Raw genomic sequence first — 67,714 nt, 5'->3', positions numbered from 1 at the left:
AAAGATCACTCTTTCAATTCCAGTGTAGTTGAAGACTTTGGTAGATCTAGACTTCAAATTGCTGTGCTGAGACAATTATGATCCCTTGCCCATTTTCTCTCTTTCTTGAATGCGTGTCTGTTGTAATTGTTTCTTTCTTTTCTAACTTCTTATCTCCACTTAGTTTGAGCAGTGTATATTACGCTAAAGTATCTTATGCTCTACAAAAACACCAAGAGACCTATTCAGATGGATATTTTGTAGCCAAGTAGTGAATGAAAAGCTGCTCATTGGAACTTCTGGAATTGGCTAGAGTTCCCTTTACCTTTCTCTTCCCACGTCCTCTTTGTTTGGGGTGGAGATGATGTAGATTGAATGCTAAAAATTTTTGAGTGACGATAACGCATGACTGTCCTGGTTGTGCTACTGATGCAGACCTTGCAGTTCATTTGTTTCAAAGTTTCATGGTATAGAAGTCATGAGTTACCTAAGCTGGCTCTGCTACTTCTTTTTGCAGGCTTGTGGATAAGATTAACAGTTCAATTGGTCAAGATCCCAACTCGAAACTTTTAATCGGAGTGCTGGATATTTATGGGTTTGAGAGTTTCAAGACTAACAGGTGCTTCACTGGTATGCCTTTTGTTTTGTAATTGATGAGCTGGCCTCTTTTCATGTAGTATGCGCAAAAAGCATTCAACTTTTGCTCCAATTCCCATTATTCCAGTTCATAGTTTTCTTAATCTTGCCATAATCCTCATCTCCATAGACTCAGGACTAACAGCAGTGTAAATGGATGAGGTTTGTTTGTTTTCAGATGCTGCATCACCTATGAATATGTGGGTTTGATCCCCATTTGTATGATACAGGTTACCTTTGTTCATTTTACTTGCTTTTCTTGACAACTTTGTTTTATGTCTCCCACATATCTGTTCAAGCTTATATGCTTTGCATGTGCTTCTGTCCATTAATTCATAGGATAAGGTTTTTTTTCATGATCTTGCTGTTAATGATGGATATTAACAAGATTATTTTGGGATATTTATCAAGTTGGAAAAGGCAAATGAATGTAAGATCTTGTCTTGGAGAGATTCTAATTTTGTGCACTTAGTGGCATTGAGTTTCTAATCTTGTAAAAGCCTTGTCTGACTTCATTTTGCAAGATTCTCTGCTGCAGAAAGACTTTTGAAAATATCTGTGGTGCATGTAGTCTTGTGTTAACAAATTGTTGCCTTTATGCAGCTTTGAACAATTTTGCATTAATTTGACTAATGAGAAGCTTCAACAGCATTTCAATCAGGTTTTGAATGGGCTTCCTCTTCTTTGTGGAGATTTTGTTGATCTCTAAGTGATGCAGCTTGTTGAGACCTTTGTCTTGTGTGCAGCATGTGTTTAAAATGGAGCAAGAAGAGTACACAAAAGAAGAGATTAACTGGAGTTATATTGAATTCATTGACAATCAGGATGTTCTTGATCTCATTGAAAAGGTATGAGCTGTCAATTTGCTTCTAAAGATATTAGAAGTCAACCACATTGTGCTATCCTTTACTTGTTACGGTCTTTTGCATATTAGATTTCTTACTGTCTCTATCATAAACCTGCAGAGGTTTCACATGACAGTTATGGGGGTGTTTGGTGGAACTTACGGACTTGCTTTGATTTGATTTATTATGATAAACTCTTATTATTACCCTAAGAGAAATCTTTGGGACTTACCTTGCCATGCTTTTCTTGTGGTCCATTTTAATTTTTCGCTATCTTCTCTTCTCCTAAGTGAAATTAATGAGTCCTATGCTACTGTATTCCTGTCTCTACCTTATCCTGTCCTTTTAACCTGTTGTTTTTCATTGATCAGAAACCTGGAGGTATTATTGCTCTTCTTGATGAAGCTTGGTAAGTGCAGAAATGAAAGTCTTTGCTATTGCGAGCTTAATCTTTCTGCTAAATGGATCATCTTCCATTTGCACTAAATAGGATTTTCTACCATAAGACTCTTCTGATGTTTATGGCGAGTTATTTTGGCACTGAATCTAGCATAATTCTGTTCAGCATGTTTCCGAGATCAACTCATGAAACTTTTGCCCAAAAGCTCTACCAGACTTTCAAAAATAATAAGCGCTTCAGCAAGCCAAAACTGTCGCGTTCTGACTTCACTGTTTGTCACTATGCTGGAGATGTAAGTACTGTCTGGTTTTCTTTCATCCAACATAATTTCCACTCTGGCATCTAGATTTATGCCTAAGCTGTCTATGCTCATGAAAATGGGAAATGTCATAAGCTTTGCATTGATGGGAAATATTATGTTTCCTGCATTGAAAAGGGTCTATTTTGTATGCATCTCAGGTCACTTACCAAACTGAATTGTTTCTGGACAAAAACAAAGACTATGTAATTGCTGAACATCAAGATCTTCTAAATGCCTCAACGTGTTCTTTTGTTGCGGGTTTGTTTCCACCTACTGGTGAGGAGTCCTCGAAACAGTCCAAGTTTTCTTCTATTGGCTCAAGGTTCAAGGTATTACACTATTTGCTCTCTGTGAGCTCATGTTTTCTGACTATCATCTTTGTGAAGTTTACTTGGATACCTTTTGCAGCAACAATTGCAATCTTTGCTTGAAACTCTGAATGGCACTGAGCCACATTATATACGATGTGTAAAACCTAATAATCTGCTGAAGCCAGCTATCTTTGAGAATCAGAATGTTCTGCAACAATTGCGCTGTGGGGTAAGTAATTGTAGTCCACTTGTTTATTTGTCATACAGGCAGAATCTACTTACATCTGTTTATTTGTTCTAATCTGAGAATACGTCCAGGGAGTGATGGAGGCAATCAGGATAAGTTGTGCCGGATATCCTACAAGAAAACCTTTTTATGAATTTCTTGATCGTTTTGGGATTCTTGCACCTGATGTTTTGGACGGAAGGTATATCAATTTTTATCTCGTATTTTTTCTGTCAAGCCAATGAAGATGCTGATGTCCTGGTAATCAAATTCATGATAGTAATGATGAGGTTGCGGCATGCAAGAGGCTTTTGGAGAAAGTTGGTCTTGAAGGTTATCAGGTAGAGAATTTCTCTCTGTTTGTGTATTTTGTTGGACTATTGTTTAAACTTGAAGCATCACTGTTTATCATTCTATATTAGGATGCTTCTTTAGATCAGTGTATGCTTTTAGCTTGATAACTGGTGTTTCTAGTTGGGTATGAGCGTGTTATACCACAGTGCTTTTCTGATACTTACAGAAGAAAAAGGAAGTGTCTTGTGGATTGATATGCAGCAGAATGAATAAAACCCATCTGCTTAACGAGATTTAATGTTTTATAGCTTCAGTCCTGTGGTAGATGCAGAATTTGCTTTGGTTGTATTGTCGTTGTATCATAGTTTGAAAATGAGAAGGCTATGACATTGCTTTTAAGGGGCCAAAGGATTTGCCCAAGTCCCATTATGGGTCCCTTGGGAATGTCCATGATTTAGTCAATTAATTCTGTTTCATGTTTGGCTAATAATGTTGGATTATGTTGCAACAACGTACGTCCACCTTTTCCCAGTTTGTCTGAGACTTTGGGCAGGATTGCATTTGTGTTAGACAAGATTGAGTGGCACTTCTCTTCTCTAAGATGTGGGACATGTGTCCAACGCTCCTTTTACTTTGACCGTGCTTGCCAAAATCAGATTTGGAATGCATCTGAGATACAGATAAAAAAATGTTACTACATGTGTTCCTTTTGTTTGTATGAATGAATGAAGCTTATGTTACAGGTTGGACATGGACTTTGTTTCTAACTGCATTTGAGTGTTTGACGAAGAAGCAGCCATTGAGTTGCACATTGGTCTTTGTGAACTTTCTACTACTTGAATGACTTGATTTCTCTTGTATCATTTTATCTCTTCACTTCTTGATACTGGGACAGTGGCATCCTTTTGGCCACTGTCTTGCAGTTCTTTCATGATGCACTGAGCCTTCATCTGTCTGCTGCTACATCAAGACATTGATTAGTTCAAACCTGGGATCACAGTGCCATGTTTGCTCACGCCCTTAGAAATTATATTCACTGTATTAGCGACATGGGACTCTCTATCTTGTTCGTCCTTGCTGATGCTTTTCCTTGGGGGTCTGCTGGGAATTTCCACTATGAGTCGGTGACAGTAGATTTGGTTAGAAGATAGTAGGACGTTAATTTATTTCTACTGGCCTAGACTTCACTATGGCCTGTTTGTCAGAATATCTCTTGTTATGCAATCTTTCCTGTAACATATTGGTTCTCATCTTAAAAAGACTATGCTAACTTCTTTGTGGTCTTTTTGGTACACCTTTTATTCTATGTGGCACAGAAGTTCTTGTGGACACTAGATTGTATTTTCTTGAGGTTCTAATCTGCCTTTCATTTGGTGGGGTGAGTCAGGTGTAATGGTCAGTTACTTGTTTGAAGTCAAGTTGAGCTCTGTTATCTTTTGGTTGGATAGCTTCTGATTGACCTGGAATGTTACTGCAAAAATGTGCATTTAAAATGTGGTTGTTGATATTAACCTCTTGCTTGCATAAGATTTGTCTGTCCCTTGAGATGGGTGGGTTATATGATGCTCTCATGGTAATTCATTTCACTTTTCCAGATTGGTAAGACAAAGGTGTTTCTACGGGCTGGTCAGATGGCTGAGCTGGATGCCAGGAGGACTGAGGTCCTAGGGAGATCAGCCAACATTATTCAGAGGAAAGTTCGGTCCTACATGGCACGGAAATGTTTTACATTGTTGCGTCAGTCAGCAATGTATATGCAATCTGTCTGCAGAGGTGATGACCTCTAGGTTTTTTTTTCTGTATCAGCTTAAATGTTGTAAACCAATTATTCTGTAGTGGTAATTCTTTCTTCTGACTGCAGGAGAACTTGCTCGGCGAGTATATGGAAGCATGCGAAGGCAGGCTGCTTGTCTAAGAATCCAGAGGGATCTGCGCATGCATTTGGCTAGGAAAGCCTACAAAGAACTGTGCTCCTCTGCTATCTCAATTCAGACAGGAATGCGGGGAATGGCTGCACGGAATGAGCTTCGATTCCGAAGGCAGACAAGAGCGGCAATCATCATTCAGGTAAATGCTGTCCTTGAAAACTACTAAGTGACTCTAGCGAACCATTTACGGTCTAATTGTCAAATAGAGCATGTTTATGATGTTAAATCATTATATTTTGAAGCTACTGCTACATTTAATAACCAATTGAAAAAAAAAATAACCAAGTGTATATATATCAAGATACCTGCTGTAGTACTGGAATTTTACCACTATGACTCTACATTTGCAGAGCCATTGTCGCAAATTCTTGGCCCATTCAGACTATATGAAGGTGAAAAAGGCTGCAATTAGCACACAATGTGCTTGGAGAGCTAGAGTTGCTCGCAAAGAACTGCGGAAGCTTAAGATGGTGACTTTTCATTCTTTGTCTCTCTGTTACTTTTCTATTTTACATCTCTGATTCATCCTCCCAAGTGCCATTGACCTGGATGTTGCACATAGTCAGCATTTTGGTTCTATTTGCTTAAAACTAAACATGCATAGTTGTCCACTTTGAACTTATAAGTCCCTTGTGTTGGATTCTGGCACTTGATGTACTTTTATTGTCACATTTACGAGGTTAGGGAATAGTCTTTTGAAAGTAAAGCTCATGAATTCTTTTTACCAGTTGACTTTCTTGTTATTGAAGAGTGGGAGATGTGCTCAGGAATATGCAAACTTGAAATAACAAGTGAAGTAGTAAATATGTTAGGGGAGACTCAGCCTTCAAATTAGCCTGTCTTTTTGAGTATATGGCAATTATAAAAACATGCATCCCTTTTGCAGGTTAAATGTTTCGCATGTTTCCATCGCGTACGGTGATAATATTTTTGCAGCTTTAAATAGAGCTTTAATATGAGAAAAAGTCTGCAAAGGCGAAGCAAAATTGCATTACAAGCTCACTTTTTTATTCTTTATCCCGTTTTCTTCCATTATTATTAAGTTTTACTTTCTCTCTGACATATTGAAATACTTTGGTTTCTTTCTCAATTTGGAATTCTCCCTCTTCCTCACTCATGCACTCACAAGGACCTTGTCTATCAACAGGCTGCCAGGGAAACTGGTGCCCTCCAAGCTGCTAAGAATAAATTAGAGAAGCAAGTTGAAGAATTGACTTGGAGATTACAACTGGAGAAACGCATGAGGGTAAGTGAATTTGGTGAAGGAGAATTTTTGACCTTTTGAATTTAAGAAACTGTTCCACGGAAAACAGAATAAAACTATTAAAAGATGTTTATGAAATAAAGCTCATGCATGCATAGGTACTATCTGTTTATAATCCTTGGTAGATAAACATGTTGCAGGCATCTTAGGTATTCAATTATTGCTCTGTCAACATTATAATCTAAGTGCTAAGTTGAATAGGGAGTCAATTGGCAATATGTGGTTAATCTGTCAAACACTTCCACTATTCATTCTTCAATTTTTGCGTACCGTAGATTAATACCCTTTTTACTGGCCTCAAGGACTTGGCACATCTGGAAATTGGCCGAGCAATTTGGTTATGGTTAATTATCTCATGATATGTCACTTAGCACAAGACAGGCAAAAATGAACTGGCATTGAATCACTAACCATCTATTGGGCCAAGATGATGTATGGTGTGATTTAAATGAAGCTGGAGTAGCTTCAAATCCTGTTATTATTTGTTCATCTTTGGCTAATTTTCCTATGCTTCAGTTGTTTTTCATTTTTCTTTCCTCACTTCACCAAATTCTGCTTTACAGGTTGACATGGAAGAAGCAAAGTCACAAGAGAATGCGAAGCTACAAGCTGCTTTGCAAGATATGCAACATAAGTTTAATGAAACTAAAGAAATGCTAAAGAAGGAACGTGAAACTGCCAAAAAGGCAGCTGAGCAGGTCCCGGTTATACAGGAAGTCCCTGTTATTGATCATGAATTGATGAATAAAATCACAGCTGAAAATGAGAAACTCAAGGTATGGGGTCCCAAATTCTATGATTTACTTTTCTATACGTTCTATAGCATGTATATCGTTCACGTATTTTCTTTTAAATCACAGGCCTTAGTCAGCTCTCTGGAAAAGAAAATTGATGATACAGAGAAAAAATATGAAGAGACTAACAAACTCAGTGAGGAGAGGTTGAAACAGGCCATGGATGCTGAGTCCAAGATTGTTCATTTAAAGACTGCTATGCAAAGGTATAGTGACATATTGAACTATCTCTAGCTTATAGGACAATAATGACGTTGAAATTGGGTTTTATTGCATCCTTTCTAAGGTTGTCCTATTTATTCTTGTTGGCCTTAAGCTGTCATTTTATTTCGGCTTTTGTAGACTTGAAGAGAAAATCTTTGATATGGAATCTGAAAACCAAGTTCTTCGGCAGCAATCCTTAGTAACACCTGTAAAAAGGGCATCAGAACATTTGCCACCTTTAGCATCCAAGGTGCATGTCTCCTACAACAGTTGGAATCTTTTTCTAGGCCCTTTCAATCACCTAAATTTAAATCACACTTAACTTCTATGCAGGTATTGGAAAATGGCCACTATTTGAACGAGGAAAACAGGACAAATGTAATTCTTCCTTTCCAAATACTATAGTCAGTGTAATTTTTGCAGGGATCAGACTCTTTATTCAGCTCCAAGTTAATTGATAAATGTAATTTTGCAGGACCATTTAAGCCTTTCACCCACCAAAAATTATGATACTCCTGATAGCAAGCCAAGGAAGCCCCCATTTGATCGCCAACATGTATGTGCTGGGAATAATGAGATCTGCATCCATCTTCCATTAGTTTGAAGTAATTCCCTTGTTGACTGGTTATACTATTGGACCTTTTCTGCAGGAGGATGTTGATGCACTTATTGACTGTGCCATGAAAGATGTTGGCTTTAGTCAAGGCAAGCCTGTTGCCGCTTTTACCATTTACAAATGTCTTCTCCACTGGAAGTCTTTTGAAGCTGAAAGGACCAGTGTCTTTGATCGTCTCATTCAGATGTTTGGTTCAGCCATTGAGGTATCTCATAGAAATTATTTTGTTTGGTACACTTTTGATGGTTGATTGATATTCCATGTTGCATGCAATTGTTCTGTTACAAAAACAGTAAAGTCAAGATGAATCATCTTCAAACATATGAAAAGTACATGGAGGGGGAAAATAACCCTGCTAAGCAATATTTTGATGTTGCAGAGGTGAATATTAAGTTAGTCGTCTGGCATTTTCTGCCATGGCGATTGTGATGAATTGCATTGTTACTCTATTAATAAGCTATGTTTGCTGATTACCAATATATGAACAAATCTTTTACGAGTTTTCTCTGAGTGACTGAACATTCTTACTCATGACACATCAATGTACATGATAAATAAAAGAAGCAGAGATTTTTAAGAATAGTTTGATTATACTTGTCGTCATAAACATTACTTGCTTTCTTATATGGTCATCTCATCGGCAAGTTTGTCTTATGATTTTTCAGAAGTTCTATTATAATCTAGGGATCTTTCACTTGTTTTTGAGGTGTAGAGTAACGTTTCTTCTACAATAGTTATTTCGTTTTGTCCTCTCTCTCTTAGGCTTGAAGGATAATCTACTATTGGGAATCCAATAGGATGTCTTAAATTCACAAAGCAGTGTGACATTTTCGTGTGCCATATGCATAGTTTGTTCATATCTGCAAGAAGCACAGAATTGCTTTACGTTCTTAGGTGCAACATATTTCTGTTTAATAACTACTATAGCCCAAAAGATAGTTTTTGTGTCTGCCATTTGGGGAGAAAAAGAGATCAAAAATATTATTTGATGCATTGCAGAGTGAAGACAGCAATGATCGTATGGCATATTGGCTGTCAAATACCTCGACCTTGTTGTTCCTACTCCAAAGAAGCTTAAAAGCTGCCGGTGCTGGTGGGGCAACTCCAATCCGTAAACAGCAAACTCCAACATCTCTGTTTGGGAGAATGGCAATGGTATGAAATATTATTATAACTATTATGTTTTCTGATGCACTTGGTTTGGCTGAGAAATTTGTAATTTGCCTAGCAGTTGAATATCCTTGCTATCTGATTGCTGATACTGACCACAATTGTTTAGGGATTCCGCTCGTCTTCAGTCAACCCTGCTGCAGCTTCAGCTGCACTTGATGTAGTGCGCCAAGTTGAGGCAAAGTATCCAGCTCTACTTTTCAAGCAGCAGCTTACAGCATATGTTGAAAAAATCTATGGGATTATTCGAGACAATTTGAAGAGGGAGATTAATTCACTCCTTTCGCTGTGTATCCAGGTGCCTCTAGATGCTTTTGAATTATTGCAAATCTGTTATTCTTGCATTCCAGACTGTTTCCTGAAGTGTTGAACCTTTTTATAATCTACAAGCTGCTAGGTTGTTTTGGTACCTTCTGGGCTGTCTAAAATATTTCTGGAAAATTAGAAATGTGATGTTAAAACCTATTAGAAAAACATGTATTATAAATTTGCCTATGCCGTTCAGTTGTTTTGTGATGATCTTCCTGTTTCTATCATGTCAGATAGACCTTCCCAGACGGGACCAAAAGAAAAATCTGATTGACCCTTTTTCCTTCTGTCTTATGCTGAAAAAGTTTAGTAGTTATTTCCCTTTCTTTTATTGGAACTATTTCTTCTGCTGCTTAATGAGGAATAGGTTGTCTGTTATAGAAGGTTGAAGGACTGCTTAGGTTTTGTAACCTTTTGCTGAGCTTTGAAAGGAAATCATTTCTTCAACTTCTGTGGAGTTTAATTTACTGATTTAAAGAAAACTTTTACTCTCTTAGAGATAATTAATATGATGATCTGCAGGCACCAAGGGCCTCCAAGGGAAGCGTGCTAAGATCAGGAAGGTCCTTTGGTAAAGATTCTCAAACAAGTCACTGGCAGGGAATAATTGAGTGCCTCAACTCTCTTCTTTGTACATTAAAAGAAAACTTTGTAAGGGTTCATTCATGTTATTCATGCTTTAATTTTCCAAATTTGAGGAAAGGGCTTATGATTGTTGGAATTTCAGGTGCCTCCAATTCTTGTTCAGAAAATATTTACTCAAACATTCTCATACATCAATGTCCAACTCTTTAACAGGTGACTAGGATTTTATCTTCAGTTTTGCCCTTGGTTTTAATTGTTTATCGAAACTTTTGGGCTAATTCTTGGAAATTTTGTAGTCTTCTTCTGCGGCGTGAGTGTTGTACATTTAGCAATGGGGAATACGTAAAAGCAGGCTTAGCAGAATTAGAGCTATGGTGCTGCCAGGCAAAGGAGGAGGTAATGTTTAACATATGCCCAAATTTCAGCTTCATACATTTTAAGAAAAAAAATCAATGGCTGCATTCAGGTTTTTTGTGGATAAGCTCCAACTTTTCTTCTTGCATGAGGAACTTTTTCAACTTAGAATTATCTTTGATTGCAGTATGCAGGCTCAGCTTGGGATGAACTCAAACATATAAGACAAGCTGTTGGTTTCCTGGTTGGTTCATCTCTTTGATCTTATTCTTTTATTACAGTGTATTAGTTACAGCAAGAAAAATTTCAGCCTGAATTTTTAAGTTTTAAAAAATTTGGAAGAACGTAAGTAAATCCTTATGTTGTTGTAGTACCATATGCTTCTAAGTGATGCTACTTTTACATTCAAGGTTTGGTGCATGTTTGGTTCTTCCATGCCTGATGCTACTTTTTTATACTATATGAATTCCATAACAAACAATGAGATGTAAACTTAACTGTTCTTAACTATTTGCATTTGTTTTTCTCTGCTGTCTAAAACTTTCGAGTAATTGGAGAATTTTTAGTTATCATTCATGGCTTTGTTACACGCTTGCAAGTAAGCGTGGGAAAGAACTATAACAAAAACTGGTCTCCCAATATTGGAAGGTTGGTAAATTGTGAAATGGACCTATTTCAAACAGCTAAGGGTAATCTCCTAGATGATTTTTTCACTGAAAGACATTGTTATGTTCTTTTCATGTATGCCATTCTCTCATGCAATTTTGGAGACTAGGCTGCCAGAGGCCCTCTCTTGACATCAATAATTTAGTGCATCGATCTTCCTGAGCTCAAATTTGGTATAGGGCCTAAAATTGGGAAAGCACTTGGTCATTCAAAATCAAGGAGATTTTTCTTTCAGAGACGGTTTGCATAATTCGGCAATCCTTTTGTCCAAATTGAAACCACTTTTTCCCCAAACTGTATTAAGATGTCTCTGAATTTAGACTAGAACTATATGATCTAAGGCTTTAGACTCACATGCAATCATCAACTATTCCTTTTTTATATGAACTTTTTCTTTTGCACAGGTTATACATCAGAAGTACAGAATATCTTATGATGAGATTACCAATGATTTGTGTCCTGTAAGTCCAGCTTGCTCTCTCTCTCTGTGTGAACTTGTTTATAGGTGTTTGCTTTTTTTTTGTGGGGGGGGGGGGGGGGGTGGAAGTAGCCTAATTTCCCTTACGCTGAGAAGTTTGTTATCCTATCTTACATGTAAAATGCTCGACTTTTCAGATTCTCAGTGTTCAACAGCTGTACAGAATTTGTACTTTATACTGGGATGACAACTATAATACTCGAAGTGTATCCCCTGATGTAAGTTTTTTGTGTCCAATTGACCATTGAATATAGTGGTAGTTATTTCATAGTTCATATTTGTTCCTAGTAAAGGTGAAGATTGGAAATTCAGCTTCCATTTTTATGCAGGTCATAGCCAGCATGAGGGTTTTAATGACTGAAGATTCTAATAGTGCCGTTAGTAGCTCCTTTTTATTGGATGACAATTCCAGGTGGGAAGTTTTCCATGGTTCAGTTAATGTTTACTTTGGTTAAATGATAACATAGTATTAATAAGCTCAGCTCGTCTCTAATGTTAATGGGAATTGCAAAAAGGCTTTCTGTGGCCAATCTTTAACTAAGAAATTAGGATGGATATTGGAATAAAGCATTAAGAATCAAGCTTTATTGTCTAATTTAAATGGTGATTACTCTTGAGATTTAGAGGTAATGCCTGCGGCTGTACATTTTGCTTTTAGTTGACTGAGTGCTATATTGGTTGCCCATCACTGTTATCAACTTGTTAGCGCAATCTGGGAATGCTACTGGGTAAGATAAGTTCTAATGATATGAACCACATTTTGGATGCAGCATTCCGTTCTCAGTCGATGAGCTTTCAAATGCACTCCAAGTCAGGGACTTTTTAGATGTCAAACCAGCAGATGAGCTTCTCGAGAATCCAGCCTTCCAATTTTTACACGAGTGAGGCCAAGGAACCTTGAGCATGCTTTACTAGCAGTTCTATCCTCGTTAATATGCACGATGGGTATAGTCTGTTGTAAATCTATTCTTTTTTTTTTTTTTCCATTCAGTTTTTCAAATATATAGGTTGCTATAAAATTATTTTTTGTGTCCAAAAAGTCTCATAGCAAAAAGGGTAGGGGCATCATTCAGGATATATTTTTTTTTGGGGTATGGGGTCTTCATGCTAAAGTTGAAAGCATTCATTTTAGGGACTTAGGGGGGTAAAATACATATAATTTTTTGTATCTTGGTTTGAAGTTTTGTTAGTATAACTTTCCAATATCATTTGTAATTCAACAAAAAGTTGGAAAAGACATTATATACAAAATATTTTTTGATTGGTTTCTATGAAGCGTCCTTTTATGAGCTATGGTTGTGTCCTGAATATTTATTTTGGGTAGTGCATAAATCTTCTTGATCGCACCTGCAACGTTCATGGACGTTATCAGTATTAAGCTTCGAACAACCAAACTTTTGGATATAATCAATATTAAGTTATAGTTCTTTTACAAACTTTTCTTTATCTGATCTTAACAAATGCTCTTACCATTTTGCCCAACAAAACAGGGGAAAAAAAAAACTGTCCTTCGCCCCACCCTAGTCCCCCACCGCCACAGCCCCCGCCCCAAAAAAAGAAAGAAAGAAAGGATTCCCCTCAAAAGCTCGTATTGGAAGATGTGTAATCAATGAGAGTTGTTGAAACTAAACTAACATATTGAAAGATCAATCGGGCAAAATAACCATGAGTAGTTACGATATTATAAGTTTCTTCCTCTTGACGAAATTTGTGACCTGCATTAACAAATTCATTTTCTATGATTTCCCTAATCAAACTAGAAGTTACCAAGGAACCATGCATAGCATTGAATAGGGAGTCGTCGAATGCACCAGCTATGCCCAATGTTGTTAAATTAGAGACTTAGCTAAACTATTGGATCAGGGGTTAATTGATTGGATCGTTCTAAAAAATTCATTGATATCAGTATGATGTCATAATATTTTATATTTTTTATAAATTTTAGAAATATTGAAATTAACTTCTTGGTTATATTTACCAATCGTATAAAATGACAAAATGTTAAAAAAATATTCGATTTACAATCAAATATATGCCTGAAAATTATATATAAAAATGTGAATTTATATCTAAAATATGTCCATTCTTCAAAATTATTCGAAAAACTAAATTAAAACAAATGGTACACAATTCGAGATCTTTTTGTTGGGATTGTGATTTTATAATACAAGTTGGAATCACTTACGATAAATTGATAAGATGATAAGAATGAAAATTTCTTGATTTAGAGTTCATTTAAGAAAGCGAGTGATCTTAATATTTATATTAAGTGGATGGCGTTTTCTTATTTTCATTAACGAATGAAAACTTTACGATTTAGATAACTCAAAACCATGTTTCGAGAAAACAAGAAAGAAAGGTTTGAAAATCGGGTCAAGCAGTTGGTCGGGTCACTGGTTTGACTGATTTTTTTAATCAAAACATTTTTATGATACTAACCAACTCGAAAAAAAAAATGAGCTCGATCCGGTTCGAGTCTAACAACACTGGTTACGCCTAACATGTGAAATAGATGCTGGAATATAGTCACGAAGTTAAAAGTTCCGGAGATTCTTAGAGACATACCATCAGATTCGTATAAAAGGGTAATATTATTTTTTTCAAAAGATGTTTCCTTTTCCTCTCAACTTGTTATATTCAAAAGATAACGCTGGCAACAGTGTTGAAAAGCAAATAAAAGATCCATGGGGTGTGGGATCGTGTTTAATGACCTTGGCAAACAATTTTGGACCAATGACAAGAGTGGAAAATCAGACAAGACTTCGTAGGATTTAAGATTTTTTAACACGGTACCCTTTGCTAGGATTTAAGATTTTCTAACACGGTACCCTTTCGTAGTGGGAGTTGATTGAAATGCAGATACGGAATCTTTTCTTCAAAAAGGAAAAAATGTCATCCTGTGATTGGACTACGTAACGTAACAAATTGATCAAGTTGCGTTGTAGCTATTGGGTTTTGATACGCTAATCCTTTTGACGACCCCAAGCCGACAGTGGAGAAGAGGAAGACGAAGGATGATTTTGGGCCAGCCCATGAGAACTTCACATGATCCCCTCTCCGACGCATTGACCCTTCGAAAAAGCCTTTGCCATTAGGATTCGGGACCATGAAGGAGTCCCTAACCCCCCTGTATTTTGGACCCCTACAGGACCACCCGGCATTAGTCAATGAGGTCTATCCAGGAGAAACGTTGGAGTAACTTCTAATGGTTTCGGCTCTATCCTGAATCCTGATCCAGCGGATGGATTTCCTCGTAGTACACAAATGCAATCAAAGGTACCGCTGGTTATGCATGGTGAAAAAAAAAATTATAAAGTTTTCCATTTTTTTCCCCTGCAGATTCAACTCTGTACCAACACGAAATCATAAAATAAATCACAAGAATATTAGAATGGTTTGACAAATGAGTTTTTTGGGTGTTTGTTTAAAATTTGTCAAACACGCCCGTAGTTGCCCTTATAGGACCTTTGTTTTTTATTTTTTTGAAATCTTTCAACGGATTACAAAAAAAAAATGCATCCGTATCCCGCCGCCTTCGAACTGTACTCGGACGAGACAATTTTGAACGTAGATTGAATCGTGTATTCTTTTCTGACTCGGGCAACCCGCATTTTGGAGAAGCTTTCAAATTTTGAGTTTGATTTGCTAACCAAGCCGACACGGCAAGAGCATGGATTTTGGCCGTCAATTTCACCTGACTGAAACTTGAGTCAGCTCAGCTAAAACACCCTGTAATTGGTCCATCCATGGTTGAAGATGTTAAGGTCCCCCAGCCTATTGGCACTTTGGCATTCAACAACTCAAAAAGTCCGGCCGTGAGGTATGTATGTTATGGGCCTTCAAACGATTTATGAGCCGCAATCCTCCTCTAATTTTATTTTCCAGGCTCCATGATTTCCACCAACCAAGAAATTTAGTAGTAAAATTCATGGAAATGCTAGCTAGGAAGTTCATGGCCAACCAGTTGTCAAGAACCTGGCATTGCAATCGAATCAAGAACCAACACACCCACGAACCCGAACCCGAACCCCCCCCCCCCCCAAAAAAAACAAAAAAAAAAAAGGAATAATCGCGAATAGGTAGCGGGACGGCAATGAATCAGTGTCGCATCATTGTAAGTATTTGTATTAGGACCAAATTTGTGTGGACGTTGGGGATGGGGATGAAGAATGAAGATGTGACCTGGTGCCCTACATTTACAATCACAATCAGAGAGAAGAAATTTCCAGAGAGATCAAAGTCGATATCAAAAATCAAATCCCTGACGGCACAGGAACGACTTATTCATAGCCGGTGATATGATAGAGATAATACTACACAGTAAGTAAGTAGTTAAACTTAGAATCACACTCGTGTGGTCTTATTATTATTATGTGACCATCTATGACTTGACTTTCAGCCTCCCAGTCGCAGTCCCAGTCGCAGGTATGGACCATTTCTGGCGGCAGTATAGTTATCAATTACCAAATTAATTGGTTGAACATTTAAAATTGTTATCATAATTTTTTTTTTTCTATATCCTAAGGAGGAGGAGCGGACCGCTCGAGTTACCCCGCAGGGGCAAAGACTAGCCACGTAGAGTGGCAAGTTGTGGGAGGTAGGGGTTGAACCCCTGACCTCCAGCATCCTCAAAGAAGGGGATGACCACTGGACCAAATGGCCAGTGGCTGTTATCATAATTTAATCAGCATTCATCTATTATTTTGGCTATTATTTCGGAATGAATTGGGTCTTATAAACTCCCTCGCGTTAAGGGAGAAAAAAGTAACCCCCCCCCCTCCCCCAAAAAAAAAAAAAAAAAAACTTGTGTATGGTGAAGAAGAAATGATTTATTTTAGCTGTACTCTGGCCCAGCTAGGTCTTCAGGTTTAGAAGAAGCCCATGGTAGTTCGAATTGGACTGGTTTTAAGTAATGCTCTCCATGTCCAAAATTTCACGTTCGTGATGACAATTTCGTGTTTTTTTTTTAAACGCTAGATGACATGTATGTCGGCTAAGTCTAGAATGGTCTCCTTGCAGATGCGCACATTGAATCCTAGAATTGGTTTTGTGTACCACATTTGCATGCATGCACGTTGCAATCATTGAATGGAACCTATGCATAGTTTAGACCAGTCAACCGTTACCCAAAAAAAAAAAAAAAAAGGGTGGAAAATAAACGGCCAAAAAAAGACAAAAACAAAGGGCAAGATCAAAAGCCTGTCCATTGAGTTGGCACAACTGTCCAAAGAATGATACTCTTGTTAATTTGTCATGCCTAGCGGCTAGAAATTAAGCCCAGAAGACACGACGAGAAATTTCGTTTTCAAAGGATAAACAGCTAAGATTAGTGATTTAGCGCAAGGGTCCAAAAAAACTCCCATCTTTCGGTCAAAAACTTAGCTGCAAGGTGATTAATCAAATCAGTTTGATACCACAAAAAGGAGAATCAACGCGGCCGTTATGTCATATGCATCTTGACAGAGTATTTCAAGAAGAGTGCTGCAGTTGGTGAAGAGCATAATAATCTTGATCAAAGCATATATGGTGGACTCACAATTAAGTATTCCAAATATGCAGCTGCAGAACGCCCATTTCCATGTGGTCTCATGTGTTTCCACATCGCTGAAAATCAATGGTCAAACTCATTGTTTCACGAGATCTCTGTAACTAAAACCATCTCATCAGTCATCACAGTTCATTATAAACTACTATGCAATATGCATTGTTAATTGTTGTCATCTGCACTTAATCAATCATGCTCAGGTTCCCAGCGCGTAGCAGCAGTTATTACAGTTTCCTGGGTAGTTAAGAGTTAATCATTCCCATTCCCCCCCGCGGTTGAGGCCAAATATGTTCGTATAGTATAATGATCCAGTCAGTCGCTGAATGATAATGATACACTGTACTACTGAGTATTGGTGATTAACGAACTTAATTAAGGATGTTTGACTTGATTTTACTTGAATCTTGTCCGAAGAGCATCAAGCATGACTGCATTAAATGGCAACTAATCCATATACTATATACTACTATATATATATATATATATATATATATATATATCTCATCGACTGTTGCTGACGTCATCACGTGTTCTGTACAGGTATACGAAGTCCTGGAAAATTTTGGAAAATGTACTATCTCAGTTTTGTTGGGATCATGGTATCGCGATCTTGGTTCGTTGTATATTGTTATTTTCTGAAGCAAATTGATGATCCTAGTATTTGTATTTGGCTAGAAATTAAGGACTCGTCAGCGACTTCTGTTAAATGAGCAAAGAATACAACTCTAAAACAACAGAAGTCGTGAAGATGGGAATTTTTCATTTCAAGATAAGATTTCCTTTAGTTTCTACTGCTGAAAATCTTCATATGTACGTTTAAGCATTACGATTACCGTTGCATACTCGACCGGGGGACCCTGCCTTGCAGATTCAGCGCCCCGTCGCCACCTCGTCCTCCACCCAAAAAAAAAAAGGAGAAGAAGGGGGATAACGGACATCGTTGACATTTTATTCCCGGGAGGCATACATAGAACTGGTAGAAGAAGGTACTAGTACTACTATATAAAAATAGGGTTGACTTCTCAAATGGGGTAAGAACAACATGAATGATTAACGAAGTAGAAGGGATAAGAATTAAGGTCAATTCTACATGCATCTATCACATGGAGTCATCATCAAATATTCATCCACAACCCACTGAAAATTTAATTTTTGGTGCCTTTTTTTTGGGTTTTTGGTTGGGTGGTGTTGTGGGGAGTGTTGTTCGGTGGTTATACTTAACTCCTAAGTTCTGAAGTCGTTTTTAAGCAACACAGATTAAGAGAAGATGGTCCATGCATCAGACCTGTAATCCATTCGGAGACCAGTAGCTGGAGAGCCCATTGCGTCGTGCCATGTGCGCCTATCCTTCCCAAAATTAAACCCCCTTCTCTTGACTGTTAACCCCCACGCGACGGAAACATTTAAGTTTGGGTAGTTTTTTCTTCCTTCTTTTTTTTTTTTGGCAGCAGTTGTTATTATAATTTATAGGTACGTAGTCTTCATGAAATAATTCTCTTTGCTTTCTCGACGAGCAGTTTTGCTGAAACAGCTTACCTGAATACAAAGGTGGTTTTATTTTGTACTACTACCAACGTCCTGAAAAGTAAACAGAGCCACATGCTGCATGTCCAACTCCATCCTTGAAGCGTGGTACTGATCAGATCCATTGGTCTCTCCGAGCTAATCTGCACCCATAAACATACATTCTTGGAGGACTTAAATTAATGTCGGGGTTTAAGTTCTGGTGGAAGGGGCGGTACCTAGGTTAGTGCGATATTTTGAAATTAATTAGGACGATATTTTGAGATTTGATTCACCTAATAAACTTGGTTATTTAGAGGAAGGAAGTGCCACATGCAAGGGCAAGGCTTTTAGTTGCGCCAGGTACAATGCTTCTAAACATGGCATCCGGATGAGGATGGATGACTTAACCGAATAATGACTTGAGTAATAATTCATTAGTACAGTACTACTTAATTAGTTCAAATGAAAACTGTTTTACTGACCTCGATCGCTCATCAACCGAATATTGTCGTTGGGAAATGTTGTAATTAAAATCGAGGGAGGGTTGGGTTGAATGACAACGGTGATAAAAGTGATTGTGAGCAGGAGGTTTTTGTTAAATCTTTCGTAGATGTACTTTTTATGATGTAGGTTTGCTGGGATTTCATTTTCTGTTATTATACAAATTCCATAATCCACCATTGTTCTCATGGCACCATGTGACTCGTTATTTAGGCTTTTTCTTTCAAATCGGCAGTCGAATTATGATTTCTCGGCTAGCTAACATGGGGCGACCAGCAATCTTTTTTTCCTTGGGCTAAAGTAGAAGCGATATATAGTATTCTATTCGTGCTAAAATATAAAACACAACCTCTCCTCATGCTCATCTCATCCATATAAACATGCATTATTCTTTTTCCCAAATTCTCCTATATATATATTGGAGGATTATGGGAAAACAAATCCTGCCTCAAATCAAACCCATCATTAATTTACAATCAGAAATAGCAACACTGATCACATGCTTGGTGTGCTTGATCACTGCTTTGGAAAATCCAAATTCCAAAAATTTTTGCTATAGGAAATAAATATTACAACATCTTGCAAATCTTCAGGGCCCTTTTGAAATCATGGAGTTACCGTAACTCAATTCATTTCCTCCTCCCACGGCTAAACCCTAACTTCGTTGATGACTGAATTTTTTAAGGCAACCACATTTTATACTCATATCATAATATCTACAAAAAAAATATTGTGGTTTGACCAAGGAGAAAATACGTGGGACCGTCAAGAAGAATACGACGGTCGTAGGGCATATCTCAGAAGGGGCAAAGGAGTATTGAGATTAGTTTAATCTATTAGATAATTCTTTAACTTCCATGGAGCTTCAAGAATCTTGGAGGTGGAGAATTGTCATTGGAAGTTAACAATAATATGATGATTTCCATTTTGAACCTGATATGTTGCTAGTATGCGGTCCATCATTCCGATCATAATACTGTTTTTACGGTATAATTTTATTTAACTTCTCAATTTCAAGAAACCTTTAACAAGCATAGCATTTCTTTTTCACCGATCAACTTCAGTTGATTTCCAAGCAATTCTTTTAGGGCGCAGTACAAATTCGAGATGAATGGTTACATCCTTAACCATTTAACATTGTTGATTTTTTTTTTCCGTTCGGAGATTTCCCGCACTATAATTAAAGTTATCGTCTTCTTCTAGTTCTTGCTAATCTTACCTCGTGTATACTTGAGACACTAGTTAATTTCTTGTTTTACTTCTGCTGCGAATAGGAAAAGAAATGCTATTTCTAGATTGATTGATCAGCAGAATGAAAAAAAATCAGTTTGACAACGTTAGCCGGCCAGCTTGGGATTGCTCCTCCTTATCCAATTACGAATCAATCATCCTCTTCCCTGTACCGCATGATCAGTACGCAGGAGCTGGCAAGGGTGAGTAGGTCGAACTGCATATATACACTTACGTTGTTGGAACTTGAATTTTACATATGTCCGCATCACTAAAATCCATTCTAACACCACCCAACTGACCCAAGTCCCCAATTGCAGCCACTAATTAAGAAAAGCTACTAACATAACAGCAGAAGCCAGAAGATCACGAAGAAGAATACCCCGCAAAGATTACAAGGAAAAGCAGCTAGCCAACCCCCCCCCCCCCCACCCCACAAAAAACACAATAACAGGGTGCCCCTACGGCCCGGTGTTGCTACTTGGAAACTTCTAGCCAAAGCAGCAGCTCGAAACTTGTGTATTTAAACCGTAGTGTGGTATGGAGTATCGACTAATACGGCAGCCAGGCGGAAAAATGGAATATGCATGTTGTGCTACATTCCAAATTAAAATCCATAAATTATTTAAGTGCATGGTTATTTATATACATATATTGGGACCCCTAGGCCCTAGCTCTCTTGTTCTCAATATTCTCAAAGAAGGGTTGCCATTTCCTATTTCCAAAATGCAAAATGAGTCTAAATACACTCAACAACCCCATCATCAACATCATGATCATGGTATACTTAACTTTCTGCTGGCGAGTAAGCTTCCACGAAGTATGTGCTAATTACAAAGCGAAGCCAGTTATATTGGAGTAATCATTTTCTCGAACTTTTCTTCCGCGTGACCAAACTCATCATAGATTTCAGAAAACTTTTTGCATAATTTAGGCACCAAATAAATAGCCCATTAAAGCAGCTAGCCATTCTTCCTAAACGCGCTTGCTTCATATCTACTTAGCTACTAGTTAAACAAACACACTGCACTATCGCGGCACAGCCGACCACGGATAGTCATGTTATGGGCGTAACCAAAAAAGGCATTTAGGTTTTCTCACTTGTGATCGCTTCCTCGCTATCTACAAAAATTATAAACGGGAATATTACATTGGAAGAAATTAAAATAATCCCATATGATCCCCAAAAGTTGTAAGCCTCCAGAACATCTTTCAAGCTGGCGGTGAAGCATAGCAAGGCTGGTGCAAATACAAAAAGAAAAAAAGAACTAGGGTTTAAGAATTACACACATCCCTATCAACTCGTGCATGGAGTATGAGTCCATGAACCGGCAGCGATCTCCAACTTTCTAAAAAGTTTTTCTTGATAATAGTATTTCTTTTCCTTTTCTTTTCTTTTTTTTCTCTTTTGTGATGAAGTGCTTTTTTCTTTTTCTCTGGGGCATAAATTTAATTTTTATACATGTGATAAGTGTATACCTCCTACATTAACCGAAACACACATTCTTTGGTTGATATTTCATCCGTCCCATAAAGTTAATCTCATTTTCCTTTTGTATATATCTATACCAAATTATACACCTATTTTCTTGTTAAGAGGGTAGTTCATTTACTAGTTTACTATTGTAGCGATATTTAATGTGCATTCATATCACTAAATATGCCATTCCATTAATCAAATTATTCTAGTAGAAGTTATAAATGCAACACTAAAACTAGTGTTATTAGTGGGATATATGAAGAAAGTGCTAAACAAAAATAATAGCATTAATTTTTTAGCAGGGGATGGGGTAAGGGAATTAAAATCTAAAATCTTTAAAACTTTTAGAGTTTCAACCTAAACCGTTAGATCAAGACCTTCTTGATGCATTAACTTATCCTTCATAATTTGTGTGATAATAGAAATATGTCTATTTTTATGAGATAGACAAGGAATATAGTCTAAGTATTAGTCTGAAAATCTTTTAATTCATGCACACACGTATTTATGTTTTGTTGATTATCTCTGAGTAATATATTGAATTTCTTCCGTTTGTACACTATTTGGTGTCTTCCATTTGGAGGGATCATGTTGGATTGAGGTGGCCACAGCAAAGTGGGAAATGATGAAAATACTCATTCCAAAGCTATTATAAATGAGGAAAAGGCTTGAACTTAGAAAATCCAAACTCATACCTTACAAGCTTTTCATGAAAAGGAGAGACTTCCATTATCCCCATAGATATAGCCAAGTTTGATGCACATGCTCCCCTCTACTTCCCTCTTCGTCTTCTTCCTATGAATCCACACCGAGAATACCAAGTGGGGGTAGTGGGGGTGAGGCACGCCATGGATTTTTTTCCAACTGATCAGTGCAAGGACCTTTTGTGCATGCAATCACGGAAATTAATAAAACTACTAACCTATGCCATACAAGTAAGAGCCTAAACCTGAAAGGCGGTGGTTCTGGTTGATACTCACCGCCCTTAACAAATAAACTATTGGCTCCAAAATCACTTTTAGCTACTCATCATTAGGGTACGGACGAATTTGGGCCATACACGTACAAACTGCAAGCAAAATTACCAGGGTTTGGTCTGTAAAATGAGTGCTTTAAGATTTGTTAAGATTAGTGCTTTAAAATTAGTGGTTCGATCAATTAACTGCACCAGTCCATAAGATTTAGTGCTTTAAGCTGGATTCTTGAAGGATTCTTTTGGAGTACTCAATTGGTCAAGACAACCGGCCATGGAGTTTCTTTTTACCAATTAAGATATTGGTGAAATGAATTTGCCTCATTGGTACTGCTAGTTCAGTAGGGCGTGGCGGTAGCCGTGGCCGTGCTTTTTTATAGCAGCTTTTCTTTTAGGTGACTGTCTGGAAGTTTGCCGTAAATGAAGAGTTTTTTAATTACCGTGGAGAAGCAAAAGTGCGAAGTAGCAATGAAACTATTAAAAATAATAGTGATTCCCAAAATTGAGCAAAGAAGATAGGGGCAAGCAACGAGGAGGATCAGAAATTAAATGCTAGTTATAATATTATTATTTCTACGAGACAATGGAGGAATCAAAGGTCGATGTGCAAGGTAAATGTGCATAATGCATGATAATTTCGGGTTCAAATCTCGTTGTAAGGTCCTTATTTCTGGCTCGACTCCTAACTCTCAAGCTTTCATAGGGTTTAATCGGAGCCTCCATTTGAAGAACCCAAAAAAAAATAAAGAACAGAACTCTGAACGTGAAAATGCTAAGGTCATTTGGTGCAAGGTATAGTACAAATTAATACTGAGAAGAGCCGTAAATTGTCAAAAGGAATATTAGGTTGAAGAAATGCATAAGTCGTATAGGATGATGATTTGGCATCCAATCGCAATAAAGAAAAAAACGTGGGGGGCAGCAAATAGGATGGTGAACCATGGGGGTGGCAGGAGGAATGGGCGGATGGTGGGGGCGAAACAGCCATTGGGCACAGCGGTTGGAGGCTTGTGAAGTCAGAAGAAGTGGAGGAGTAAGTCCCAATGGGGAGTGGTATCGTTGGTCCCGCCGCGCATCCCTCCACGTGAGCGCATAGTCATTGCCCAGGTCAGCATTTCTCTTCTGCCAACTAGGCTCAAAATATTTGTACAGATTTTTCGTCCGATGGATTTTCAATGGCCCCATCAAATCCTATGAAGATGATGCATCACTTTCACCTCTCCCAGAACAAGCATCCCAGAATTCTTTACTCTGCTTCCCTGTTTGCCCATGTCTAGTAATTTTCCTCACCTCAAGCTGTGCCTTATTTCAGTTTTGAACTAGCTACTCATTCTCGTATCAGATCTGTTGTACTCTGTATCCTTCAGTCTCACTGCCGGAACCAAAAACATACCATTACTGTACTACGTGCATTTGCATTTTTTTTTTTTTGGATTAATCTTTCTTACACTGACAGTATATACATCGTTAATATTGGATGAATGATAACTCTGCGAAATTTGAATTTGAAATTTAACTTTTACACACATGTCATGTCATGAATATAACAGCGATGGTGTATATAAGATACGTGCAATTTTTTGGATCATTTATTTTCAACTATATGGCCGAACAAAGCGAATATCTAAATAAATTCCTATTCCTATTTGAGCTTTCATCCAAATTCTTTAATGTCAAATGGTGAGCACAAAACAGAAGATGAAGATCAGCGTGGCACCACTGTTTGGATGGTCTCTTTCTAGTTCTCACTTTAATTTATAGGGTGCAACAGAATAGAATCACTTGTGCTCCTACTAATTCTCAAACGCCATTTTAAAATGCATGAAGAACCAGCCCCTCATCATTTTTAATGATCAATGCAGTATAATTTAAATGAGGTGTTATTGTATAATGATTAAGTATCGACTAAAATAATACTTTGCAGACTCTGGCTTATGATTTGAGAATGGCCCGTCGAAAAGCATTAACTTCCCACCTCCAGTCACATGCACCTTTCTCAAAATTCCGAGGCAAAACCATCTATTTAAGGTCCCTTCAGCCCCCCCCTCCACTTCCTCTCCATTCAAACAAATTCAACCATCTTCTCAATTTTACTCTAGCGAAACCAAAACTTCTCTTATCCAAGAAACCCATATTCTACACTTTCTGTATCAACTTCTGCTTCTAGACGCTACACAAGTGCCTCCTCTGCATTACATTTTAACACCGAATTTGCCGTAAACAAAATGTTTAACTTCATGGACCCTGATTTCCTTGCTCGTAGATGTGTTTGGGTAAATGGTCCTGTGATAGTTGGAGCAGGGCCATCGGGGCTGGCAGTTGGAGCTTGCCTGAAGGAACAAGGAATTCCCTTTGTCATCCTGGAAAAAACTGATTGCATTGCATCTTTGTGGCAGAAACGCACTTATGATCGCCTAAAGCTTCATCTTCCTAAGCAATTCTGCCAACTTCCTAAGTTCCCCTTCCCTGATCATTACCCTGAGTACCCCAACAAGAAACAGTTCATTGACTACTTAGAATCATATGCCACCCACTTTGATATCAACCCTCAATTCAATGAGTGTGTGCAATCAGCTAAGTACGATGAGGCCTGCCGTTTGTGGAGAGTCAAGACAGTTTCTACCAATGGTTCCACCCGCTCTGAAGTCGAGTACTTCTGCCAGTGGCTTGTGGTAGCAACCGGGGAAAACGCAGAGCGCATGGTGCCTGACATTGATGGTCTGAAAGAATTTGGAGGCGAGGTCTTGCATGCCTGTGATTACAAGTCTGGCGAAAAATTCCGTGGCAAGAAAGTTCTTGTTGTTGGATGTGGCAATTCGGGGATGGAAGTTTCTCTCGATCTTTGCAACCATGAAGCTCAACCTTCAATGGTTGTTCGCAGCTCGGTGAGTTTTCTGGTTCAAAATTTTTATTTTACTTTGTCATTGATCAATATATTCCAAAATGTTGTGTGTCTGACGAGCTTTGCTCTGCTTCTGTTTCTTCAGGTTCATGTCTTGCCTAGAGAAATATGCGGCAGATCAACATTTGAACTAGCCATGTTTATGCTGAAATGGCTACCACTTTGGCTGGTTGATAAACTCCTGCTGGTTCTGGCATGGTTCATTCTCGGAAACATAGAGAAATACGGGCTAAAACGACCATCACTTGGTCCCCTGCAGCTCAAAAACACTAAAGGAAAAACACCTGTCCTGGACATTGGTGCATTGGAAAAGATTAGATCAGGGGAAATCAACGTAGTCCCTGGAATCAGGAGGTTCTCATGCGACATGGTTGAACTTGTTGATGGTGAAATGCTGAATATTGATGCTGTTGTTTTGGCTACAGGATACAGCAGCAATGTTCCCTACTGGCTACAGGTGAGAGATACATATTACTTCGTCGTCATTACAAGAATTTTTTATAAATAAAAAAAAAGTATAATACAAATTCAGAAGCTTCTCTTTAAACAAAGTGCTGACTTAGTTTGATAAATTTTGATGTGCAGGAGGCTGAATTCTTCTCTAAGGATGGATTTCCAAAATCATCATTCCCAAATGGCTGGAAAGGGAAGGATGGGTTATATGCAGTTGGGTTCACAAGGAGAGGGCTTTCTGGAGCATCTGCAGATGCTACGAAAATAGCACAAGATATTGGCAAAGTCTGGAAAGAGGACTTGAAGCAGAAAAAGCAAAAAGTTCCTACTCACAGACGTTGCATTTCACAGTTTTGATCACCGGAGCTTAGGAATTCCCTGACCTTGATAATTCTCTGACTCCTTCGCCATTTCCAAATAAGGCAAAGAGACTTTGACTCTGTGTATGATATAACTGTGTATGTAGAAGATACATAAACAATGCAGATAGCACATAGAGACTAGCCAGCCCTCTCCTGATAGCCCATGTGTTTTAGTATGTCGGGCATTTTGTATACTGAGGATGATGAGGCTTTTCATTTTCTTTTTTTCTTTTTTTTTCCACCAATTTCACAACTTTCCTCCAAGAGCTTCATGAAGTATGTAAAATCATTCAATGACAAGTTACAATGGAAAATCATCTTCGACTATTCAATTTGTCCATTTTGAACTTCCTTTCTTTCTTTGTTCTTCTTTATCATTATTATTATTATTATTTAAGATACAATCATTCGCGCATCAATTTATGGTACACAAATTTGGAGGAAGAAAAGAGAAGCATGAAGACCAAGTCCTTTTTCAGCGTATTGATTTCTAAATGATCAGTTAGCAAGAACATAGGAAGTGAAGTGGGGAACTGTTTACAGCAATCTGAGTTGGAGATTTAGACTGAAGCTAGGAACGTCCTCTTCGAATCAATCAATCAATTGCTTTCAGGTGCTACATCAAAGCCCTTGTCAAAATTTGATGCCTTGATAGCAATAACCTATAACCAAAGCCAAACTCGGCCTTGGCCATTATTATCTCAATCCCCATGGTCACATCCCCAATCCAAGTTGAGCTTATAATACAACATAATATAATGTTACTTCAGCTACATTCCTAAACCAATTTGTTTTCCAAGCTCCAGAAGCAATGAACTTTTTATCAGCAACTTGCTGTTGAACGTCAAGCGAGTAGGGATGAATACGCTAAATTTAAGAAGGTCTGCCCATTTAATCGTCAGTGGTTAAAACTCTTTGAGTTTGACTCTGCATGTGAATGAAACAGCAAAATTTCTGTTGGGGTTGCACACGGAAGGACTTGCGCAGCCGTGTGTTGGTGTAAAAATCTTATCTGTAAAGCGCAATCAACATTCATTAGTTCAAAACACCCGAGTGATCTAAGAGAATAAAAATACTCAACCTCCTCATTGTGGGTTTCAATCAAAGACCCGAGTGATCTAATTTGCCTCAAAGGGATCAGAATGGGGAGGCTGGATTCAATGACAAAAATGGTTGCACCCTTTTATCAGAAAGGTGATCAAGAACTGGCTTGGGCCAAATTGAATCACAATTCACACGGCATAATGGTGGATTTTCAAAGATTTCAAACGACCAATTTTACTATTTGCCACAAAGGGAATAAAAAGGTTTAGGTGTAATGCTTATGAGCTGGATTACTGGGCAAGGTCACAAATAGTTTGTCCTGCTGTCAGGAAGGGATCCAAAACAAAAGTAGTTTGGGCATAATTGTTGCCACACATGGCGTCGCCCGGACTTGAACCGGAGACCTTCAGTGTGTTAGACTGACGTGATAACCAACTACACCACGACACCAGATGTTTGAACGGCTGTCTTATCCTGCTAAGGAATCATAACTGAGATGATAAAGCGTGTTTTTTGGAAAAGCAAAAATATATTATATATTAGTCTTGTGTAATATGATGCGTTGACTTTGTGAGTTTTTGCTTTGTAATCTAACATGACTTCTAAGTGCTTTCACTTATAATAATATGATCTATGAGTCCTTGTTTACATGACTGGGGTTTTCAAAGTTCTATATAACAAACGCTATCTAGAGACTTAACACGTTAGAGAAGAAGTTGGTGAAAAGAAAATTTATCCCTCGCGGTTCATGCTAAAAGAGTTAGGGACAAAGATGAATTCAATTCCAATGTTTTATTTACGAGTGCTATTTATCCTTCATTTTTCTCATAGTTAAGTGAAACATACCACGTGGTTCTCCATGCCATGGGATCAAAATGCTACTCTGTATTCGCTAAGGCGGCCCCATTTCAGAGTTCAACTCTTCATTGTAATCATGGTTCAAAGTCGTGGTCGCGGTCGTGCCCGAACTGTTCCACATTGGTTTCTGTATATCGGTCGCGGTTTCGATGAGACGCCAATTTTAAAACATTTAATATTTTTAAAATTGTGACTAATATTAAAAAAAATATGATAAACAAAAATTATTAAAAAAATAGTAAAAATAATAAAAATTTGAATTGATTCGAGATAACTCGGAATGATTCGATTGTTTTTATCCATCTCGAAAACGTTTCGGCTGAGTTCTCGATAATTCATTATTTCGAAATCATCGCATCTCGGTATCGTATCGGAAAGTTCCACTCCAGTGACTGCTCGGCCAAGTCTTTGAACCATGATTGCAACGAGGCATCGTCAGATCAATCCCTCTCTTTCTTTCGAACCTCAAAATTGCAGCTTCAACGTCTGACCTCGTTTTCATGTCTTCATCTACTTTGGCATTATTCTCACCACTGCTTTGGCTGCTTCTTGTTCTCGACATCCCTACTAAGGTGAGCTGAAATCACCAAGTTCACCACATGGGTTGCACTTACCCCTTTCGTTCTGGCAGTGGAGGCTGTCTCCTGATTTTGGTTTTTCTGAATCCCAAACAGTGGCTTTTGTTTTAGTCCGAGGCTTTAATCCTTTCTCTTTTTTTTTTCCCCTTTCTGATTGATCAATGGACAACATTTACATTACTCCTACTCGAAGGAGCCAACTGGCCCAAGGGAGGATTACAACAGGTAACCGATGACCGGACTTTCATCTTATGTTTAAGCTCGTGACATTTGTTTGACTCGAGGGTCCTTTGTCGGGCCTAATGTTGCAATTTATGGGACGAGAGATCTAAATAATATGGGACAAGTAGGCCAGGCAAGCCTGAAGGGTTTTGGACTGCATATATTTTAAGCCGTCTTACATTTACATCAACCAGCCCAACCCAGAGATGCATCGACTTGTTTTTTCTCTCTTTCGGTTGCAAACGTACAGACTAATCTTCCCTACTTGTTGAAAACCCCATGTGTTTCGTCTGGATTGATAGTACTCAGGGATCCAATATACCCCTATGTTTTCGTCTCACTATTGCCCTCGTATTTAATGACCCTAGTTGCTCCTCGTCATAATGATGGTTTCATTCAAACCATCCCAACGCCTAGGCCTGTCAACGGGTCGGGTCTAGACCCGGATCCGGACCGGATCCGTGAAATTATTGCGGGTATGGGTAGGGATTTAATTCCGTTTCCCAGGTCCGGATCCGGATCCGTTTTGTCAAACAAAAAACGGGTCGGATACGGAATATAGTATTCCGACCCGTATTAGACCCGGATCCGGATATAAATGAATTAATAATTTAAAAAATATATATTTATCAATATAATTTGATTAGGGTGATGTATTTTAATAAAGTTAATTTGATTTCTTTTCTTATTTGGTTTTTTCTTTGCATTAGTTAGAAATTAGTTTACAAATATATTTTTTTCTCATTTTTATTAGAAATTATAAATTTTGGTAAATTTGTTCGGGTAGACCCGGATCCGGATCCGGGACCCACCGGATCCGGATCCGGAACATAGAATAAAAAGACCCGTCGGGTAAACGGGGTCGGATCCGGATCCGGCAAAGTAATTCGGGTCCGGGTCCGGAATAATGAATTCCGGCCCGGACCCGGCCCGTTGACAGCCCTACCAACGCCCTTTGGAAGTGGTTCACTTTTCTAGTAAAGTGGCACGCTTTTAATAATGAAGCGTGCGTAGATAAATTTCTTAATTCCTAACAATGTGTAACTATTTATTCTTTATTTAACACAGTGCTAATGTTCTATAGTCAAAAGGCTAATACTTTCAAGTATGAAGAGGTATTAAAGTGGTACATTAAACTAATAGCCTTTTTCTTAAGTGTATCAATTTGAGAATAATTTGTTTTAAGGTTAATCACAATAAAATGGTAGGTTTTGCACATTTTTTCTTAGATGAAGTGATTTTTTTTTTGGGCTATACATTTGATATTACTATTTATAAGGTTTCAAATCTTTATTGAACTGAAGATGAGGGGTGGAAGGTAGATTATTTAGAATATTATTTGAAATAATTACTTTAATATTTTTTGTGTTGTAATATATATGAGATAAAAAGATAAATAAAAAAATAAAAAATACGTTCAAAGATATAATTATGATACAAACAAATAAGTTTTGAACTAATAGTTGCTCTCTCTTTAGTGCTTTGGGAGAATGCAAAGTGATCGTTTAGCAGAAGCCTCCACATCAGTCATTAAAGGGTTACACTCGGCCCATTCCACATAGTAAGCTGGGGGTTTGCGAGTGTGGATTAACTGGCTAGAGAGCCCAAGTGGCCCTAGAGCCCTCGCTTCCGCTATTCAGTCACTTCAAAGCCCCGTTTGGTGACAAGCCCACGCTACTGAGCTCGGCGACTGGCCATGACTTCAGTAATTTATTAATAAATCTAGTCCTTCTTCGAGGAAGACGATGTGGGATATGGCTTGGAAACTAAAAGTGAACCTGACCGTGAAACTGGCCAAATAATTACGAGCAGAAAAGTGCATCAAGAACGAGGAGAAGAAGAACACCAGCAGAGGGCTTAAGTTCTTCAATGGCTGGCGCGTCTCATCTGATTACTACTCCTCCCCGAGGAGGCTTCAGCTTTCTCACTTTTTCTTCTCAACCTCACAGTCTCCCGCATTTTCACATCCCCAATTCTTGCGCTTTCTTCAACACCAGCTCTGTGACACCGCTCAGCAGCAAATCAAGAATCGACTTTTATGGCCCCAGAAGAGTTGGGAAGACCACTAAGGTTCGAGCCATGGCGGCTTCTTTCGGGTCCCGATTAGAGGAGACTGTGAAAACGACTATCACCGAAAACCCAGTTGTGGTTTACTCCAAAACCTGGTGCTCGTGAGTGTATCTCAGCTGTAACTCTTGTTGATATCATTTGAAGGTTAAATTTTGTTACTAGTTTTTATGGAATTTTGAAATGGCGTAGTGGTGGATTTTGTCATGAAGGTACTCTTCTGAGGTGAAGACTTTGTTGAAGAAGCTTGGTTGCGAACCACTTGTTATTGAACTGGACCAATTGGGTAGGTTTCTCGGGCCTTCTTTCACTTATATCTGCAAATTTAAAGATGATAGTTTCCTTTGCTTCTGTCCTGTATATGCTTTGAAGAATTCTTCTGGATACCATCCTATTTTAGTAAACCCGGTTTAGCATTTCCCCCCCCCCCCAAATTTTTGAATTTTTGCTCCGCCTTCCTTCATTATACGGAATAAGAAGCAAAAGTTGAAACCTTTTACTACCTCAACAGTTAGAAAGTCGATACCTGAATCATACAAGCTTGAGCTTTTTGACAACAGAGAATGAAAATGGACTTTTAGGGCTGTCTGGTTATATCGGTGGCTCACATTGCGCATCATAATCGTTTTCAACATGTGAATTTGTGGCTGAATTGTGTGTATGGCAGTTATATTAGGAGCGGAAGACAATCCTGCTGTAATTTCATCTATCATCAAGGCTGTAGTTTTGGCAGTTTCGCTCCTGAGAAAGATTGATTTTTGTTCTAGCTGGTACTTTTAGGTCTGCAGTAATTACTAAAAATATTATTGTTTCTCACTAAAATTCTCATATTACTTTGATCTCAGTACATTGTAGTTCTTGGGGGTTTTGGTGAAGTTCTTTAGACTACTTGTATATGGTTGTTGTTGTTTATGGATTCATCTGGTAATATCTTGTCATTGATGGCATTCAGGGAAAAGATTCTAGAAGATATTGAGTTCTTCTTCTTGTAGAAATAAGGACAAAGAAGAAATAAAATATCAAACTTGAAGCAGAATTTTAGCATGTTAAATCTTGGTTTTTCTTTTATTCCATGATGCAGATGAGTTCTGCTATGGTGAAGGTTGTATACTTTTTTTAAAAAAAGAAAAAGGAACCTTGATCTTTTAAGTTCAGATTCATGTATTGTTCTTGCTTCCAGGACCTCAAGGACCACAACTGCAGAAGGTGCTAGAAAGGCTTACTGGACAACATACTGTTCCTAATGTATTCATTGGTAAGCTTTGCAAGTGCTGCTGTCTTGCAACATCCTAGCACATGGATATATTTTTACAGTCAAATTTTGCGATGTTTTGCTCTGTTGAGTGACCTAACCGTTGTGCATACAAATAACATTAAGCATGTTATAGCTGTTTTCTGAGGAAAAAGTTACCATGCCATGTTACACCTAAGAGATAAGAATGGTATAAGCGAAAGCATTTTCCAGGACTATGATGATAATGTATTTAAATTTTTTTTATGAAAGATTGGGGAGTAAATACCAGTCAATAAGAAAAGACAAATTTAACCATATAAATGAGATTCATTTCTTTCTCCTAATTTTAGTCTTTCTTTACATATTTTTAGCTAGCAATTCAATCAAATGAGTGCTTTTCTCTTTTTTTCAGGCGGCGAACATATTGGTGGTTGCACAGGTATGGCATTTGAAAATTCTCCCTTCAGTAATGAATATGTTGCACTTATAATGGAAAAAGTGAAATTCATGTAGTCCGGTGTTCATTTCTGCATGTTTTGACAGGGTTATTCATGTGCTGACTTCTGCATGCTTTTACCATATCATTGTCCTGATGTAGATTCTCTGTACTAAGGACCACTACTCTTCAGCAATTTTGGAACACTTGAACCTATTAATTTGAGATTTGCATTCTAGGGTGGATTTTCCAGCAATCAATTTTATGCTTATGCTTTTGTTTCCTAATATCAACTCTTAAGCGAGAGTAATTTGAATCTTTGAATTGAAACCAATGGATGAGAAGAAGGTTCAAAGGCTAAAATAGGGGTATTTGATGTTCTAATGAATCATTAGATGAGTGGTAGAGTTTCTTAGAGTGCATAATGTTCAAGTTAGGAAGAAGATCACTTGCTGCATTTTGTTAAGTGAAATAAACTTGGATTGATGCGTGATTAATTTTGTAACTCATTTGGAGGTTTATGCCTGACGGAAGTTTTTAATTCCTGAAGTGAAATAGCAGCAGAAAAGGCTTGATTTGGTTTTCTCTTGTTGTCTCATGGTGCAGATACTGTTAAGCTACACCGGAGAGGAGAACTTGAATCCTTGTTATCAGAAGCTAGCGCCAAGAAGACAGAAATCTAGTTTCTATAATCACCTTCCTGACTCCCTCTGACTTGACGAGAAAACATGCCATGTATCTTCTTGAATTTCATAGCTCTGAGTGTAAAACATATTCTCGTCTCTGTCCACAGAAACAGAAGTTCAGTTTGAATAAAAAAGATCAGTTATTGGGTAAACAGAGTTGATCAAGTCCAAAATAATTATCGTTTGGCTATAATTCTACCCACGCCGTGGTACTTCCATCATATCTCATATTGCTCATGCAGTTTCATCCCATGGCCACTAAAACCGCTTGTGTGTTGTAATGAAAACACGAAGAAGGATAGTCTTATGGTGCCAGAGATGTGGGGTTTGATCAAAATCGCAACTTTGCAGGTGGAGAATTGAACAGTGCTCTCTTTTGTGTTTCATTGCGTCACCTTTTGGCGATATCGACATTTAAGAACTCTCTCCACATGTACGGCCTCCCAAGAAAGCAACTGCATTCTTGACTTGATGTCATCTGTTGCTCATGTATACTATAAGCTTTGTTTTCGAGGGTTGCTACATTTTCTGCTGATGTTATCCTAAGTCCCTTCATTCTTTTGAAAGAATTAGTAAGCTTTGGTTCCAAGGGTTACTAGGGATTTCATTAATTGTTTCCCTGATCTAAGCTTGCGTGATGATTTCTTGGTAGCGCTTGTGCTAAGAGAAATTGAAGCCCCTTTCCTGCTGTGGCGCCTAAATTGTACTATTTAATCATGCCTTCGGGTAACTTTGTTAATTGTCGCAGAAATTTTCAATTTGAGGGACAATTAGTTTTTTTTCCAGAAATAGCGGTCCGTTTGGATTTGCTGTTTTTTTAAAAATAAATTTTTTAAATACAATGTTATAGTAATATATAATAACTCAAAAAACATCTCACTCAAAAACAGCTCATCCAGATGAATTGCAAAATTGTTCATTCACGTTATATCATTCTAGCATGGAGTTCTCAATATCACGACGAAGATTTTTCTTTGGTTCATTTTATTTTATTTTTTAATTTCTCCCATGTATAGTTTTGGTGATAAAATAAAACCTTAAAACAAGGGACTTGGTGAGGACTTGATGGTCGTTACAACTTACAAAGGAAAACAAATTTCCGGCGAAAGGAAAAAAGCAAAAAACAACACAAAATCCGCGCGAAGTAAAATAAGAGTCGTGGCTGAATGATGGTCACGCAAGCAACCCGAACCGAAATGAGAATGAAAACGTGCTGCTACTTGCTACTGCTATCTGGGTGGGGGCGGCCGTCGTCCAAGGCTGCCTCCGTTTAAGCCAGGACTCTCATCTTTCTGATGCTAGCTGGTAGCTATAGTAGAAAATAACATCTACATCTCCTGCTGCCGCTCCATTCTGCCATGGCCGCAGCGGCGCAACCGTCCTACTCTTTGATTGGGTGTCCCAGTCTCAATCTCGATAAAAAATGCCTCGGATTTTCCCGCCATCTCAACAACTGTCGCAAGTTCGCCTTCTTCTTCAGTAATGTAGACCAAAGATTACTTTGTAAAGTTCAACCCCGGCGTCTTGGACCTTCGCTAATCACTTGCTTTGCCTCCAATAAGCCAGAGATCAGGTCCCTTTTGCCTACTCTCTTCTTTTCTTCATTTTCCTCTTTTTCAGTTCATAAATGCATAGTGTTTTTTTGGTTCGTTTTATAATTATTGCGTGTCAAGTTCTTCTTAAATTGCTTTTACATGTAATATGATGTTTGAAAGGCTACTTACATCCATTGGATTCTTTTCTACGTCTCTGTCCCTGAATGGAAACATAATTTTCTTGGAAAGAAATGGGGATGTAGAAGCCATTTAACGTTTGTTAATCTCAAAAGGGAGGTAGAATGTTGGAGTACGGTGTCTAATAATTTGATGGGTTTAGATGCACATACTGCTTCTTCTCTGGAGACGTCACTTCTTCTTCTCCGGGAAACCATTTGTGACCTATGGGCCTTACTAGTTGCTCTGAAACAATTTGGACTTTCTTGTTATAATCTGAATGGAGTTCTATCAAAAATCTCTGAGGAATTCTGGAATTTTTAATGTAATGTACATGCTGCCTACGACAAACTCAAGCACAAAAATGTTTGAGGATATCATTCCCCTACTCAGAACATAGAATGCATTATGAGTCCCACATGCGACCTTTCAGAATTTCATTGTCAATGTTCATAGGTACACACGGATTGTTTAGAAAAACTAAGGGTCAAGGTACAATATGAATGTCATTTATCATCTAGTATAAGACAGTTGGAACTGGCGTATAAGCTTATCTGGATTTGATTGTGCATATATTTCTTTCCTTTTTTTTTTAGTTTCTTTGATAATGAGTGAAAAAGGACATTTCTAACTGGATGTGTTTTATGAATATTGTTATCCACGGTTTCAGTTTTACACCTGGCCTTTTCTGTTATATTCAAATGCTTTTGCATTCAGGTTCTCTTTTACATGTGAAGCCTCCTTGCAATCATCATTTTGTTTGTTATTCAGTTCTACAGCCAAAATACGAAGTGAAGTCCTCTCTCCATTTCGGTCTGTTCGGATGTTCTTTTATCTTGCCTTTGTTGCAAGTGGTGCTCTTGGAGGACTGATAGCCACCACTCAATTAATAGCTGCTCTTTCTAATCCATCAAGAGCAGCTGAAGTCCCTGATATTCTTAAAGGTCTTGGCATTGACATTGGAGCTGTATCCGTTTTTGCTTTACTTTATTACAGGGAGAACACCGCTAAAAATGCTCAGTTGGCCAAACTCTCAAGAGAGGAAAGCCTCTCAAATCTCAGAATTCGTGTGGATGAGAAGAGAATTCTTCCTGTGAGTGCTTTTAGAGGGATTGCACGTCTTGTAATCCTTGCTGGTCCTGCATCTTTTATTGCAGACTCTTTCAAAAGTAGTGAACCTTTTACTGATCGACTCGTGGAAAGGGGTGTGCTTGTAGTGCCCTTTGCTACAGATGGGAATTCACCAAGTTTTGAATTTGAAGATAGTGAGGAGCTGAAGGAGATTATTGCCAAAAGGAAAAGGCTCTGGCAACTGGCTCCTGTTTATGCCACTGAATGGTCTGAGTAAGTGACCATTTGGTGGCAAATTAATTTGAATACAAGCCATGTGCATGCACACGCATTGTCTCTCTCTCTCTCTCTCTCTCTCTCTCTTAGTGGTGACACATGATGAGCCTCATATGTCATGGGGATTTTTTAGATATAATAAATTAATGAAGCTACTCTCATTTTGATGTTTATTTGCACTAGGTGGCTGGCTGAACAAAAGAAATTAGCGGGTGTTTCCCCTGAATCTCCTGTGTAAGTCTTCAGTAACTTATCACTTTTTTTGACCTGGTGATTACTCAAACACTAGTTTCACCTTTCTGCTCATCTCAGTTATACGTATTATTCTAGTTAAACCAGTTTCTTCATGTGTCTTTTTTGATAGACATTAATTGTTACCAATGCATGAGATGGATCATAAATTGGTATACTCTTTTTTCACAATTTAAAGAACATCTATTGGAAAGATAAGATGCTTTGCACATTGATTTAAAGGTATCTATCTCTCCGGATGGATGGCCGGGTCAGGGGAAGTGGAGTTGGTTACCCTCCCTGGAATGCATTTGTTGCACAACTGCCTCCAGTAAAGGGAATGTGGTCAGGCCTTCTTGATGGCATGGATGGAAGAGTACTTTGAGATAGGTGATTTTTACCTGATGTTTTAATTTCTTGGTACAATACCTCCTATTTACTTGCTTGAGAGCTTAATTTTTTGTTTTTGAAATGTTATTTTATTCACTTTCTTCCCCCCCCCCCCCTCCCCGGTTTTCCTCTTTGATAGGATGGCAAGATGTATTATTGGACAAAGACAAGAATTCCATTTGTTATTTAAATAAAAGATAGGCCATAGCACTTCAATAATGGATTAGCTGCCTTATTAGTTTCCTTCATGAAATTACTCCGCTTTTTCCATTATGGATTGAGGAGCAAGGGAGTCAATGAGTGGATGTTCTCACCATTAAGCAGTGAACTTCCTGTACGGCTTAGAGGTCATGTTACTTTTTTGGTAGGTTCACTCTTCTGTGCTGTCTAAGGGATGTCTTCTGAAGGGAACAAAGAGTCCAGTGGCAGCTTCTTGTCATGGATAACTAAATAACCCAGTGGGGTTTCATCCAAGAGTAGGATTTTAATTAGCGCTGTCACTCCTTTCTTTTTTGTCTGGTTGGAGAAGTGGAGCTTTTGTGGTAAACAAAAGTCGAAGCCAGAATTCCGGTAAATTTAACAGGCTTCTGAAGGAAATTCTTGCTATCATCCGTCCTTTGAATTTTCTTAGCAAGCCCAAACTGTAAGTAATAGTATCAAGAAATAATACACCTGTTATTGAAGTCGAAGCAGTTGGAATGCAATTATATTAGCATATTAGCCAAAAGACAGATAACAACGCAATTTTGGATTTGGTGTCATTTCAATCCATCCTGCTTGTAGGTTGCAGTTATCTTAGCTCAGATGAAAACTGTGGCAGTAAAATACTACCATTAAAAATATGAGATCTTTCCTAGTAAATATATGGGTTAAGGGGGTCTTGGCACTGACAAAACTCCAGAGAGAGCCAAATTTATTTTCAAACATCGGGTGGTTGAATAAGCCCTCAAGGCTCAATTTTGTTTGAAGAACATGCAAACCAAGAACGTACTGAGGCTGTTTGTTCTGCTAATTTAAGAGAGTTTTTAGCTGCTTGTAATTGTGAATAACACGTCTGCCTTCTGTTCTCGCCATAAAGGATCAAAAATGTTGAAGGGCATAGCAAGTAGGATGATATAAACCATTTCCCTTTTAAGCTTCAGAGAAAGAAAACAACTCTTCTTAGTAAAGACAGAGGAGGGGAGAATATTCGCCACTTTGATCCGTTTCTTATTGATTGCCGCACCCCCAGCCCTCCCTCCGTCTCTCTCTCTCGATGAATATTTGGTAGCTTTTCACTTTAGCAGTCAAGGTTCTCCCTGTAACTATTATGTCTATATGCTTGAATATGAGTCGTTTTGAGACGGAACAGAGCCAGGAATCTGTTTTGCAAATGCTTACATTTGAGTCCAAGATCAGTGATTAAACATGCTTAAAAAATGCTCACTTCAAAAGGAAAGAGAAAATTAATAAAAAGAACAAGAAGTTGAAGGTACACAGACAGTACTTGGAAAATCAAGAACTAACTGCGAAAGAGTGTCATTAACTGTTTAACACATTCACAAACACACAGCTATATAAGAGGCCGAACAAATACAGGGGGGGGTATAACATTCAAGGCATAGGGCATTATGCAATTTCTTGGATTTCATCCAATGCATAGTTGTTGGTAGATACATTAGCATAATTCACTTTGTTAAACCTCACAACAACTGGATAGCGAGTCTTGGGGTCCTGTCACATTTCAAGTAAAACGTGTTAATTAATTACTTGTGATTGTGAAAGAGTAGACTCAAACTCCATAAAAATCAACACTAGTAGCTCTCACGACACCTTACCTGATCAACAGCTACAACCGATCCCACGCCCTTGTACCAGTATGACTCCTTCCTTAGGATTCTTACCTGTTGAGACAGTTTATAAGCAAATCAGGTCCATGATTTTAAATTCTTTCTCGGATTTGGCTGAGAGTTATTATGATGGATATAGAGATGGAAACATTATTATTATTTGAGGACTGCAAGGAGTATCAGTTGCCTGGAAGATTCATTGAAGAACATATCCAAACCAAAATGATCTTGTGTCTGTGCCTGAATCTCAAAAGCTTTTTCAAGTAATTTGCCTTGGAAAAAATATGATGATCACCTCACGTTCAAGTGTTCAACTCTTTCTTACTCATCAATACATGTTCATAAGCTGATAAATGTGCAGATATAGTACTAGTTCTGGAACTGACCTTAGTTCCTCTTTTGGGTCCGATTGGAGGTGGCTTGGCAGCCTGAGGTGCGGGAGCTGCAGGTTCAGCCGGTGCAGTAGCAGCTGCGGCTGGTGCTGTCTCTTCGGAGGCGCGTACGACAAGCCTTGTACAGCTGGTGGCGTTGTTCTTGGAAGGAAGCAAGAAGAGAAAAGTGCTCTTGTGGGCTGTGCTCGTGTTGGAGCTGACTGCATTTGGTGTTAAACCAAAAGCTGATGCAGCAGATGCCATGCTGCAGCTCGCCATCCCTGTAGACCTCTCTCGACCACCAAAGATACCAAATTCTTTTAGCTCTAGACTGTAGTAGCAATGGTTGCTCTGACAATGGGTGGAGCAAAAGATCAAGGAATTATTAGCGATAAGAGTAAGAACTGAGAGGCTTTGAGTTAATGGGATATCTTTTTCCTGGACGATGATCAATCAAGAAAAGCCCCGTCATTCTTCCACCCACTCATGCATCGCCACCTGTTTACCATATCCCCTTGTTTTGGATAATGCTGCCCTGCCCTTTTTCAAAATATTTTTTTTTTTTTTGCATGGAATAGCCTCCCAAGTCAAAAAGAAAAACAAAAATAATTTGTAGCGTATTGCTTGCATTGAGTTGCCCGAGGAGGGAAATGCAAAAATTTATACCATTGAGTTGATTCAACCAATGAGAGGCTTTTGAGGTTTACTGGGATTAAGAGTTAGTAATTTAATTCTGATTTCTTTATTAAAAGAGTTGATTCAACCAAAAATGATTCAATTCCATTTTATCAAAGCTAGGAAGCCATGCCCTCGTGACTTAAGAGCTTGCTTTTTTCTCTTAATTAATATTATTTTTTTCTTGAAAATATAATACTACTATTTTCAGTACTATTCTTAGTATTCTAGTATTTCTGTTTCTTAAATAACCATTTGTCCTCCAACCAAAAAAAAAATAGTCCATCTATAAAAAAGTGATTAAAAATCACGATATTTTTAAAACGATAAACACGAATATGAAGTCTTTAAAATTAAAAGGGTGAATCATTTTTTAGTTTATTTCTGTCGCTAAATTGTATTGCCGTTTAGTATAAATTTTTTTCCAAAAAAAAAAATAGAATAATTGGGAAGAAGCAAGTGACGTCGTATTGCGTGCTTCATAAATCAGAAATTTAAGATAAGATGCACCTCCCATTCACGTGACTATTTGGCGCCTAATTTCATTTTAATCGTTTCTGAAACCAAACGGAACCGGGAAGTCCGGACTCCGGAGTGATGGTCATGGAATTAGGGTTTGTTACAAGTCCGACGAGCAAGCAATCATGAGAAGACAGTCAACTGCTCGAACATTCAAAACCAATCCTAAAAACCGAGCGACGATCCCGAAACCTCCATTAAACGTAGCCGCCATTTCTGAAAATCGCGGATCCATCGACCAAAATGGTACTACTATGATTGATTAAATTTTTATCCAAATTCATTTGTCATTTGGATACTTTCCTTTTGTTTTTTTTTTTTTTAAGGTTCTCTATCTGTCTTTGATTCTGGATATCGTTTGTGATGCTGGTGTTTTCAGTCTCAGATATGAACAAGGCGAAGAGAGTGAAATTCACGCTTCCTGAACAGACCCAGCCGCCGAGAAGTAACGATTCCTTTTTTTTTTTTTTGGAAAAAAAGAAGTTACTATAACCGATCTGTTTTCCTTTTGTCTTTTTACTATTTAAGAGATATGTTATAAGCAATTGAACTATGCAGCTGATGCTCCAAAGACCTCAGAATTTGCATTTTTTAAGAAATTGAAGGAGGACATTGGCGGTTATTATTCTCGCCCGCTGCATAAAGATGGTACTTATCAACCGAAGGCTTCAACAGCGAATGATCGAAACAGCACAGGTCGCTCCTCCATTTTTTTTTTTTGCTTTGAATCTGGATGCACTATTGATCTGTTTTGATTTCCTCAGAAAACTGGCAACAGCTTTTGATTTTGGCTAGCATCTTTGCTTAATCTTCAGCAGTTAATTAATTGCTTGTATTTTTTTCTTTTAAATTTCCCAGATACTTCCACCCCTCCGAACATGCTCAAATATGCTGATAGAAACCTGAGATCTTCGCTTCGATCAGAAAGTGAAAGACCAATTGGCCAATTCTCATTCCTCTCACCACCAATGCATGCTGAACCTAATGATGTCTATGGACTAAATAGTAGAGGTGTGTCATAAATAGTCTTGAATTTTCATTCTTTCTCCAATCTTGCTAGTATTATTCCTTCTTGTTAAATTTTGTTTTGACACAGAAGATGAATTCAAAGGGATCAAACAGAGGTCCTCCTTTGCTTGCACTAATGTTACACCTGACGGTAAAAATTTGGTGCTCTCTCCCTTTGCCAGGGCATCAAATCACTCAGGTGCGCACTAAGCTCAAACAGTAGGGAACATGTTATGCTTGCTGCAGTCTTAATTTGATAGACCTACAAATTCTTAATCATATAGCAAATCGAAAATGCAAAAGACACGAGGTTTTCCACTTTTTCCCTCGTGGATTCTACTGCACCGTTTCTGTCCACACTTATTACTGTAGAAACACATGAATGTGTGATGCCACTCATGAAGTAACTTGTTAACATTGGAGTAGAAAAGGCACAATATAATTGCATGACAACAATATATTCGAGTTTTTGCTGTTGATTCCTTATAGCTAAAACGTCAGACTTTGTTGCCCCCTCCTTTTCTCTCTAATATTGAGAGTATAGCAAGTTTGCCTTGTCAGACACCTCCTATACTCTGTACATCACGGTTTGCTAACATGCTAGTTTGAATTTCCGCATCTCTTTTTGCCTGATCAAGTGATCTATTGTATGGATATTTTGAGCCTTGAGAGTTATATGCCAATGGCTGCAACATGTAAATTTGGCACCACATCTTACTAAAAACATCGTCATTTTTAGAAACAAATTGTGCACCTATTTTCAGGGAATCAGAATGCTGGCACTGGAATTTTTTCAATCAAGAGACAGAAATTACGTCAATTGGTTGCAGATACATTTCCCGTAGTTGGACAATGCAGTTCTAACTGGTCAGACGTTTTACTGTCTATGTGTTCTTACACATTATGAAAAATGCTTCATGGGATTCATCTGAGAAAATGTTCAGGTTTGACTTGGCTTCTGTACTGCTCAATCGCCTCCTTCCTAATGGCAACAAGAAAGCGGTATGATTGGTTGTCCTCTTTGTACAGATGAAAATCCTAAATTGCCATTCATTACTTCCCAATTTCTTGTTTGGCAGCGCTGCCAAGAAGGGGTGCTTGACACCAATTATAGGTTAGCTGCTGTCCCTGGATTAGATGCTGAAGAGGAAATTCAGACAAGAAATACAACTGAATTTGAATATACATCACGTTGGACTGATTATTTTCCCGAATATTGGTCTGGCCATCCACCAGACAGTGTTCTCTCTAAGTGGGATGTCAGCGCTTCCAACATTCCTTTAATAGGATGCAATGCAGAAACTTATTTCCTCGATGAAAAGGTGAATTTGAATCGTTGTTTCGATGATAAAGCTATGAAAAGTTTGTTCAGAGCTAGAGATCCATCTTGTTGCCTGTCTTCTCATAATTATGAATCTGTTAGTTCTGATCATTTGCAAGAATTGGACGGAGTCCATAATTCTAATGAACCTCGGAGAAGAGAACCACGAAGTCTTTTGCTTCGCTGGGATGTAGACGAGGAGAAAGAGCCGACCTTTTGTTCGGCAGTGGCAACATCGTCAGGTGTTGCTTACCAGCAGACATTTGATGATAGCCTTGATGCAACTAATATTGAAAATACATCTATTTTGTGTTCAGATTATACTCTGGCGTCCAATTTGTTGTCATGTACTCATTCAACCGGTGCTCACTGGCATGAAAATCAAAGGGATCGTCAAGAAAATTATGCAGTTGTACCAGCCAACCAGTTCCGATCATTTAACCCACAGGATTTTATTATGGCACAACATCGGGATACTTGTGTCCTTCTCGAGGAGCAAATTATTGGCCTCGATTGCCAAGAGGAATCCGGCAGGAAGGATCATTCTGAAGCACTCCTATTTTCTGGAGGACGGAACTATGATTTAGGATGGGAACGCTCATCATTGAGCGAGTTCTATGGCAAAGACCGTTCATCTCACAGTCGCATTTTTCACTTTCCTTTCGAAAAAGGTATAAATTCATTTGACATTGAGGAGGGCCGTTTATACAGCCCAAAACAAAGAAAAGCCATTGCTACTTTTTCAGAGGGTGCGTTTGATATTCCGAATTGGTTCTCTGCTAATTTACACGCGCCTCTTGGCAAACTGCTGGGCCACTCACTGCTGCTGGATAATTCAGGCAGAGTTAGATCAGAAGAGGAGATTAATTTTGATGATGATAACCAATGGAAATCTTCCTGAAGATCTCCGCTCAGCTCAGTGGGCCCTCGTGTTTTTAGTAAGATCATTTCAATAAGAGAATTTTGTGGATTGCTAGCTAATGAAGGTAGGTAATTCTTGATTGATAGTTGCATTGTTCATTGACGGTCATAATGTTGTGGACCAAGGATCATAAAGCTACCATTAAAACTGACGTAATGCCATGCTTAGGTCTCTCAACGTCTTCTTTTTTTTTTTTTTAAAGGAAGAAGAAAAGGTCTTATTTGCTTCTTGATATTCTTGTATTCTTTTTGTTTTTTAGGGCAACATTTTTGCTATTTATAATAGTGATATGTGTCCAGTTAACACGAGGAAGATGCATTATTAACTGATCGTATTCGTCTGCAACCGACATGGGCCTTCTGAGTGATTCTCCGGGTTGGCAGCGTTCCATTTTGGGGAAACTTTGTCAGACGCTGGTTGACAATTGACGCTCCAGTTAGGGACTTAGCTGACGTGGTCTTAATTTTAACCATTTTAAAGGGAATTTACATAAAATGACGATGGGGCGCTTGAATATAGTGGCTCAAACCGAACTATAGTAAAATGTCCCATCTGGACCCATGAACGCCTTCGGGCAGTTGTTGAGGTCCTCAAGTCCAGACTGTTAAGCCCCGGACGGATGTGCCACCAAAGTAATTTTGATGTAGTGGTCACACCTTGATATTTACAAGGTAAGACGTATGTGATGACCGATGAGTTTCAATTTGTTCACACACTTATTAAACATGGATAGAAACATTCGAACGGACGATTGTTCCGGAGAGGGAGGGAGTGCAAATTCTTAAATCATTTTTTTTGGGTAAGTGCAGATATATTTATCTATATAAGTAAACTTGTAAGTATCGGACAACTTGCATTGCATATTTTATACCATATGCATTAGCTTCATCTAGGTAATTTCAACGCTCTCGTAGGCATCTACTGACTATAAAGTATAAACCACTTCTCTGAGGGCAGTAGAGTATGTACACCGAATCAGAGGAGATATGGTATACTAAGGCCTTACTACGGAGAAACAGAAACAGAATATACAAGTTTATTGCCATTTATTTACTTTTACTAAGGAATGGATGATTAGTAAATCAACTCTGTTTAAATGAATTGGCCACTAGATAAAATATAAAGTACCAAGTTTAACTGGATGCTGCGAGTTCAAAAGCAGTGCACTGTCTTTTGGTCTTGAGATAAGATCCTCTCTTTCTAACTTTCTTAACCCAGTTGAGCTATCCTCTAGTACAGGTTAGAGTAAGATATAATAATTGACAAAAAAAAAAAAAATTTTGCCTCAACAACAAATGTTTTTGTCTCTTGATTATGGACTTTCTCTTGGTGGCTGGAGAAAGTACTGGCACTTCTTTTTTTTTTTTTGCTTTCTTCTTTCACGGATTCTTCTGTAAACACAGGAGTCCTGGGAGGCGTAGGCAAGCTATAGAAAGAATACCGAAGCTGGGCATTTGGCAGTCTAAAGCTAATTGAAACATCTTAAAAGCATTTTCCATTCAAAATCGTCGGAAGAAATTAACCGTCTGTGACGTTGATGTGTAGCTTTTTCCTGCAGCTCCTTTTATTGCGAAGGGAGAAAGTAAAGGAGACCAATTCCAGTTCCCACCGCGCAGAACAGCAGAAGCTGCAAAAGAAAATTTTTACTACTAAGGAGTATAAAATAAAAGGCAAACAGTAATAACGTGAGGCATTGTGGGGAAGGGCCTGGCGCTGGGGTGCGGGTGGTGGCGGACAGAAGAAGACGAAACAAAATCCTGGCAAAAGCCCCCCACGCGTGAGAGAGCCTCTCCCTCTCCCTCTGGTACCAATCGGTCAACCCCATGCAGCTGCGTGTCGACGTCATTTGTCTGTACCAAAACCTCCATCCATTTGTTCCTACTTTAGTACAACGAATCTTTTTCTATTATTACTACTGTCTCTTTTTCTTATAATTTCACCCCCGGCCTTTCCATACTTGATTCCCTTCCCATGCGTGATTTTGTCTACATATTAAGGCGGTCGTCAAGTTAAATGATCCATTGTCCTTGCAGAATTATTACCTCGACAAAAAGGCTTGTATACCATTACCAATTCGCTCTGCTGAACTTACTGCACAGATTCTTTTCCGTAGAAAATCGTAGCAATAGCAAGAGCAGATTTTTACTTATGATAAAAACAAATTGGACAATTACATTCAACTACTTAAAAACCTTGCCCATTCATTCATCCTTGTGAATTACTACCTTGTCCTGCAACTTCAACTTCGTGCTGGCAAAAATTCAAATTCGAAGTCAGCAAAAAGAAAAAAAGTGTTACCAATCATTAGCGGTTGATTTTTTCACAAAGGTAATTTATATTACTCTTTTACTATTTTTCTTTCCCCTGCTTTTACCAACTGTCAAGAACACTACTGATCTCAGGAGCGCACCCTCTGGCCTATTACTGCAATTAAAAATTCCGCATTCCCCATGGACCTGCTCTGCTCACTTCTGCATTGGATATCTCCTCTTGTGTCTGCCTGTCCGTCGGTTCTATTCTACCTCTCTCTTTTAATCTTTCTTTATCAGATCTCACCTAGGGATTTCTGGAAAATGGTCGAGTTAAACACCACTGTGGTTACATTACAAGCATGTCAGTTTTGAGGATGATGCTGGGCAAAGCGCTCTCTCTTACATTCTTCATTTTTTTTTAAATAAATCTTATATACATTAACAGTATATACATTATTATCGTTAGATTCATAACATGTGTGTCAAAATTGAATTTCAAATTCAAATTTTGCATAGTTATCATTCATCTAATGCTGACAGTGTATGCATTGTCGTTTTTATATAAAATTTCTTTCAATTTTCGTTTTACAATTTTCTTTTGTTTCAAATGCTGGGGAAATGAAAAATGAAAAGCCAATTATGATCGCCCTCCCAGGGAGCTATCTAAATTCTAAAGTACTCGTAATGCTCAGAACGCTCATTGCTTTTTACCTTTTATCATCCATGTCTTGCGGTTCCACCGAATAATCATTTTCCTTCTGTTTCCCCATGCCTTAATTTGTCTTTAGATTCGATAAAGGGCTTCTTTGCTGCTCAATTTCAAATAATTGGGTGCGACGTACTTTTACACAAATACCATTGCACGGCCCACTTATAAGTGGCCTTTGAAAATTACAAGTGAAATTATACTTACAAACCGTTCCATTTTGATTGCTATTTTTTGAAATTTTTTGTCAGCGATTTGATGTATACGAGTTAAGAAGGTGATTGAAAAATGTGTTAAAGGAAAAAGTACAAAATTTTCTGCAAAAAAATCACAATATAAACAAGGCAACATGCCTTGTTTTCAAACAAGTTTTCAAATTTATGTTACCCTTTCTGTTTACACTCTTTCTTACATTTGTATCAAGGCAACACATGTTTTTCATACGTCGCGGCTATTTGTCCTTGGTGAAAAATAGAGTATAGTAAGGAATATAACCCCAAAATTGTAGTGGAAGAACCAAAGCCAACTACAAAAAAGTTTCATGCACGTGTATATTCAATTGGATATATATATATATATATGTATTTGTCATGGTCTCATAATGAAAATAAATAATACCCAGCTTTTCGATTATACCCTTTATGCAAATTCTAACAAAAAAATTATTTAAATCATGTTATCCCAATAAATAGAGTTGCAATTAATCTTTGTACCTTGATAGTAGCCCGCTTTTCCAAAATTTCAAACTCAACTAATAAAATGCTGAGTGTTAATTGAGAGGTAATAATGGATTAAGTTGGCTTGACAAACGTAGTAGATATGACGCGCGAGCATAAAGTGAGTGTAGATTCTAAATAGTGTGTGTAATTTGTTTACTTGACGCACAGTTGATTGCGTGCATGCTTGGGTGGTGGGATTATGATCTGAAAGGCACCGCAGAACCGTGGGAAAACGACCTTCGACGTACTAGATTACATGTTTTTTGTGGTGTTTGGGGGGGTAGGGTCTTCATCTCCATTACTAGATGTCGACTGCTTATATCTAACTACTTAAAATATTCTTGTAATAATCCTGCTACTGGTAGAGAAATATGTAGGTAAAGGGTCATTTTCACTTGCAACTGCTTAATTTAGTTTGCGTTTGGTTTTCCGATAGTTCGATACGTGGTGGATTTCTTGGCTAAGCTAGAATCGATTGAAGTCCAACATATATGACTTTGCCATGCAAATTAAATGAGGATTTATTTTCTTCTTCATGAAAAAAGGAATTCGAGCAAAGCTGTATAGTACTACTGTTTACACTGAACTCATAAAAGACTCGTAACCCGCAATAAAAGAGGCTTCGGGGAAAAAAAAAGTTCTATAATTTCAATGACATCCTCACGAGCATATAAAGTACACTATTTTTGTGACTACACAGTAATTTTTGCAGTTCTATATAATTCTATGACATTCTCACAAAAGATAAGGACGGGTTACTTTCTCGAGAGTTGAGCGTTCAAATTTCACTGTCACTGTTAATATGCTGTGAAAACTATATTGGTGAGAAGATGTGTAACAGTTCTTGTAACCTCTGTTAATGTGCAGTAAAAACTGTATCGATGATGAAATGTGCAACTGTTCTTGTAATTTATGGCGTTGAAAACATATCATGACATATCGTGATGATCACCGAAATCGAAATCACTTAAACTTTTAATTACAAAAAAAATATTACTATATTTTATGACATCCGCACAAGCATATAAGCTATTTTCGTGAACACTAGTTGTCAAATTGGAAGCAAGTTGGGGAGGGACAAGCCACTAAAGACTATCAAGCCTAGGGTGGGGCAAACAGATTTCAGAGACTTCTATACCTAACCATGAAACGTGCATAGGAGTGAGCGGTTCCATCTCCAAACCAACCATTGTTTTCCTTCTTTTCTTGGGGCCTTTTCATTTAAAGAAAAGGAAAAACCTTACAATACAACGATGGGAAAATGAAGCAACTGTGGGTTTACTGTCACTTGATTATACCTTTACGTTTAATTTAGTACTGAGTGTTGAGGAGTGGTAGATCAAACGTACAGTCCAAATTGATGGATCAAATCAAAAAGGAAATAAGGAATGGGAGAGGAATATGAATATCTCGTCTCGGTAATTTACATCCGAAATTGCAATTAAGGACACGGTGGTTGGTGGTTTGCTGTAGGGCCACATTATTTGCTAGATCTTGCATAATTGCCTGTTACGTCGCCTGCGTCACGATTTGACGGTGGCGATTGAATTTTTTAACAACGTCAACGTTACGGATTCTTCAAACCTTCACAAAGAATACGACAAAAAAAAATTTTTTTCCTTTTAAAATAAAGTAGTGTCATTATCATAATTAAGCTCGGGAAGACTGATAAAGGTTAAAACTTTCAACCGTTGATGCCGCTTTGTCGAGTGTCTGCAGACAAGGACGAAACTTCAAGTAAAGTAAGTGAACTTTTCCTTCAAAAAAACAAAAAAAAAAAAAACTTGCTAATCATAGGAAAACAACTTCCATATCCATACTTGAAATTATTAAAATAAAGGTCCTCAGTCATTAAGTATTCGTGCGTCATAAACTTCAATACTTTATTTTGCATTGGAACCCTTGCAGTTGTTGAATTCTTTATTTGTGCGCGCCCAGTTCAGTTGTCGCTGATCTAGTTTCTATAATTTAATCATGCTAAAGCCCATAATCATATACCATTAATTCTTTCCATGTCAATTATACCAAGTACGATTTCTAATTTTGATGAGGAATTTTGGTTTTTCCAATCCCAAACCCGCAGGTTATCAGGTTAATATTTATGTAGTCAGTAAGAACGAAATGTCTAGCTTCTTTTGTTTTTTAATATTTTTCCTAGCTAGAAAGAAATATCTAGCTTCACAATAAATTACGAAATTATTGTTGTCTTATACCCTTTTTTTTTGTGTTGTTTCTTGCTTTTGCTCAATCAAGTGTTACTTTTAGCATCACTTTGGCAATTTGTCAATAATATTCTTTCATGAACTCAAATCTCAAATGGTTGCCAGAGTGGACCGTCCCGAATGATTGTGCTCAATTCAACGCAATGTAAGTCTATTTATTCAACACGATGTAAATATAAAACAGAATTTTGTAGGTCTTACATAATATGCTGCACACCATGTAATTTAAGTGTTATAATTTTTTTCGATCAATCTTAACTGCTCACCTTCGAGACGGTTGCGACGATTGATACCTACAACCATTCTTGCCCCCAATTCATTTTCTTATATGCCTCTAAATTGCACAACTATGGTAATCAAATGCCAAACTTTACAGCACCAAGCTTGATATGTTTATTGTAAATATATTTATCTTCTTTTTTTTTTTTTGTGAAAGCTTATCTCCACGATTAGTTATTCACTGGAAATATAAAGTGTTTTGAAAGTCATTACACGAAAATGCAAGTTGATATTAATTCTATAAAATTATATGAGCACCTATTTACAAAATCATAGATTTTGATAGCATATTGAGTCGTCAGAGAATACTTATATGTTCTTCAAAAGGAAAAATACATACACTTCTAAGGAAAAAGTAAATTTTGCCTCCATTTACCGGATTTTTTAACAAAACCTTCTTGATTGAGAATAATATATGACAAGCAAACAGCAGTGCATCGAAGGTGTAGCATGGCTTGTGCGAAAACCACAGGCGAAACACAAACCGTTTTCCAGAATTGGAACCGCAGGTGAAGAATGCGTCTTTCCGTGACAATTTCAAGTGTTGTACTTAAATATAAATACTAGAACAGGAAGAATTTTATATTGGTGTCGATAATGGTTTAGCATTTCACTTTGTTGTACGGTGGGAAGCAATTTCCAAGGTGGACAAGAGTCGTTTGGGAAATTAATTGAGTACATAATACTATGTGCTTGTAATCAAAGCCATATATACAAGCACGTATGGGACAAATTAAACACTCATTAAATGCTATGAAATCAAGGACATGAATCTAGATTCCATGATAGCAATAACTCAAAATATCTTCTTGTAAACAAACCCCATAATTAAATCAACCACCAATTCAGATTTCTTCCACCTACGATAATAGTAACATAAACATAAATCCCTTAAGATAGGAAGTTATATAAAGTTAAAATATATTCAACATGCTAATGTAAACTTGGTCCAACTTTCACTGGAATCAGATTTGGGGACAGAAACGATTGTCAAGTTAATCATTTTTTTTTTGTTTTATTCAGTTTCATAAGGTGTATATTCATTTTTCTTAGAGAGAAACTTACTTTAAATAAAATAAATATAAAATAAATTTTGTGAGTTCTATGCATAATATTAAAAAATAATGTACATGTAGTAATTTAAAAATTAAATTTTTTTAAAACTAATCATGACCATGAACTTTTCAGGACGGTCATTCCTTGCCCCCATAGCCATTGGAATCCAGGGGCAATAAGAACGAGAAATGACTGAAATCAACGTTGGAGGGCCCAAACAGAAACATCTGAAAGCTAAAGGGCCTCATTCAGCAAAATAGAGAGCTCCAGCCATTATCTGAGTTTAATTATAACTTCCCCGTCGTATATTAGTATCCGAGTATTATTTAATTTATCTTCCACTTCACTGGTCCTCTCTCTCTCTACGTAATCAAAACTCATAAATGAATCAGAATAAACAAAAGCAATTCAAGTCCGACACAGAGTCGGTGCAGCAGCAAATGCGATGAACAAGGGAGAATAATACAACTGCACTCCTCCTTTCATCACTGCAGCCAGCAACAGCTACTTCCAACAGCTGCTTATATTTATTTCCCCGGCCAATGTCATTCTCCGGCGGCTTCTCTCGACCTCTACCACCAGAAGAATTATAGCAATTCCTTTGCCTGTTCTCAGCTTCTCTCACTAAGAAGTGTGTGCGGCGCGCGTGTGACGAAGCTGAAACCGGAAAATCTTAGTCCGTCGGCGGTGGCGGCGGACTCAGAAGCGCTTGGCATTTGCTTTGGTTTTAACTCTTACTTGAAACTTTTTCTACTAGGAATAGTGAATGGAGTAGCTTCTTTTATTGGTTTTACCTTTTCGCCACCTATTCCGATCTCGCTTTTTTTAGAAGGTAATATATGAATCGAATCTGATTCTCCTTTTTCGTTCTTTTCATGAAAACTTTCTCACTTTCGATCTGCTCTTTTCGTTTCTACAGTAATTGCAGCTTTTGGAAGTAGATTTTTGTCCTTTTTGGTTCTCTCTTTCTCCTTTTTATTGTATTGTACATTATCTACAGTCTGTCGTCTTTCCATCGATTTGTAAGTTTTGTTCTCTACTTTTGAGCATTATTAATGAAATTATTGTTTTTTTTAGGGAAATACAAATTATGTGGCTTTCGTTCTTTATTGGGCTATAATAGATCAAATCTGGTCATTTTTTGAGGGAATTGGTTGACTAATCAGAAGGTCTCTCGGTACTTAGCATTGATATTCAGGAAATGTGGCTCAATAGGCTTTTGCTAATTATTTTGATTAATTTTCTAGGATGATTTTTTGGGGAGAAGAAATTAGAGTTTGTTCAGAGCACATGTTTTGATTAGGTGTGACTAGCTGATGTGAAGTTTCATTCGAATATGCTGCAAAATTTCTGACTGTGTTATTCTCTGGCTTATTTTCACGCAAATCTAGATATTCTTTCCCTTCTTTGACGTAGTTTTAGGATTGATTCATTCCTCAAACAAACCGTCCTTTTCCTCTTCTCCCTCTCCTCTCTCTCTGTTTGGAATGTTTACACTTTATCTCAATTTTGGGTTTGATTTTTTTTTTTTTTTTTGGGTCTATCTATCTATAAGATCTACATTTGTAGAATACTAGAGAATAAAAATTTACTTTTCTGCTTTAATCTTTTTCCCATTTTCTCGGGAGATACTTCAAGAGTTAGTGCTGTGAGTTTTCTTCTGATCTTGTTGTGTAACATGTGGCTGCAAGCTTTCTCCTTTATTTGGGATTTACTAGTATCATACTAGCTCGGGTCTTGATTGTAACAATCCCACTTCTCTCTGTCCATTATTCAAACTTTTGCTTTCTTCTGTGTGTTTGCAAATGAGATTTTACCTCTTTTGTGCGTTTAGTCCCCCACAAAAAAAAAAAAAAAAAAATCTCCGATATGATACACAATGCGTCAAAGCATCTTTAAGATCAAGCTGATGAGGGTGTCGTGGATAATGATATTTGACTGATTTTGTTGTTTTATTTTCTTTCTGTGCGAGATGATTGTTATGCTTATTAAGGTTGATGGGTGAATTTTGCTGTCTCAGGGGCTTAAGATGAATGGGTTTCACAAGGGAAAAAATCACAACGTTGAGGGTCCTTTTCCAGGATGCTTGGGAAGAATGGTGAACTTGTTTGATATGAGTGGTGGAATGGCAGGAAACAGGCTGCTCACAGATAAACCACATCGTGATGGTGAATGCTTTTTTATTCAACTCATGTACAACTATTTCACAATTCAACTTTCGGTTCTTTGCATAAAGCTTTGTATCGAGTGATTTGGTGGAGAACATCAACCTTGTTTTTGGTTAAAGTGCATACTGGCATTTCTGTCTGTTTTTTCTATTATTACCTTGGAGTTGGTCCTGTGGAAGGATGGCTTTGAGGGGTAACCTCAAGTTGCTTGTTGGGTTTGAGAATTTCGTCCTGATGGATACCTTCTTCATAACATAGTATCCTGGTTTTCCCAGTGGTTTTTTCCCCCCTAAAGACGCCACATGATTCTCACAATGGAAAATTTGGAGACAGAAATATTATACATGATTTGCTTAAAATTGACCTTTTATCCATTCTGGATCATATATGACCCTTTTTCCTAGTGGTTTTTCAACTTACATTTTGGAGAGAGGATGGCATTAGTGCAGCTGTTAGTTTTGTATTTTTGGTCAATAGTGTGAATGTGCTCACGTGCCTGAGTATGACTTGTAGGTTCTCCACTTTCGAGGAGGAGCCAATCAGATGTTTCTAGGATGGGTCAATTTGAAGATCAAATAGAGGAGAAAGTGGTATGTCTTTCTTTCAAGATGATATTTCTTCTGGAATCATTGCCAGATTGATGACACTTATGATCCTACTGGTGTGGAGCATGCAGATGCCGGAGTTCAGTAGAACTTGTCCAAACAGGAAATCCAGTGGCACGCCCATGAAGATGCTTATTGCTCAGGAAATGTCTAAAGAAGTAGATTCTAAGCATAACCATCCTAGTATAGTTGCCAAGTTAATGGGGCTTGATGCCCTTCCCCAGCAGCAGCCTGATCAAGCAACAGAAAGAAGTCATTCAAGAGGTTATTCACGGAGTCAATCAGATGCACAGTTGAGCTATTGGCAGCATGACAAAGGATTCTGGGATTTACCAATGCAAGATGAAACTCGTTATCCGCAGCATAATGAATACAAAGATGTCTATGAGATAATGCGACAGTCACCAAAACCAAATTGCATGAGGGATAAATCACCTCATAAGGGAAGATGTGATGAAACTCCAAATGACAAAAAAATGGCTCTTGTTCGCCAGAAGTTTATTGAAGCAAAGCGCCTGTCTACAGATGAAAAACTCCGTCAGACTCAGCAATTTCAAGATGCCTTGGAAGTCTTAAATTCTAACAAGGATTTGTTCCTTAAGTTCCTGCAAGAACCAAATTCGATGTTCTCACAGCATTTAATTAATTTGCAGTCTATTTCTCATCCTCCTGAGACAAAACGAATAACTGTTCTTCGACCTTGTAAAATGGTTGATGGTGAAATGTTTGTTAACTCAGCAAAGAAGAATGAGAAGCAGATACAGAAATCTGCCCAGATTAGTCAGGTGATTGGGTTGGACAAAAGCCATCCAGGACTTTCCACTACTGGAGTAAGTTGGAAATTTGACGAAAATCCTACTCAACCAACACGAATAGTGGTTCTAAAACCTAGCCCTATGAAGCCCCAGGATATGAAGGCTGTGGCGTCCCCTCCTACTTTATCACCAGAGTTGCACTGTGATGAAGAATTCATTGAGGAAGCAGAAGATGATGAGGCTCGAAAATCAAGAGAAGCAGCAAAAGAGATCACTAGACAGATGCGTCAGAACTTGAGTGGACACCGAAGGGACGAGACCTTACTTTCATCTGTGTTTTCAAATGGCTATATTGGTGATGAGAGTTCATTTCATAAATCAGAAACTGAGTATGCAGCTGGAAATCTCAGTGATTCAGAAGTCATGTCACCAACTTCTAGGCATTCTTGGGATTATGTCAATAGGTTTGGTAGTCCTTACTCTTTGTCCTCCTTTAGCCGTGCATCTTATTCTCCAGAATCCTCGGTTTGCCGAGAAGCAAAGAAGCGACTCTCGGAGAGATGGGCCATGATGGCCTCTAATGGGAATTACCAAGAACAGAGACATGTGCGGAGAAGCTCTAGTACTTTAGGCGAAATGCTTGCTCTCTCTGACACAAAGAACACAAAAAGAAATGTGGTAGAGGGTGCTAAAGAAGATTCTAGGGGTTCAACTTCGAAGTTGGTTGGTGATCTCAACAAGAAGGATGAAGACATGAATAATTCACCAAGGAACCTCGTGAGGTCGAAATCTGTTCCTGTATCATCTACGGTCTTTGGCATGGAGCTCAATGTGGATGGAGCAGATCAAGCTCACAAGGAGACAGATGTTTCAAATGATGCAGCTAAGGCTAGAAGTGGGAAATCGTCTTTGAAAGGGAAAGTTTCAAGTTTATTTTTTTCTAGGAGTAAAAGATCAAATAAACAGAAATCTGTTGTATGTCAGTCCAGAGAGGAATCCCTACCTGCTGGAACACCTTCAGATTCTCCTGGAAGAAGCGACAATGATGGAAGCAATTGTCTTAATGACACGGGCTTAGAAGAATGTTCATCACCTAGTCTGCATCGATTATCTAGCCAGGCACCTTCTGCTTATCAGCCTGGCGATCCAGGCATAATTTCTTCTGAGGTGATTCAATGCATCAACTTCCTGTATGAATTCTCCTTCAACGGTTGCAAGTGTCAACATTGTTCTTTTGTGCTTTTTCCTTTATCAGATTTATTGAGCTTAAATTTTGTTTTGTCCTATTTACATATGCCCTTTCCATCAATGTCAACTTCTTTCATTAGTTGAATGACACTTATAGCACAATATGTAATACTTATGGAGCACAGTGATTGTTTGTAGTGACCTTGTGTTTGCATGTTGAGATGAGGAGATTGTCTTAAAAATGCATTTTGTCTATTGATCCCATAAATGCTTTACATTGTGCTGGACATATGATGGTGAATCCAGTTTCTTCTGGCCTACAATTTTGAATTCATAATCAACTCTAGAGAAGCTTTGTCCTTGGAAAGACCATGAATCTTCATTGATTCTATGTGTGCAGGTTGGTTTTGCTGTGGTGAAGCATCTGGTGGCTGGGAACCCAAGCGAGAATCAGGATCAGCCAAGTCCAATATCAGTCCTAGAAATGCCATTTGAGGAGGAGGAAGAACAGACGGCAACTGAGTCCTCTGGCAATAACAAGCCAGAAGAACATGGTACGTTCTGACAGCAAAGCAGAGTCCTCACTATTCCTCTGTTTCTTTTAATCGTGAGTTGTAAATTTTTATTTATTTTTTGAATTAAACAGGGGAGTTGCCTGTACAGTGTAAGCCAAACCTCATAGATAAGTCGCCACCAATAGGATCAATTGCGCGCACTCTGTCATGGGACGAATCTTGTGTGGACACAGCCACTTCATATCCATTAAAACCATCCTCCTCCCCTCAAGGAGCAGAGGAAGGGGAAGGAGAATGGTTCTTCTTTGTTCAAGCATTATTATCTGTGGCAGGTCTAGATGGCGAGGTGCGATCTGACGCTTTATTAGCTAGATGGCACTCATCTGAAAGCCCATTAGATCCGTCACTGCGGGACAAGTACATCAATTTGAATGACAAGGACACGCTACGTGAAGCGAGGAGAAGGCAATGGTGGTCAACAAGAAAGCTTGTGTTTGACTGTGTCAATGCAGCTTTGGTGGAGATAGCAGGGTATGGGTCAGGCACATGCCAGAGAGCAGTACCCTGTACTGGGTCCCATAAAACCCAACGACTAGAGGGTGTGGCGACGTTCATGATGGTTGATCGAGTTTGGGCCCGGATGAAGGAATGGTTTTCTGGGGAGGAGAGGTGTGTCACCGGTGATTGTGTGGTGGACAATAACAGCGTGGTGGTGGAGAGGGTGGTGAGAAAGGAGGTGGTGGGCAAGGGGTGGCTGGATCACTTGAGGTTAGAAATGGACAATCTAGGTAAGGAAATTGAACAGAAGTTACTGGACGAGATAGTGCAGGAGGCTGTGGTTGAATTGACTGGCAGCGTGTGACGAGGTTGTTTTTTTTTTAACCCTATTAATTTGTGAACTATCATATGTGTATTTTGTAGTATCATTTTTCCAGGGAGATGGCCCACATCCGTCCAGCCCACCCCCAATTCTTTACTTCGGCTTCGCGTCCAATATCGAAATGTGCATCTGTTACCTGCAGTGACGGAGATTTATCTGTAGGAGACTGTAACCTGTCCGGAGGTTGGTTTGTCTGTAGGATAATTCTACTTCCTCCTCCTCCTCCTCAGTAGTCACTAGTCTGTCCTCCCACTGTCTTTTCAAACCCAAAACAGGACACCAAAGGTCATTTGTGCGCAAGCGCCGCAACGGAATGTGCTTACTAACAGTAATAATAGTAGTAGTATTCGCGGCCTGCTGCTAGTGTCTTCACCCACCGCAATGGCGTCCTGATACTGCGTAATTTGTGGGTTCCAGGAATTGGCAGCTGACCCGCGGATGGGCATCTCTCCTTTGACATCATGCTATGCCTGCGTGTGCAACACTTTTCTTTCTTTATAGGAATAGGAGGAGCCCTGTCAGCTATATTGCTGAGTTTTGGTAGTTGTCATTGGCCGGTAATTAGTGCCCTTCTTTTTGAAAGTCTACCCGTTTGGGCATTTCGGATCGCATTATTGGGCGTCGGCCACAGTCGCTGTGAGTGACATCTACAGTAACTCGATTAACGTCCATGTTTATGGACAGAATTTAAGATTAGACTCGTCAGCAACTTCGAAAGCTTGAGGATCGCAGAGGTTGAATATCCTCCTGAACTCTTTTTTTTTTTAACTATCTTAGGACGGGCAGAACTAGGGGGAGGGGACTGAACATTTGGATATTAAAAGACCGGTTGCTTATTTTTATAAACTATGGAGCTTAAACAAAAGAAAAAAGAAATGCCTTTTTGTCATCTCAGTATCTTTTATGCCCATGTGCTATTGTGTTGCGGGACCGATAAAGAGGAATTCTCGAGAAATGGGATTGATAAGATACCACTTTGTAAGGAGCTCCACCTGGACAGTTCGTTTGGTCACGGAAGCTTCTCAGCGACCGTTGTCCATCTTTTCTACCAGGGATCGAGTCCTAGGGTTAACGTGTTCGAGAGGGAGGGACTCTTCTTTCGGATCGAGGATTAGTCGGGTTCGATTTACCCGGTGATCCAGATACCTCCTCCGTCTCAAAAAAAAAAAAAAAAGGATACCACCTTGTAAGGGGAGCTATTTAACGGTCTTAAATTTTGTTGAGTGGATATCAGGGCACTGACCACAACTTTAGAGAGATTCGCAAAGTATAGTGTGCCTGAATTGGCATGTGAGCCAGAAATATTTAGAAAATTGCTGTTGTAAAGGAGGATTCTCTTTTCACTTTCGGTTTAGCCTGCAACAGCTAAATGAGAAAGACACGAGTAATCTATCTCATAACAGATGGGAGATAAAATCAATCACTTGAAAAAAAGAAGTTCAGGTCATTCATACCCAAACACTAAAGACGAGCTAGACAGTCACATGGCGATTTCGAATAAAACTATTTGCATCTGTTTCCATCCCTCGTCTTGTTCTTGTGGTGATGCTGATGCAATCTTCAGACATGAATTCTTCCTGTTAGGACCAGTGACGAGTAACCCACAAATACCACCACCTTCATGGGACCAACAGAGGCGCCCATCGTAGAACTGATTTCCATATAAGCCAAATGCAATTATTTTCTCAATTCAAGTTGGACTTGGATGTTGGCAATTAAGTATGATTTGCGCAAAATTGGCCGGGTCCGTGTCAGCCATGCTCTGCAAGTTCTCTCAACTCCCGCGCCCACAAAGTGACTACTTTTCTTTTTGTGGATGGTGGTAACCTTGGACCTCCCCAGAAAGGATAAAAAGCAGTAACCCTTTTCGTATCTTAAGATGATAAAGTCAACAATCGGTTACTGTACTACACCTGCAAGTGTAACCAGACAAATCAAATCATAACCGCGCTGCGCTAGGAAATGCATACACTATAGAGTCATTCCAGCCTCAATAAAAGGACTCGTCTAATCAATAATGCCCATTAAGTGGAGCCCCAAGTATTCTCTTGCAAAAGCGTAGTTCTGAATGCGATTGAAAAATAAATGCAATCGGGTGCACTACAGGTGGAAGTATGTAGGTGTTAACCAGTGGATGCTAGTCGGGGAAAAAAAAATATTTCGTTTTAAACTTTTTGGTATTGCCAAGCTTTCAACAAACAGACTGCAACATAGTACATTGAAATCCAGCCTCCCAGCAAACAAGAGGCCTTTAATTGCCCTCCGATGGCCACCAGCCCAGTAAGCTCAGATTTTCAATTTGCGAACAACTATCCAAATTAACATTTGATCACACGAGCCAGAAAGAGTTTTATCACTCAACAACAAGCCAAACATTTCATTCCTTTATTACAAAGTCATTCACATCTTACCCTATACCTCAAGTAGTGTGGAACAAGAAAGCTTTTGAGAAATTCTGTACATTGCAATTGAGAATGGAAAGAATAAAGAATTACGAAGCCAATCATCAGAAGATATACACGAGACAATGGCTACTTTCTCCCGTAAGTCATGGGATTGATTGCCATTCCGATCTTCAGTTCCTAGGATTCTGCTCTACAGAAGAATTTTGATCCACTATATTCTGCTTATCATCACCACCATTCAACCCATACTGCGGGACAATCAAAAAGATAATATAGACGCATATCAGAACTATGAGTTAATTATCAAAAAGACATGTTCCACAGGAAAGTAAAACAGAGATAGACTTATTACTACTCAAGAACATGTAACCATATTGCATAAAGAACAATAGCTCCCTATCTTTCCTGCCTTGCCCTTTCCAAACTGTGACACCTACATCCCCTAGAACTTGCTTTTGCTGTCCCCCTCACTGATCTTCTTTCCCTTGAACTCACCGAGAACTTAAAAGTTGCATTGGCAAATGTGGGTATCTTCATTTGTAAAAGATAAGACATATCCCAATTTTTCGGGTTAATTTCAGCTTATCTGGCACTGAATTAGATAGATATGTTGGCATATTGTCTATTTTGTTCCAAATTATTTTGTACTTGGCTTTTCATGTATTGAGTAATCTCAGTAGGGTTTCAAATGAGGATTGTCTTTTAGCTTGAATCAATATGAATTAAGAATCAAGTCGAAGAAAAGCTAAGGTCAAGTAGTTTTGTTTTGCAATTTCTCAAATTCAAGCTCAGTTCTGAGGAGAGGTTCAAGCTCAAGCTTCATGGTGTTTAGATGAACATACAAGTCTTACCTCAACTGAGTAAGAATGCACCATTAATATAGAAAGTGTACTGTAACTTCTACTGCATTATAAGAATACCAACCTTTTCTCTCATGCGTGAGCTCCAAATGTCGGAGTGGCTCCCTCTACCATCACTCCTGATCGAACCAGATGCTTGGCTGAGATGTGGATGCAGTAGTGGCTCCCAAGGTCTTTCTCTAATGTCATAAACTCTCTCATTGTCGAGGTCTTCTTTCTGATTTACCAAGGCTCTGAGGATTAGCGACAGCAGTAAGGACATCACCTGCAAAAACCAATAAAAATGATAAATCATTAAACATGCGATAAGAAACAATAAGAAAGGTGGAGAAACTAAGTATTTAAGTTAGATGCTTTATTTACTGTCCACAATTTATCTTTTTATCATCGACCATTATATTCCTCGCATCTGTCTACCTATGCATCAAAGAAATGGGCTATAATTAAACTATATATTTTGCACTTAATGACCATTTTTGTCAATATTTTCGAACTATAAGTTTTGAAGATCTTCAATGTAAACGATCTTCATTAGTCAATAAAGTTGAATTATACTTGGTCAAAGTCATAAAGATGTAAACATCGTCAACAATTTATCCTTTCTCATTCATCTTTGCATCTGTCTACCTATGGCTATGATTAACCATATCTATCACACTTAAAGATCATTTTTGTCAACATTTCTGAACATTAGTGTTGAAGATCTTCAATTAAACAATCTTCATCAGTCAATGAAAGTTGAATTATACTGGGTCAAAGTCATATATATGTATTTTGTGAAGAACAAGGCAACCAAGTAATACTCAGAAGATGGTAAATCAGGTTATCAAGTAGATAGATGGGTTGCCCATGAAAACCTTATTCGAAAGAAAATCAAAACTAATGAAAAAGGTAGAAGTTTATATAATATGTGGAAATTAACTTGTCAAAAATGCACAACAACTAAGTTGTGGCCATGACAGTGGCACAAATATGACAGGAAAGAAAATTTTCCATGTTGTGTTAGGTAATACTACTTTCTGAGAGAAAGATAAGAAGTCAACAGCAAATGTGGAATGATATATGCCTGAATTATGACAACCGCAATGCCAACCCACTCGAAAACATCTCTATTTTCTTCAAGAAAGGTGCGCAAATGATCAAGTTCTCCAGTTGAATCAACTGGAAGATCCTGAAAACCAACTTAATAGGTGAGAAAAAGTAAGGCCAAATCAAGAAAACAGAAAACTTTAGCTACAACAAAATTTACCGTCTCCCATTGGCGATCAATTGCAATGAATGTCACCAAACTGACTTCCAAGAGGATGAAGAATGTGCTTAATATAGCATACTATTAATTTTGGCTGGTTAAGGGGGGCATCAAGCAAAAATAAATAGATACAAAATGTCAGCTAATAAACTGAAATAACATAGAACAGAACAAACAAAAAAGATGAAAAAAAGAAAAAAAGCCAATTTCTTTTATTTGATTTGCTTGGAGAACCAAAGGCAAATGACATCTGCATCAAGCAAGAACTTAGAATCTGTGGATGTATCACCTTCTAAATCCTTCCGAATTCAAAATCTTCATCTTTAATTTCACAATAAAGGTAGGGAAACAAAAGATTCTCTTTTAATTACAATTAATTTTGACTGTTAGGCCATTAGTCCACCCACGTAACAGTTATCTGATATGTCAGCAAATCCACTACCAAATACATAATAGGGTCATACTTGCAATACCTTTTGCCTTCCATTAAACTTACTCAATGTAATTAAATCTAACACACCAATCAAGAGAAACAAAAATATTAGTTAAATTCCATCATTTTTAGATGAAAATTATCAAAATTCTCTTGGTGCTAGAGCACACAAAAGCCATCCTGAATACAATCATAACGCCAAAGTGATATCTCCAAGTAAATTTCAATTCAATACCTCAGATAAGAGGCACGAAAGTATGCTGAGCAGATTAAAAGGGGGAAAGAGAGAGAGAGAAAGGATACAAAGCAAAGGCAACAACCATTAATAGCTTCAGCTGCAATGTGACCGATGCAAGTAATACAACACATCAGAATACCCACTCCCAGAAATGCATATATGAACCTGCCCAAAAACCAGATAAAAGATGAGCTCAAGTACATAAATCACATGACCACATTTGTAAATTCATAACAGCTCAAGCAATCACTCTCTATTTTCCCAACATTTGCAAACACACACACACCCCACCAACCCTCCCCCCCAAAAAAAAAACCAAAAAAAATTAACCATCATGTTAAAAGTCGAAACTGTCAAGTAACAATCCATTACTGAATTTCCTAAAAACAAATCTCAGTTTTTACAATTAGAAACAAAAACAAAATGTGGGACAACAAAATATTTCCCAAAAAAAAAAAAGAAAGAAAGAAAAAGTGAAGTAGAGTACCAGGGTTTGGGAAGGGAGTTAGAATTGAATTGAAGCCCATTGAGGAGACCCGCATCCAAAACGACGTCGGCAGGAAAATGAAGATCGAGATTGTGGAGATTGTAGGAGAAGTGGGATGGAGATAAACCTGGATGAGAAGAATGAGGAGGAGGAGGGGTTGAGGGGACAGAAGTGTGATGATGGTACCAATGATTAAGCATGAGGGATGCGTATATAATTATGGAGACTCCCAGGAATGTCTGCAAATAATTCAAGAATTTGAGGAGGACGGCCAGGAATGACTGACAACATGTTCGCTCCCCTCTTGCCATTTTTCCTGTGCTTGGAATTTGGTATGGTCGACGTTTTGTTTTGGTCGCTATCCGACTTCACATTTCTTGCCGATTTAAATTGGCCTAAACCCTAATGCTACAATTTTTAACTTTTTAACTTATTTGCAGATTGCGTTCATCAGGATAATTTTCTGCGAAAATTTGCTATAATAAGAGGACTTTAGTTAATTAATACGAACTAGTAGCACTAGTATTTATCATCTAATACTACACTCTAATATTATACACCTCGGCACCGCAAGTAGTCCGACTAGTTCTGTAATCTGGTAGTTACTCGTATCTCCCGTGATCGATCTCCGTGTGCTACTTCACTGTGTATCTTTGGAGCAAGACTCTATACAACCTTAGAAGATTAATTTAGGCAAAAGATTGGAATACTCCGGAGTAAAAAATATATATATTATACAGCTCACATCTAATTTCCTTCCCTATTTAACTGCACAAAATTCGAAGCAATTAACTCCCTAAGATATACAAAGAGAAAAGGGCAAAGAGTGTCAAATTGCATAACTTAAATCTTTTGAATCAGGCTTGTTGATAAGTAATCAGTTTTGAAAATGCATAATTATATTAAGTTACTTTAATTGACTTTGAATTTTTTTTAAAGACATTATTTAGTTATTTGAATCGATTTGAACTTCAATCAAAAAGTTTTGTTGGCTCAAAATTCAAACTAGTACTTGAATTAATGTGTAATTAATTTGATTTGCTCAAAAGTCAAAAGTACTTGAATTAATGTGAAGTATAATTAAAAGTTGTATAACTTAAACATTTTGAATCAGGCTTGTTGATAAGTATTTAGTTCTGAAAATCTATAATTATATAAAGTTACGCTTTGAATTCACTTCAATCAAAATTCAAATAATACTTCAATTAATGTGTATACTTACAAATTTATATACACCATTAGAAAAAGGAAGGTTCTCCATTCGGCTCAATTAAGCTTAATACTTCCATTAGCGTGTATAATTACAAATTCATTAAAGTATATTGGAAAAATGAAGGTACGCCTTTCGGCCCAATTGACCTTATTTATAGTTTGCACCTCTGCCGATCCCATGTGTCATCGTCCACAATCATATGTTTTGTGCGGACTCTGCAGCCCGCTTTCATTTATATACACCTAGATAGAATATTGGGCCTTGATGGGGCTCATGTAACCAAGGCCCAATGCCAGGTTTCCATTTCTAGCATCCAGTTACTCTCCAGTTTTTTTTTTTTTTTTTTTTTTTAAAAGTGTTACTTTCTAGTAGTATTCAAGTAAAGGTACAAGTACCAGCACTTTTATTTTGCAATAGAAAAATAAAAAAGAGTAACAATTTGCAGTACAATGCTGTGTAGCATCAACGGGGCCCTAAGCTGCGGCAAGTTTGGTTTGAGGAGGAATGGGCATTAAGTCGCCGGAAAAGAAGGTTTATTAAATGGGATTTACCATTTCCTAGCCTAATTGTGGGGTATGCTTTCCCTCGGTCACCCATCAGCCCACAGTTGTTCTCCAATAACCCACATGTCCTTTTGACTCTAAGATACAAACTCTTTTTTATTTATTTTTTTGCTCCCCTTCTTCTTCCTCTTCCATCTAATAGGATCACCAATGGATGACTGAAGGTCAACCCTTAGCCACGAGAAAAATTTTCAGTTTATGTTCTCCCACAAGCGTTAAAGGAACTTGATTGTGGCTCCAAAGGATTTTTAAGTACCGAATAATGAGGAGAGAATTGGACTGAATGATAAGGCAGGATGAATTGTAAGAATTCAAAATTTTTCTTAAAAAAAAAAAGATAGTAACTAATAATGATATGCATCACTGCAATCACTTTCTATATGGATAGATGATTTGGCAATTAATTTCCTTTCTAATACTTACAAAGCAATAACGTGGCAATATTTTTATTGAACAAAAAAATTATTTTATTGAAATTTAAAATACCCATTTATTGTTTCCAAATTTACCATAAATACTTCGTATTAAGCCTCAGTTATGATTTGAAATTTACTAATTCCGTGATTAGTGCCCTGCAAATAACTTGACTGCCCTCTTCTCTTGCTCCACTAAGTGGCAAGGCCTCCGTCTCCCTTTGTTCACCTAAAGACGTTATTTTGATAGAAATATGTGTAACTAGAGCAGCAGTATGAGCCCCCGCGTGAATGGTCCAGCGGTAGTGCCTCTCATCGGTGACCCTTGAGGTCCCAAGTTCGAGTCTCCGCTCTGCTGGATTCCTCCACGCACTTATCGTGTTCGGGTCGGGTTGGGGCGCCGGGTCCGAGCCGCAGGAGATTAGTCGGACCCCGTAAGGATTGACCCGTACACCCCTGTATCAAAAAAAAAAAAAAAGAGAGCAGCAGCATGAGTGTGCTAGTGCACGCACGGCCTTTTGCTCCAGTTACACATTTTTTGTTATTATAAGAAAAACGTATTTTGGGGTGGGGTGGGGAAGGGATAAGATGGAGGCCTTGCCAATTTGTATAACAAAATAGAGGGAAGTAAAGTTATTAATAAGTTTGGAAACAATAAACGGCCGGCATTTTGAATGTCAATAAAATTACTTTTGTTGAATAAAATATTGTTAAATCACCAGCACTCTGCAAGGATTAGAAAAGGAAACTAATTGCCAGATCATTAATCTATGTTAGAAGTGATATTGCGGTGACGAGAAAAGGAGTGATGTTACTCTCTTAAGGCATCTAATCCATTGCCCACACGGACATATACATGTTTTTGCCATCAAGTAGTTAGTTATTCATGAAGCTCATTTGACTTCCTGTGAAATGTTGATTAACCACATTTTATTTACCATCATCATTCATGATTCAACCTGCGGTCCTGCGCTTAAACGATGAGACAGAAAGAGAAAATGTTCAGGTTTTATAGTTCTGAGACCGTATATGATATGACTTGGGATGAATCCTATGCGCGAGACAGTTACAAATAATAACATCAGGGAGGGCATCATGCATACTGTTGTCGTACTACAGCATAATTTTTTTTGTAAGGTTGAGAAGTTGACAAATCTAATACTCTGTACCAGTAAATGCAGTTAGCTAGCCTACCATGCATGTATACGCGATTGTGGCAGCGGCGTGGTGCAGACTCTGCAGAGAAGGAGAAGAAGCAGGAGGAGAAAGGATATCGGGGAGAAGCCAAGGAGAGGATCAAACTACAACTAGTTTTAGTACTGGCATGCATCTGAAACCCATTAATTATCGGTGAGACCAGATGTCAAATATTAGGAACAGTGAAAGGTGCTGCTGCATTTAGTAGTTAGCACTGCATGCACACGTAGAAAAACTACACCCTTGCATTTATCGCTCATTCAGACGATTGATAGCCCCCGGCCACCACATGATTCGTCAGATTAATGAACATATTCATTCATTGGTTTGTGAATTGTTAGGACTGCTGCTACTCTAATGCTTTTTCTTTTGTCATGGTCAATATGCACGCAAATTTGTGTAAAACTCTGTGCTATTATACGGGAGATGTTGATCACTAATTCCACAGTAGCAAGTCCATCCCTCGTGCATGTCTGACTGCGTTTTTTGGAGTGTAATCGAAGGTTATTTAACTCCTTTCGATCCTTCCAATAAATTTGCTAGTTTCGTCTCATTTCCATTTTTTTTTAATATAAAACCAATTATAACAGTGTTGTACTATAAAAAAAAAAATTTCATGATGGCTTGTTAACCAGCTACAGTGTAACCTTGAGTTGTACATGCATGGACAATTATATATATATATATATATATATATCGCCTTCGTTGTTCTTGTTCTTATACGTGTGGCAGATTCACAATTGGGAGGGAGAACTTAGGCACAGCTAGTTTCAACTCCCATCGGATAGGATCGGAGTGAATCAATTCGAAGTAGAGATATTATATCTGAAAGGGAAAAAGTTAAAAAAGAAAAATGAAAGAAGAAACCAATAAGTGCAAAGCAAAAACCACAAGAAGGAACCAACTTCCACCGAAAGAAATCTGCCGCTTTCTTGCTTGTTTCATGTGTTTGGTGAGCAGGATTTGACTTTTTTCAAAGCATTTATTGTCATTCATTGATTGCTTCGAGTTGCCATTCTTTTTTTTGGTTTGGTGTATATCCTGAATAGTTCTCATCACTGTCATCTTTGGTTACTGTTGTACGTTTATCCATTCATTTTACTCAAGATTGGCTCAGAAAAGCAACAATTTGAGAGAGATGAAGGAAATATCTTGACGTTCAGTCGGAACATAGACATGGAATGTATTAATTAGGATGTACGCGAGCCGAGCTACTCGCAAGCTTGGTCAATGGCTTGGCTTGCATTCGATCAAATCGAGTTCGAGCCGAGTCTCGAGTTACTCAAGTACATATTCGAGTCGAGTTCGAGTCAGAATGTTGCAGCTCGTGATAATTTAAATAATATATATAGTTTAAACAATATATATGTATTATAATTATAAAATGATCATTATGGATATAATTTATACTAAATTTACAAGTAAGGTGTCGAGTCAAAAAACTTGATTACTCGACTCGATAAGGTTCGACCTTTTAGTCGAGTCTTATCGAGTCGAGTCTCGAGTTTTTAAAGATTTCTTCGAATCAAACTGGAGTTTGAGATTTTTC

The 67,714-nt window shown here is 38.1% G+C and overlaps 8 protein-coding genes and 1 non-coding gene across 14 annotated transcripts in view; 6 read left to right on the top strand and 3 right to left on the bottom strand.

The window, feature by feature from the left end:
- LOC113714297 (myosin-6) overlaps positions 1-12,629 on the top strand; it is an 18,960-nt gene extending 6,331 nt beyond the window's left edge. The window contains exons 11-39 of the mRNA XM_027238091.2: positions 497-598; positions 1,219-1,276; positions 1,362-1,463; positions 1,832-1,869; positions 2,026-2,152; positions 2,320-2,490; positions 2,570-2,701; positions 2,791-2,900; positions 2,979-3,039; positions 4,588-4,765; positions 4,854-5,059; positions 5,271-5,390; positions 6,068-6,166; positions 6,748-6,960; positions 7,045-7,184; positions 7,321-7,432; positions 7,516-7,560; positions 7,658-7,738; positions 7,833-8,003; positions 8,798-8,953; positions 9,078-9,266; positions 9,800-9,928; positions 10,005-10,075; positions 10,159-10,258; positions 10,404-10,460; positions 11,287-11,343; positions 11,498-11,578; positions 11,690-11,772; positions 12,131-12,629. Coding sequence (XP_027093892.2) covers positions 497-598; positions 1,219-1,276; positions 1,362-1,463; positions 1,832-1,869; positions 2,026-2,152; positions 2,320-2,490; positions 2,570-2,701; positions 2,791-2,900; positions 2,979-3,039; positions 4,588-4,765; positions 4,854-5,059; positions 5,271-5,390; positions 6,068-6,166; positions 6,748-6,960; positions 7,045-7,184; positions 7,321-7,432; positions 7,516-7,560; positions 7,658-7,738; positions 7,833-8,003; positions 8,798-8,953; positions 9,078-9,266; positions 9,800-9,928; positions 10,005-10,075; positions 10,159-10,258; positions 10,404-10,460; positions 11,287-11,343; positions 11,498-11,578; positions 11,690-11,772; positions 12,131-12,245 — 3,304 coding nt within the window. The 3' untranslated portion in view covers positions 12,246-12,629. The remainder of the gene's footprint in view (positions 1-496; positions 599-1,218; positions 1,277-1,361; positions 1,464-1,831; positions 1,870-2,025; positions 2,153-2,319; positions 2,491-2,569; positions 2,702-2,790; positions 2,901-2,978; positions 3,040-4,587; positions 4,766-4,853; positions 5,060-5,270; positions 5,391-6,067; positions 6,167-6,747; positions 6,961-7,044; positions 7,185-7,320; positions 7,433-7,515; positions 7,561-7,657; positions 7,739-7,832; positions 8,004-8,797; positions 8,954-9,077; positions 9,267-9,799; positions 9,929-10,004; positions 10,076-10,158; positions 10,259-10,403; positions 10,461-11,286; positions 11,344-11,497; positions 11,579-11,689; positions 11,773-12,130) is intronic.
- A 12,041-nt stretch (positions 12,630-24,670) lies between these two features.
- Positions 24,671-26,639, top strand: LOC113714289 (probable indole-3-pyruvate monooxygenase YUCCA8). The gene is made up of 3 exons (XM_027238075.2): positions 24,671-25,480; positions 25,583-25,954; positions 26,083-26,639. The coding sequence occupies exons 1-3, from the start codon at positions 24,821-24,823 to the stop codon at positions 26,305-26,307; spliced, it is 1,257 nt and encodes a 418-aa protein (XP_027093876.1). The 5' UTR covers positions 24,671-24,820; the 3' UTR covers positions 26,308-26,639.
- Positions 26,640-27,732: 1,093 nt separating this feature from the next.
- On the bottom strand, positions 27,733-27,806 carry TRNAV-AAC (transfer RNA valine (anticodon AAC)). The gene has a single exon. It is a non-coding gene; the product is annotated as a tRNA-Val (tRNA).
- A 2,938-nt stretch (positions 27,807-30,744) lies between these two features.
- On the top strand, positions 30,745-33,589 carry LOC140013481 (monothiol glutaredoxin-S10-like). The gene is made up of 5 exons (XM_072062775.1): positions 30,745-31,185; positions 31,294-31,367; positions 32,262-32,336; positions 32,728-32,754; positions 33,358-33,589. The coding sequence occupies exons 1-5, from the start codon at positions 30,884-30,886 to the stop codon at positions 33,432-33,434; spliced, it is 555 nt and encodes a 184-aa protein (XP_071918876.1). The 5' UTR covers positions 30,745-30,883; the 3' UTR covers positions 33,435-33,589.
- A 924-nt stretch (positions 33,590-34,513) lies between these two features.
- On the top strand, positions 34,514-39,800 carry LOC113714246 (protein LOW PSII ACCUMULATION 1, chloroplastic). 3 transcript variants are annotated; one of them, XM_027238050.2, is made up of 5 exons: positions 34,514-35,010; positions 35,921-36,493; positions 36,680-36,730; positions 36,971-37,117; positions 39,308-39,800. In XM_027238050.2, the coding sequence occupies exons 1-4, from the start codon at positions 34,796-34,798 to the stop codon at positions 37,110-37,112; spliced, it is 981 nt and encodes a 326-aa protein (XP_027093851.1). In that variant the 5' UTR covers positions 34,514-34,795; the 3' UTR covers positions 37,113-37,117; positions 39,308-39,800. The 3 variants fall into 3 exon arrangements, with proteins under 3 accessions (XP_027093851.1, XP_027093844.1, XP_027093837.1); XM_027238043.2 differs by lacking the exon at positions 39,308-39,800 and adding an exon at positions 37,257-38,828; XM_027238036.2 differs by lacking the exon at positions 39,308-39,800 and having other exon boundaries at positions 36,971-37,199.
- Positions 38,583-39,596, bottom strand: LOC140013478 (photosystem I reaction center subunit IV, chloroplastic-like). The gene is made up of 3 exons (XM_072062771.1): positions 39,333-39,596; positions 38,935-39,000; positions 38,583-38,830 (listed from the first exon to the last, which is right to left on the bottom strand). The coding sequence occupies exons 1-3, from the start codon at positions 39,594-39,596 to the stop codon at positions 38,726-38,728; spliced, it is 435 nt and encodes a 144-aa protein (XP_071918872.1). The 3' UTR covers positions 38,583-38,725.
- Positions 39,801-39,934: 134 nt separating the features above from the next.
- LOC140013465 (uncharacterized) lies at positions 39,935-44,074 on the top strand. 4 transcript variants are annotated; one of them, XM_072062761.1, is made up of 9 exons: positions 40,369-40,757; positions 40,891-40,956; positions 41,070-41,207; positions 41,370-41,522; positions 41,608-41,718; positions 42,284-42,386; positions 42,464-42,521; positions 42,599-42,841; positions 43,158-43,566. In XM_072062761.1, the coding sequence occupies exons 1-9, from the start codon at positions 40,637-40,639 to the stop codon at positions 43,425-43,427; spliced, it is 1,263 nt and encodes a 420-aa protein (XP_071918862.1). In that variant the 5' UTR covers positions 40,369-40,636; the 3' UTR covers positions 43,428-43,566. The 4 variants fall into 4 exon arrangements, with proteins under 4 accessions (XP_071918860.1, XP_071918856.1, XP_071918854.1 ...); XM_072062759.1 differs by having other exon boundaries at positions 39,935-40,757; positions 40,897-40,956; positions 42,599-44,074; XM_072062755.1 differs by having other exon boundaries at positions 40,365-40,757; positions 41,611-41,718; positions 42,599-44,074.
- Positions 44,075-51,336: 7,262 nt separating this feature from the next.
- Positions 51,337-57,203, top strand: LOC140013458 (uncharacterized). The gene is made up of 6 exons (XM_072062745.1): positions 51,337-51,828; positions 53,017-53,164; positions 53,678-53,754; positions 53,841-55,691; positions 56,113-56,266; positions 56,359-57,203. The coding sequence occupies exons 2-6, from the start codon at positions 53,026-53,028 to the stop codon at positions 57,087-57,089; spliced, it is 2,952 nt and encodes a 983-aa protein (XP_071918846.1). The 5' UTR covers positions 51,337-51,828; positions 53,017-53,025; the 3' UTR covers positions 57,090-57,203.
- Positions 57,204-59,443: 2,240 nt separating this feature from the next.
- On the bottom strand, positions 59,444-63,225 carry LOC140013461 (tetraspanin-18-like). The gene is made up of 6 exons (XM_072062749.1): positions 62,780-63,225; positions 62,358-62,457; positions 61,622-61,702; positions 61,439-61,543; positions 60,437-60,637; positions 59,444-59,760 (listed from the first exon to the last, which is right to left on the bottom strand). The coding sequence occupies exons 1-6, from the start codon at positions 63,088-63,090 to the stop codon at positions 59,683-59,685; spliced, it is 876 nt and encodes a 291-aa protein (XP_071918850.1). The 5' UTR covers positions 63,091-63,225; the 3' UTR covers positions 59,444-59,682.
- Between the last annotated feature and the right edge of the window lie 4,489 nt (positions 63,226-67,714).

Source organism: Coffea arabica, chromosome 1e (assembly GCF_036785885.1).
Source record: "Coffea arabica cultivar ET-39 chromosome 1e, Coffea Arabica ET-39 HiFi, whole genome shotgun sequence".
Classification (NCBI taxonomy): domain Eukaryota; kingdom Viridiplantae; phylum Streptophyta; class Magnoliopsida; order Gentianales; family Rubiaceae; genus Coffea; species Coffea arabica.
This window is presented reverse-complemented; position numbering and strand designations above follow the sequence as displayed.

What these genes read in the sequence shown, in the direction of transcription:
- LOC140013478 (XM_072062771.1), bottom strand. Translation starts at nt 39,596, where the DNA reads ATGGCGAGCTGCAGCATGGCATCTGCTGCATCAGCTTTTGGTTTAACA. An exon ending in GACCCAAAAGAGGAACTAAG is followed by an intron (nt 39,001 to 39,332) that starts GTCAGTTCCAGA and finishes CTGTCTCAACAG; the next exon opens with GTAAGAATCCTAAGGAAGGA. An exon ending in CGGTTGTAGCTGTTGATCAG is followed by an intron (nt 38,831 to 38,934) that starts GTAAGGTGTCGT and finishes GAAATGTGACAG; the next exon opens with GACCCCAAGACTCGCTATCC.
- LOC113714289 (XM_027238075.2), top strand. Translation starts at nt 24,821, where the DNA reads ATGTTTAACTTCATGGACCCTGATTTCCTTGCTCGTAGATGTGTTTGG. An exon ending in CAATGGTTGTTCGCAGCTCG is followed by an intron (nt 25,481 to 25,582) that starts GTGAGTTTTCTG and finishes CTGTTTCTTCAG; the next exon opens with GTTCATGTCTTGCCTAGAGA. An exon ending in ATGTTCCCTACTGGCTACAG is followed by an intron (nt 25,955 to 26,082) that starts GTGAGAGATACA and finishes TTTGATGTGCAG; the next exon opens with GAGGCTGAATTCTTCTCTAA.
- LOC113714246 (XM_027238050.2), top strand. Translation starts at nt 34,796, where the DNA reads ATGGCCGCAGCGGCGCAACCGTCCTACTCTTTGATTGGGTGTCCCAGT. An exon ending in TCCAATAAGCCAGAGATCAG is followed by an intron (nt 35,011 to 35,920) that starts GTCCCTTTTGCC and finishes TTTGTTATTCAG; the next exon opens with TTCTACAGCCAAAATACGAA. An exon ending in GTTTCCCCTGAATCTCCTGT is followed by an intron (nt 36,731 to 36,970) that starts GTAAGTCTTCAG and finishes ATTGATTTAAAG; the next exon opens with GTATCTATCTCTCCGGATGG.
- LOC140013458 (XM_072062745.1), top strand. Translation starts at nt 53,026, where the DNA reads ATGAATGGGTTTCACAAGGGAAAAAATCACAACGTTGAGGGTCCTTTT. An exon ending in ATCAAATAGAGGAGAAAGTG is followed by an intron (nt 53,755 to 53,840) that starts GTATGTCTTTCT and finishes TGGAGCATGCAG; the next exon opens with ATGCCGGAGTTCAGTAGAAC. An exon ending in TAACAAGCCAGAAGAACATG is followed by an intron (nt 56,267 to 56,358) that starts GTACGTTCTGAC and finishes TGAATTAAACAG; the next exon opens with GGGAGTTGCCTGTACAGTGT.
- LOC140013465 (XM_072062753.1), top strand. Translation starts at nt 40,637, where the DNA reads ATGAGAAGACAGTCAACTGCTCGAACATTCAAAACCAATCCTAAAAAC. An exon ending in CAGGGCATCAAATCACTCAG is followed by an intron (nt 41,719 to 42,283) that starts GTGCGCACTAAG and finishes ACCTATTTTCAG; the next exon opens with GGAATCAGAATGCTGGCACT. An exon ending in GGACAATGCAGTTCTAACTG is followed by an intron (nt 42,387 to 42,463) that starts GTCAGACGTTTT and finishes GAAAATGTTCAG; the next exon opens with GTTTGACTTGGCTTCTGTAC.
- LOC140013461 (XM_072062749.1), bottom strand. Translation starts at nt 63,090, where the DNA reads ATGGCAAGAGGGGAGCGAACATGTTGTCAGTCATTCCTGGCCGTCCTC. An exon ending in AACTCCCTTCCCAAACCCTG is followed by an intron (nt 62,458 to 62,779) that starts GTACTCTACTTC and finishes GTTTTTGGGCAG; the next exon opens with GTTCATATATGCATTTCTGG. An exon ending in GCTCACGCATGAGAGAAAAG is followed by an intron (nt 59,761 to 60,436) that starts GTTGGTATTCTT and finishes ATTGTCCCGCAG; the next exon opens with TATGGGTTGAATGGTGGTGA.
- LOC140013481 (XM_072062775.1), top strand. Translation starts at nt 30,884, where the DNA reads ATGGCTGGCGCGTCTCATCTGATTACTACTCCTCCCCGAGGAGGCTTC. An exon ending in TACTCCAAAACCTGGTGCTC is followed by an intron (nt 31,186 to 31,293) that starts GTGAGTGTATCT and finishes TTTGTCATGAAG; the next exon opens with GTACTCTTCTGAGGTGAAGA. An exon ending in ACATATTGGTGGTTGCACAG is followed by an intron (nt 32,755 to 33,357) that starts GTATGGCATTTG and finishes CTCATGGTGCAG; the next exon opens with ATACTGTTAAGCTACACCGG.